At 54.1% G+C, this 62,719-nt stretch overlaps 1 protein-coding gene, 1 long non-coding RNA gene and 2 other non-coding genes across 4 annotated transcripts; 2 read left to right on the top strand and 2 right to left on the bottom strand.

Annotated features, from left to right (window-relative positions):
- Nucleotides 1-455: 455 nt before the first annotated feature.
- Nucleotides 456-25,890, bottom strand: LOC142001595 (uncharacterized). The gene is made up of 6 exons (XM_074976997.1): nt 25,842-25,890; nt 17,356-17,555; nt 10,888-11,487; nt 7,900-8,499; nt 2,084-2,197; nt 456-1,724 (listed from the first exon to the last, which is right to left on the bottom strand). Exons 2-6 carry the CDS (start codon nt 17,492-17,494, stop codon nt 1,192-1,194), a joined length of 1,986 nt encoding a protein of 661 aa, XP_074833098.1. The 5' UTR covers nt 17,495-17,555; nt 25,842-25,890; the 3' UTR covers nt 456-1,191.
- Nucleotides 25,891-28,712: 2,822 nt separating this feature from the next.
- LOC142001602 (uncharacterized) lies at nt 28,713-31,961 on the top strand. The gene is made up of 4 exons (XR_012642532.1): nt 28,713-28,839; nt 28,955-29,186; nt 29,350-29,372; nt 31,084-31,961. It is a non-coding gene; the product is annotated as an uncharacterized LOC142001602 (long non-coding RNA).
- Nucleotides 31,962-45,745: 13,784 nt separating this feature from the next.
- On the bottom strand, nt 45,746-45,818 carry TRNAR-CCU (transfer RNA arginine (anticodon CCU)). The gene has a single exon. It is a non-coding gene; the product is annotated as a tRNA-Arg (tRNA).
- A 7,438-nt stretch (nt 45,819-53,256) lies between these two features.
- TRNAR-UCG (transfer RNA arginine (anticodon UCG)) lies at nt 53,257-53,329 on the top strand. The gene has a single exon. It is a non-coding gene; the product is annotated as a tRNA-Arg (tRNA).
- Nucleotides 53,330-62,719: the final 9,390 nt, after the last annotated feature.

Genomic DNA, 62,719 nt, shown 5'->3' on the forward strand with positions numbered 1-62,719 from the left:
TGCATTGGGCAGGGTGTAGGATTAGTACCTGGGCCGGTGACTGGTGCAGGGGAGGAGTTAGGACACAGAATTGGTTTAAGACTTGGGATGAGTAGAAACTGGAGGCAGAGACCCAGGGCCTGGAGAACACAACCTGAAAGCCATCTGTGGAAGGGATGTGCTGTGAGTGGGAAGGTGTCACCTGGATAAAGATGAGGTGGCAGTGTACAGAGGGGAGTCAGGTTCAGGGCAGGTTTAGCCAGAAGGGGAGAAGGAACAGAATGGGGAAAAAAAGTAAAACTAGAGTCAGAGTACACCCATTGACTCATAAGAGCCAGAATTCCACCAGATACCAAAGTTTGCGATAATAGTTTGCGATTACTGCTCCCCAAACAAATTTTGGAGCTTCATGCAAATCATTTGTCTGGAATCCAACTCTAATTGAAAAGCCAAACAAATAAACAAGACCAACAGCAACATTCATTCAGTTTTAACAATTTAACATACATTAGGAAATCACTATTTTTTTTTTTAAAATAACATTAAAATCAGATTTCAGATTTTTTTACACTCCAAAAATTCTAACAGAATCCTTTCCTTTCTTAAGCTTTTAACACCTATGTACATTGTTTGACATGTGATCAAGCAAATGTCATTGCTAGGCCTTTTGTTCCTATATTCATTCACTGAAGTTTGAATCCTCCTCTCCAAAAGCAGCCTCAGTGTTTTACACATAGAAAAACACCAATATAAGCAAAGTTAGATCCTGCATTAAGATTGGCTAATGCCTACTCTCTCAGCCCTCTGCTCTGCTCTGGATCTGTTTTCCTTCAAACAAGGTACATTTTAGCGCAGGCTTTTGAACATCTCCAGGCAGATGGTCACCTGCTAAACTCAACATGGCCAAAAGCAAGCTCTTTACCTTTCCCTCCTAACTGCCGAGGTTTCACCATGTAGTGCTTGCTCTGCAAGACTATCACTGGAAAATAGCAGGGTGCTACATTATTCTCACCTCCTCCTGCCCTCATTCATAGTTTTACTCAGATATTTATGGGTTCTCTCTTACATAGACTGTCGGATATCAGGCAAAGTTCTATCTTAAAATGAAACTTGTTCTGTAGTCAGAGCAAAGAGAGATTCTCTCCTCTGGGGCTTCTCAGACATTTGGGAAGATATGAGCTGGAGTGAAGCTTCCCCCGACCCACAAAAGCCTTAATGGGGTTTTTTACTTGCACATATTCGTTCATGCTTAATAAGGTTTGTGCGCCGATTGAACCTTTTCCCACACACCAAGCATTTAAAGGGTTTCTCACCCGTATGGATTCTCACGTGGGTAATAAGGTCTGAGCGCTGACTGAAACTTTTCCCACACTCCAAGCACTTAAATGGTTTCTCTCCTGTGTGGATTCTCATATGGGTAATAAAGCGTGAACGCCAACGGAAGCTTTTCCCACACTCCAAGCATTGATAGGCTCTCTTTTCCTCGGGATTTCTATGCTGGTCTCTGGTTTCCTTGGGATCCTTGCCTCCTCCTGCACATTCAATGGATTCATCCACTTTCTTCCTTTGGCTGTTTCCCAACTTCCTCTCTGACTTGTCCCAATATCTCCAGGGTTTTCTCTGTTCCAAGTACTGGAAAAAATTCCCTTCAGCTCTTCTGAAGAGGGGCGCCTGCAGTTCCTCTTCCTCAGGAGCTTTCCTATGTGGATTCCCATCCTCATCCTCACTCATCAGCTGATCACCTGCTGGGGGACAGAGAGAATCCAGGTAGGAGTCATTGTCTGGGCTGGTACAAAGGACTGAAAGGGGAACAGCAAGGAGAAAAAACACAGGCCCTGAGAGAGAGACTGAGAATTTGGATTCTGCCTCCACATGCTATCTAAACACTCCCAGAGATCTCAAGACAAGGAGAAAATCCATGATTGCTGACAGAGTGTAGGGGAGGGGGCACAGCAATGAGCAATATCTGCCATGACATCTATGGCGCACAGACTGACTGGAGAAGATGAGGCAGAAATGAGGGGGCTCACACCACACACTGGTGATCTTCCCTTTTCTCTCCATTTGCTATATACTTTTTACATCAGTGTCACTGATTCCTCACCTGTGCTGCTGCCTCTTGGGCTCTTCTTTTCCTCAGAGGCCTGGAGATCTGAGCCCCATGGCTCTTCCCCTGCTTCCAGCCAGGCGATCAGGGCAGGTTTGGGAATGGGGAGTCCTGCATGGGGGGCGAGATCAGGCATAAGCAGAGAGCACTGAGGATTAAGGCTGTATGGCTCACAAAGGGCGCAGCCTGAGCTTAATCCGAGCCAATGATTAGCTGGGTTTGTGGGACCTGACAGATGGGAACATGGTCAATGAGCTCCGCTGGCAGGGAGGATGACTTGTTTAGTCTGTGGGAAGAGGCATGGAAGTGAATGGCTGTCACACACTAAGGCTGGCAAGGGGAGGGCAATATAACCCATTTCCCTCCAATCTAACTGAACTGGAAAGAACCTGACTAGATTCAGAAATACAGGTCCCTTATCTTCAATAGCTAAGGGGACAGGAATCCGTACCCAGCGAGGTCACAGTCTGGTAGTTCTCCTGCATGATGTCCCTGTTGAGGAGTGGTCTCCACACTTTTCAGCATCATACCCCCTTTTTGACCCGCACTGCCCCCCACCTTTTCTTCACCCTCATCCAACTTGCCTTTTAACAAAAATTTCAATTTGTAATTTAAAACAAACACAAAAAACACCATATATAAAATATGTAAAATGAAAAACAAGCACAGGGTTTTTTATGGCCCAAAAATTTAATAAAAATGTAATTTAACATCAGAAATAACAGGAAAAAAATAATTTAATCTGACGGTTTGAAAGATCTTAGTGCACAGCACAAATCCTTTTTGATATCCAGTCAATTTATTTGTTTCCTTTTTAATGTGACAAATTGAAAAGGTTTTTTCCACACAGGTATGTTGTCAAAAACAGAAGAATAAAACGTGGTGCTTCTCCAGTTGTCGACTACATTGGGAAATATTTTATCCAAAATTCCTCCAAACATGAGTTTCTAAATAATCTTTCACACCCGAATCATATTTTATTTTGAATGCCTTTTCTTGCAATATTTCTAGCAATGAATTGACATCAACATTGAATGGACTGCATGCTGATTTATGAATGGGGTTTCCAGAAAAGTAATCTGGAAAATAGCAGATGAATTTGTCAGCAAGGCAATCCACATGAAACATTTTTGTTCTTCACATCCTCTTTACAAAGTTCTTTGAAATCTTCAAAGAGTGATGAAAATGTTGGAAAAGATGAAATGTTAGGCATCTGAGTGTGCGTTTGACATTTCCAAAGCTGGATTTTTTCTTTTTTGGTAAATGCTTTGATGGCTTTCTGGTGCGCTATAATGTTTTGCAGCATTGCTTCCTTGAAGCTTCAAATTGAGTTTGTTTGAAGATTCAAAAATTTCCATGAGGTGTGCCAGTGAAAACTGAAACGTTCCATACATAAATTCATGATATAACTCTTCTTTCTTCTGATGCCTAAGGAAAACTTCTGTTTTGTTTTTCAGTTCCAACAATCTCAACAGTATGTACCCTTTGGAAAGCTGTTGTACCTCTGTGTGAACAAGTCTTACGATTCACTCCCAAATCCGCACAAAGAGCTGCAAAATGTCTCATACTGAAAGTGCTTTTTTTTTTTTCACAAAATCGACAACTTTGATGTCCAAATTCAACAAGGCATTGATCTTGGAGTCACTGTGGATAGTTCTCTGAAAAACATCCACTTAATGTGCAGTGGCAGTCAAAAAGGCTAACAAAATGTTGAGAATCTTTAAGAAAGGAATAGACAACAAGCCAGAAAATATATTACCTCTATATAAATCCATGGTAGATCCACATCTAGAATACTGTGTGCAACTGTGGTTACCCCATCTCAAAAATAGATATGTTGGAATTGGAAGAGGTTCAGAAACAGGCAATAAAAATGATTAAGGGTATGGAATGTCTGCCAAACGAGGAGAGATTAATAAGAGTGGGACTTTTAGCATGGTAAATTAAGAGGGGACATGATAGAGGTATATAAAATCACGACTGGTGTGGAGAACGTAAATAAGGAAATGTTATTTACTCCTTCTCACAACACAAGAATTAGGAGTCACCAAATGAAATTAATAGGCAGCACCTTTAAAACAAACAATAGGAAATTTTTTTTTCACATAATGCACAGTTAACCTGTGAAACTCCTTGCTGGAGGATGTTGTGAAGGCCAAGACTGTAGTAGACTTTAAAGAAGAACTAGATAAATTCATGGAGGATAAGTCCATCAATGGATGTTAGCCAGGAGGGGTATGGAGGGTGGTCCTAGCCTCTGTTTGCCTGAGGCTGGAAATGGGCAACAGGAAATTGCTCACTTGACGATTACCTGTTCTATTCATTCTCTCTGGGGCACCTGGCATTGGCCACTGTCAGAAGACAGGATATTGGGTTTGATGGACCTGTGATCTGAGCCAGGATGGCTGCTCTTATGAATCATATATTTTTTTTAGCAGCCAACGCTTGGTTTGTGTATGATGAAGTGACTTGTGGTTACAGCTGGATATTGTTTTCCTTCACCAATGTCACAAATACAGAGTGAGAGCCAAGCATCACTGGAGCACTGGCTATGCATACATCAACCAATTTTCCCCTTGAAATCCTATTTTCTTAAAACAAATCAGAAATTTTCATAACATCAGAAGCTTTTGCTTCCTTCAAAAAAGAGCAGTTCTTCTTTCATAGTTCCATTGCTAATGGGCCAAATGTAGACAAGCAACTAACAGCACCGCACTACATCAGTGATATTGTTGCACTGAATTGTGAAAAAAAGGACATGCCAATACTGCCTCTACAACTTGAAGTTTATGATCTTTCACCACATCATCAATGCAACATTTCACAGAAGTGTCAGAAAGTGACATTTCCCATAGTTTTTTCTTGTTTTCAAAATCAATCACAATATCAGCTGCTTTCAACAAGCAAGGCTTCACAAGAGTTTCTCCAATTATGTGTGCTCTCTTGGCTTTAGCAACGAGCAATGAAAGTTCACAAGATACTTCTACCCCTTTGGCCGATGCTTGATGAAAAGCTCCAGAAGTGTCCAGTTTCATGCAGTTCAAATGATGTTGATGTTTAGCATCAGAAAACTCTTTTGGTTTGTCTGTCATGGTGCTGTGGGGTTCTTCATCAAGTGTCGCTCAAAACGACTAGGTCTCAAGGTGCCATTGCTGAGAACTGTGAGGCATACTCTGCACTTAGGATGATCGATCCTGGTTTGTTTGTTTTTTCCATGACTACCTAATCCATCAATAGAACAGTCTCAAACACTTCCATGAGAGTCAGGGCAAGCCCCAAGATCCCAGACCCTCTCCAGTCCCCTCCTCTCCATCATTTACGGTCCCCAGCCCTTACTCACTCTCCCTGGGCTGAGACAGGAGGTCCAGGCTCTGGGTGGGAATGAGGGATTTGGGAAGGGGTGAAAGTTGCAAGTGCTGGAAGGGAATCTGGGTGAAGGAAGAGGTGGAGAAGGGGTTGCTGGCTCAGGGAGTGGGCTCCAGGTTGAAGAATGTTGGGGCACTGAGCTAACTACAGACTTGTGGATGTGAGGGTGCAGGAGTTCGGGTTGCCTGAATGAGTGGCTCAGGGCAGGGGAGTTGAGAATATGATGGACTCGGGATACAGATTTGCAGTGCATGGATTTGTGCAGTAGTGTTGTGGCAGAAGACGGGATGAGAGGATCAGGACAGGGGGTTTCAGTGTGTGATAGGCTCAGGATTGAGGTGCTTGTGGGAATCGAGGAGTGTTATAAAGCTGTAGCCAGATGGGGGCTTGGCCCTGATTGGGGGATTGTTGGCCAGGCTTCATTTTAAAATAAAATATGTCCAACATGACTATTCCAGCATTGTCTTTATTTATGGGAGGGGATAGGGAACCCATACTCTTGGGGGTCTGGGTGAGGGGAGGGGACACCTCAGTTGATACCAGGGGGTCCCACAGCTACACACCAGAGCCAGCATCTCAGGAAGCGAGTGCCCTGCTTCCCCGCCCTAAACAGCTTTCGTGTTTCCTGAAAAGCCAGGTCTGTTGTCTGTTAGCAACTTCCTTCTGCCTTCCTGTGGGGCAGCTGGGCATCACGTCTGTGCCAGCTCCAGCTGCCCAGGCGGCACACTCCCCCACAGGGGACATGAGCTGCCTGAGCAGTTGGAACTGGCATGGACCCAGGATTCCCACTCCTGTCCCACTCCCCCATGTAAGAAGGCAGCAGGTAGAAGGAAGATGCCGGTAGGCAACAGACCCAGCTTTTCAGGAAATGCTGCAGCTTTTTGTGGAGGGGAAGCAGCACACAAGCTTCCTGAGACACCAGCTCTGGTGAGCAGCTGCAGGACTTCCCCCCAGGTAGCAGGAAGCCGGGGCTACCTCCAATTTTTTTAAGAGGTAATGCCAGCGTGGGCTCTGGTTTGGGGTGGGGGATTGATGGGGGGGGCTGGGTCGCCTTGAATTTCTTCATGCCCCCCCGGGGAGGCACACACCTAGTTCAGAACCTATGCTGCAGACAGCTCTCCGAACTTGGTTCAGCAGAGCCCTCGTCCCTCATGAAACACAAAGCCACCTCCTTGAAGGTCACCAGCACCCACTCGGCCCCATAGTGCCCCAGCTACAACTTTCTTAGTCAGGAAGGAAGTACAAAAAGAGGGCAGCTCTGGGAGGCCCAGAGGAGTAGAACCCCATCCGCACCCTGCTCAGAGTTGCCAGGAGTCCCAGTGGCCAGAGAGGAGGGGAGAGCTCTTTGACTTTTCCACCAGCCAGAGGAGAACAGCATCTTCTCACTTATCACACACCCCTACATGGGGAGCAGGGCTCTGAGCAAGGAACAGGGACAGGAATCCCCTTGTATTTCATTGCACTCTCTCCCTGGGGATTCAGGCTCCAGCTCTGCTCTGTTTTCCTGCACTGTCCAAGGGAGTTATTTCCTCCTCCAGAAATAGGGAAACGGTCAACCAGGAGGAGCTGGGAAGGAGCGAGTGGTGCCCGGCCCGGGGTCCCTGCAGAGCCTGGAACTCAATACTATCACCAGGCTGAGCGAGCGTTTCGCACTGCCCTTTGTCTCTGGGTCCCAGCAACTCCAGCTCTGATGTAAAGGGTGCTGTTAAACCATGTCCAGACGTGGCAGCTTCACGGCAGTGTCCAGGAAAGGGGACGAACTTATAAAGTGGAATGAGCAGAGGAAGGGAGCGAAGTAGTGGGGAGCAAGGTGTGTCCCCCACCACTTTCCCTCTATTTCAGTCTCATTCCCATCAACTCCATGTATGCCTCCCCTGCCCCCAAGCAGCCTTATCCTGGGGATTTCCCAATCCTCCCTCCAGTGCAACATCTGCCCCCATCTTCCCCCCATCCTCCTTCAGCCCCCACATCCATTCCTCATACCCCACTTCTGTCCTTCTCCACGTCCTCCATCACCCCTCCTGACCCCATACTTGTGTCCTTTCCTGTCCCTTCCCATTCTTCCACCAATCCCCTCTCCATCTCTATGTCCCCTCCTCTCCTCATCCTACTTAACACCCTTATGACCCGCCACAACCCTGTGCCCCCCCACCTCCCATAATCCTCCTTCACCTCCTGCTATCCCACACACATTGCAGTGCTGCCAAGTGCTCTCATGCCACCCCTGACTCCATAACGGGCTGGGCCTAGGGCCAGGACTGCAGCAGCTCCACAGGGAGCAGCCTGGGGCCAAACCCTCTCCCGCACCAATCCTGGGGAGACAGGAGTGAGTCTGCCCTGCCCTGCTCTGGACCTGTGCGATGGGCCCTGCTGGAGATCCCCCTTGCTCAGCTGCTCCCAGACTGAAGCTTTCCCCCCACCCCATAAGCCTCTATGAGATTTCTTACTTGCGTGGATCCGTTCGTGCTTAGTAAGGTTTGCGCGCCGATTGAACCTCTTCTCACACGCCAGGCATTTAAAGGGTTTCTCCCCCGTATGGATTCTCCCGTGGCTAATAAGGTCTGAGCGTCGACCGAAACTTTTCCCACACTCCAGGCATTTAAAGGGTTTCTCCCCCGTATGGATTCTCCCATGGCTAATAAGGTCTGAGCGTCGACCGAAACTTTTCCCACACTCCAGGCACTTAAAGGGCCTATCTCCCATATGGATTCTCCCGTGGGTAGCAAGGTCTGAGCGCCGACTGAAACTTTTCCCACACTCCAAGCATTTGTAAGGTTTCTCTCCCGTATGGATTCTCTCATGTTCAATAAGGGCTAGTTTCGTTCGGAAACTTTTCCCACAATGACAGCATGTGTCCGCTTTCTTCCTGGGGCTGTTTCTTTGGTTCCTCTCTAACCTGCCCCAATTACTCCAGGATTTTCTCTGTTCCAAGTATTGGGGAAAATTCCCTTCAGCTCGTCTCAAGATGGGTGCCTGCTGTTCCTCTTCCTCAGGAACTTCCCTTTGTGGATTCCCATACTCGTCTTCACTCATCAACTGATCACCTGCTGGAAGACAGAGAGAATCCAGGCAGGAGCCATTGATTAGGCTGGCACAAAGGACTGAAAGGGGAATAGCAAAGAGGGAAAACACAGTCACTGAGAAAGAGACTGGGAATTTGGATTCTGCCTCCACATCCCATCTAAACACTCCCGAATGTGTCAACGCGAGAGGAAAATTCATGACAGCTGACAGAGTGAAGTCGGGGGAGGGCACAGCAATGAGCAGTATCTACCCTGACACCTGCTGGGCACAGCTGGACCTGGTGGAGATGAAGAAGAACGGAGGGGTTCACACCACACTCTGGGGGTTTTAACCTTTTCTCTCCATTTGCCAAACACTTTCTGTGTCAGTGTCACTGACTCCTGATCTGTGCTGCTGCCTCTTGGGTTTTTCCCTTCCCCGGAGTCCTAGAGATCTGGGACCCATGGTTCTTCCCCCGTTTGGAGCCAGGCAATCAGGGCAGGTTTGGGAATGGGGAGTTGTGCGTGGGGGTGAGATCAGACGTGAGCAGAGAGCACTCAGGATTGGGGCTCTATGGCTCACAAAGGGCACAGCCTGAGTTTAATCTGAGCCCGTGATTAGCTGGGGCTTGTGGGAGCTGACAGATGAGGATATGGTCATTGAGCTCCCCTGGGGGAGGCTGACTTGTCTACTCTATGAGAAGACGCATGGATGCAAATGAATCTCACACACCGCAGCTGGTGTGCAGGGGGTGATGACTCCGTATGCTATTCCCCTTCAGTCGAACTGACCTAGGAAGAACCTGACTAGATTCAGAAGTATAGGCCCCTTAGCTTCAATAGCTAAGGGAATAGAAATCTTTACCCTGTGAGGGCAGTGTCTCACGGTTCTCCTACATGACGTCCCTGTAGTGGGCTCTCTGAACTGGGTCCAGCAAAGCTGTCTGCCCCCCCGTGAAATACACAGCCACCTCCTCAAAGGTCACCGGCGCCTGAAACAACAGGTGCGCCCCACTCAGCCCCTGCTGCCCCAGCCACTGCTTTCCTACTCCTGTAGGAAGCACAAAATAGAGCAGCTCTGAAAGGGCCAGAGGAGCAGAACCTCATCTCTGCCCCGCTCAGAGTGGCGAGGGGGTGCCAGGGGACAGCTTTTTGTCTTTCCCAGCAGACAGAGAAGAGCAGCAGCTTCTCGCTTACCACACACCTATCACGTACATGGCTACGTGGGGACCACGGCTCTGAGCAAGTAACAGGAACAGGAATCCCTTTATTTCACAGCAACGAAGGGTCCTGTGGCACCTTATAGACTAACAAAAGTTTTGAGCATGAGCTTTCATGAGCACAGACTCACTTCATCAGATGCTGGTCTTGGAAATCTGCAGGGCCAGGTATAAATAAGCCAGAGCAAGGGTGGGGATAACAAGGTTAGCTCAGTCAGCAAGGGTGAGGCTTACTACCAGCACTTGATCTGGAGGTGTGAACACCAAGGGAGGGGAAGCTGCTTTTGTATTTAGCCAGCCATTCGCAGTCGTTGTTTAAGCCCTCAGCTCAGGCTTAACCCTGCCCAGGATCCCTGCAGAGCCAGCAACTCCCTGCTATAGCCAGGCTGAGTGAGCAGCTGGCTCCGTCCTCTTCCTCTGGGTCTCAACAGCCGCAGCTTTGATATTAAGAGCGCTAAGGATTGTTAAACAACATGCAGACCTATGAGCTTCATGGCAGCACCTGGGAAAGGTGTTGAAGTTATAATGTAAAATGGAATGATCGGGGGAAGAGCAAAGATCTTGTCTCTACTTCAGTTTCATTCCCAGCAAATCCATAGATGCCGCCCCCCCAGCCACAACCTTATCCTGGGGATTGCCCCATCCTCCCTCCAATGCAACATCTGCCCCCAACTTTCCCACATCCTTTTTTACCCCCACAGCCATCCCTATGCTCCTCCTGTCCCCTCCCAACCTTCCCCCCACACTCCTTCACTCCCTCCTACCCCCATCCCTGTGACCCTCCTGTCCCCATTTCTGTGTCTCCTCCTCCTCCTCAACACTCTCCCGACCCCCAACAATCCTGTGTCCTACTCCTGCCTCTTCCCATCCTCCTTGAACCAGCTGCTCCCCTTCCATTAGCCCCTCCTAGCCTCCTTCACCTCCTGCTACCCCCCACACATTGCTGTGCTGCCAAGTGCTCTCTGACTTCCATGCAACCCCACACGCCATATAGGGCTGGGGTAGAGACAGGACTGCAGCAACTGCACTGGGAGCAGCCTGGGGCCAAGCCCTCTCCCTACAACCTTGGGCACAACTCCTGGGCTGGGGGGGGAGGGGGGCTGAGTAACTTTCTTGCCTGCCCTGGAAGAGGCTGCTGGGACCAGTTGGCGATTCCCCTTTCTCAGACTGAAGCTTTCCCCCCACCCCCACAAACCTTTATGGGGTTTCTTACTTGCATGGATTCGTTTATGTCTAGCAAGGTTTGTGCACTGATTGAACCTCTTCCCACACTCCAGGCACTGAAAGGGCTTCTCTCCTGTATGGATTCTTACATGGGTAATAAGGACTGAGCGCCGACTGAAACTTTTCCCACACTCCAAACATTTAAAGGGCTTCTCTCCTGCATGGATTCTTCCATGGCTAATGAGGCTTGAGCGCTGAATGAAACTCTTCCCACACTCCAAGCATTTAAAAGGTTTCTCTCCTGAATGGATTCTTTCATGGCTAATGAGGTTTCTGCGCTGATTGAAACCCTTCCCACACTCCGAGCATTTATAAGGTTTCTCTCCTGTGTGAAGTCTCTCATGTTCAATAAGGGCTAGTTTTGTTCGGAAACTTTTCCCACAATGACAGCATGTGTCCGCTTTCTTCTTGGGGCTGTTTCTCTGGTTCCTCTCTGACCTGTCCCAATTACTCCAGGGTTTTCTCTGTTCCAAGTACTGCAGAAAATTCCCTTCAGCTGTTCTCAAGAAGGGCGCCTGCAGGTCCTCTTCCTCAGGAACTTTCATGCGTGCACCCCTATCCTCATCCTCACTCATCAGCTGATCACCCGCTGGAAGAGAGAGAGAATCCAGGCAGGCATCATTGTGTGGGTTGATACAAAGGACTGAAAAAGGAACAGCAAAGAGGCAAATTTCGGTCACTGGGGGGGAGACAGAATTTGGATTCTGACTCTACATCCCATCTACACACTCCCGAATATGTCAACACAAGAGGAAAATTCATGACAGCTGACAGAGTGAAGTGGGGGGAGGGCACAGCAATGAGCAATATCTACCTTGACACCTGCTGGGCACAGCTGGACCTGTGGGAGATGACTCAGAACTGAGGGGCTCACACCACACTCTGGGGTTTGAGACTTTTCCCTCCTTTCATCAGATATTTTCTGTGTCAGCGTCACCGACTCCTCACCTGTGCTGCTGCCTCTTTGGCTTTTCCTTTCCCTGCAGACCGGGAGATCTGGGACCTATGGCTCTTTCCATGCTTCTAGGCACGAGATCACAGCAGGCTTGGGAACGGGGAGTTGTGCATGGGGGTGAGATCAGACGTGAGCAGAGAGCACTCAGGACTGGGGCTCTATGGCTCACAAAGGGCACAGCCTGAGTTTAAGCTGAGCCCATGATTAGCTGGGGCTTGTGGGAGCTGACAGATGGGAACACGGTCAATGAGGTCCCCTGGGTGAGGCTGGCTTGTTTACTCTGTGGGAGGAGGCATGGATGCAAATGGCTGTCACACACTGGAGGTGGCAGGGGGAGGGCTATATAACCCATTCCCCTCCAACCTAACTGACCTAGGAAGAACCTGACTAGATTCAGAAATACAGGCCCCTTATCTTCAGTAACTAAGGGGACAGGAATCCTTACCCAGTGAGGTCACAGTCTGGTAGTTCTCCTGCATGATGTCCCTGTAGCGGCCTCTCTGAGCAGGGCCCAGCAGAACCCCCCGCCCATCGGTGAAATCCACAGACACCACCTCAGTCACTGGCATCTGAAACAGGTGCGCCCACCCATTCCCTGCCATTCCAGCCACAACTTTCCTACTCATGCAGGAAGCACAAACAGGGCAGCTCTGAAAGGGCCAGATGAATGGAATCGCACCCCTACCCTGCTCAGACTGGCCAGGAGGTGCCAGTGGACAGACAGAAGGGGCCAGCTCTTTGTCTTTCCCAGCAGACAGAGAAAAGCAGCATCTTCTCACTTACCACACACCTATCACAGACACGGCTCTGTGGGGAGCAGGGCTCTGAGCAAGTAACAGAGACAGGAATCCCTTTGTATTTCACTGCACTCTACCCGAGGGGTTCAGGCTCCAGCACTCTGCTCTGTTTTCCCTGCATTGTCCGGGGGGCTATTTCCTCCTTCAGAAATAAGGAAACGTTCAACCTGGGGAGCTGCGAAGGAGTGTGGGGCACCTGACTAAGGGGCTCTGCAGAGCCTGCGACTCCCTGCTATGGCTGGGCTGAGTGTCTATCTGGCTCTGCCCTGCGCCTGTGGGTCCCAGTGGCCCCATCTATGATATAAAGTGTACTACAGATGGTTAAACAATGTCCAGACCTGTCAGCTTCAAAGCAGCCCCTGGGAAAGTGGATGAATTTATACGGTAAAATGGAATGACTGGAGGAAGAAAGCAAAGAAGTGGAGAGCAAAGTGTGTCCCCCAACACCTTCCCTCTATTGCAGTCTACTTCCCCGCAACTCCATGAATGCCCTACCCACAGCCTCCCCACTGCCTCCAGTGCAACATCTGCCCCCCAGTTCCCCACATCCTCCTTCACCCCCTTGCCCCAACCCTCTACCCCTCCTGTCCCCTCCCATGCTTCCCCCAACATCCTCCTTCACGCCCTCCCACCCCATCCTTGTGCCCCCTCCTGTCCTCTCGTCCATCTCCCCACCTCCTCCTCCACTTCTCCTGCCCTATCCTTCCCCCGACACCATCATTCATTCCCTCCTCTCCTCATCCTCCTTAACACCCTCCTGCACCCCCACCTGCCGTCCGGCCTCCTTCACCAAGCCTGTCCCTTCCTGTCACCCCCTTACACCCTCTTTCACCACCTACTACCTCATACAGACTGCTGTGCTCTCCAGTGCCCTCTGGCTTTCATGCCACCCCCCAGGGCTGGGACTAGGGACAGGACTGCGGCAGCTCCGCTGGAGGCAGCCTATGGCCAAACCCTCCCCCTGCAGCTCAGGGCACTACTCCTGGGAAGAGGAGGGGGGCCAGTATCTCTTTGCTGCCCTGCCCTGGAAGAGGCCCCTAGGAGCAGTGGGATGGGCCCTGCTGGCGATTCCCCATTCTCATCTGCAGCTCCAGGCTGCAGCATCCTAGTCTCTGCAAACCTTCTGCTGGCTGGGGCTAAAGGCTCTCGCCAGGACAAGGAGCTTCCAGCAGCGCCCCAAACTCACTGCAGCCAGCAAGTCCCTTCCTGCAGCCGGGGTTGAACCCAGCCCTGGCTGTGGGACCCACAATTTGATGGCTGCTGGGTCCTAATGAGTGAACTGCGGCACCTGGGTCCACCCAATCTCTGGGCCACACCCTCCCGTCACCAGGCCCCCACACCACCAGGGCTCAGGCTTTCCTGGGCTGCAGGGTAATAAGCAGAAAAGCCACTGTCTCCTTAGCAGAAAGGGACGGGGATATCCCAGTATGAAACCACAGCCCATCTACCCCCTGGCCCTGCCAGTCTGCTTGATTTGTCCCCTGCAGCCCCTTCTCTGCCCCAGCCAGTCAGTGTCCCCCCTTGCTGAGACCCTGGCCACCCTGTTACAACTGGCCCTTTTAGCACCTGTCAAAAGCTGGGAGCTGCAACTGACTACACATGAGGGTGAGGTGAGGGAAGCAGCCAGAACTCAGCAAGCTCCACAGGTGAGGGGAGGGGAGACCCATGGCGCAGGCAGTACCTAAGCAGCCCCCTCCCCATGTGCTGCGCCCCCCCCGCCCCCCCGTGCTGACAGTCCTGCTCCCAGCTGCCATTCTTACCTGGCCATGGGATACCCCTCACTAGAGCCAACAAGAAGTTAACCCCGGAAGGGTAATGGCAGCTCCACCTCTTTCCAAGACAAAGGAAGCCCCCAACCAAGGAGAAGAGTTCTAGATGTATTTCCTCTTCCTGCCCACCAGCAAGGCCCACTCCCAGGGCTCCCAGCATATGCTCAAGGGCTGCAGTTAATTCAATACCTACATCATCATCCACATGGGCCTGGATTTCCCCTTCCCTCTGGGGCTCCTTCCCCCTGCACCAAGGTACATGGACCACATGGTGCAGGAGGTGGGGCCCTAGGGCTCTATGTGGAAGTGGGAGAGGAGTTGTCCCACACTGGCAGTCGGAGCGGGAATTTGAGATGGAGCCAGCAGGCCCCTGCTCTGTTAAAAGTTTGTGGTCTCTCTTCTCAGGGGGAAAAACCGGGCTGGCTCCTGGAACCCATGTGGGGTAGGCAGAGAGGTGGCAGCTTGCTCTCAAGAGGAGCAGGCATTTCCATCTTATCCTGTGCTCAGAGAGGGCCTTATCAGGGGAGGTTAAAGGAGCAGCCCCTGTGGGCCTGGAGCTCCCATAGTACTTTGAGCGATGAAGCAGGAATTGCTGGGTGATGCTGCCACAAGGGACACCTGTGCGCAGAGATCTTCATTTCCTCCCCCAGAGAGGATGCCATCTGTACCTGACTGAACACACATGGGTGTCTCTGCAGCGGTCAGAACTTCCCCTACCTCCAAGCAGGGCAGGACACAGTGATTTGTCCTGCAGACACACACCGACCTAGCGGCCGAAGGCAGCTGTCAGCTGTAGAAGGGAAGAGGGTGTATTGTAACCACCACACAGCATCATCACTGGCCCTGTTCTCCCTAGCCCTGCAGAAAGAGCTGGTGAGGGCTGCCAAGGTTGCACGAGGCTCCTTGCTGCTCTCCCAGGCCATGTGGAGGGGGCATATTTAAACCCTTCCATGTCTGGGGGCTGACACCAGGCCCAGAGGAGGTGGGCTTTTATCAGTCTGCAACAGTCACCTTCAGGATGTTAGGCTGCCAGGAGGGCGTGGGCATAGTGGGAGTTGCAGCACCACTACAAAGCCCCGCACTTTCACCTGCCCAGCACTGCTGCCACCGAAGCAGTGGGACAGGCTACCTGATGAGCTGCCCTGTGATGGGGCACAGGGCACAGACCGTCTCAGTGACAAGGTCACGCAGGAAGTCTGGGTCAGAACAGGGAACTGAACATAAGGCCTTGAGACCAAGTGCAGGGCCTGAAATGACAGAAGAACTCTCCTCGTGTTCATCTACTACAGAGCTCCCCCACAGAACACTCATCAGCCCTCCCTCAGCCCCAGAGCCCAGCCCAGCCCAGCCCTTCTCTCTGGCAGGAACCAGCATGTCACAGATCAGTCACTGCTAGGAAAGGTCTCTGGCAACCATACCCTCCCTCCCAGGGGTACCCTGCTGGCACTAACAGCAGCCAGCCCCAGCCCCAGCGCTCTAGTACTTGCTGTTCCTCCCCGTGCCCTTCCAATCACATCTCCAGCCAAGACAGAACATGGCCAAGATGATGGGGAAGCACATGGAGACCTGGGTTGTGGGAAGAGCAGCGCCACTGTCATGCCCCCAAACCTGCTTCTCCTGGGAGAGGCCATGGAGGGGACACTCTCTCACACAGGAGCCAATGATATTACTGGGGCTGTGTCACATGACTGGATTCTTACATTGGGCCTGGATGCCATTTTAACGCCCAATGTGGCTATTGGCCCCAAATATTGTGCTGGGGAGCCATGTGAGGTGTCTAAGGAAAGCTAATGATGCTCTGAATCTGCGTACGCTGCTTGTGTGTCTCGATATTGCTTGCATGTAAAGTTATAAATTTTAGCTCTGCAGATGTTTTAGAAATGTTTCAGTGGTGAGGTTCACAATGGGAGGTGGGGTTCCACCCCAGCCAGGGAAACAGACTGAGCAAAGGCCCAAAGGGCCAACACCCAATCTGTGATGTTGGGGGTTTTCTTTCTGAGACTGCAACAAAGGGAAACACAGCACAGTGACCCACTGGGTCAGGCAGTAAGCCAAGACCCATGGCAGAAGAATGGAAATTTCCCTTCACATATCAAAAAACTATAAGATGGGCCCTGGCAGGTCCTTTCCTTGTTCTTCAGCCCTCATGAGTTAAGCTTATCTGGACTAGTGGCCCATCCCTCAAAGGAATGATGTGGACTTAGCAGTGTCCATCTTGGATCTTTTGTCTTGTGGTCTCCCAGGGTCCATGTCCCAGCATGTGGACCCCAGTGGGCCGGACCTACAGTGCCCCAGTGACTGAGTCTGTGTGACCTGAAATGAAATTTCAGAGACTCTCAAGAATCAGGAAATGTCATCACTGGCCTGCATCAGTAGTTATGGACGACGTATGTAAAACATCACTTTCACAATTCTTCTTTCTAACCTCTTTCTTTTTTTATCATCATCATCATCAATAAATCTTTAGATACGTAGATCTAAAGAATTGGTGAGTATGTTGTTTTCGGTAAGACCCAAGTATATATTGACCAGAGTCCGGGGCTGGGCCCTGTGGGGCGTGGAAGAATGTGTGTGGTGTTGGGAGAAACAGACTTAAAAACTTCTCAACTTAAGTTGGGGGTTGTTGGTCTGGGCTGGTACAGCAGCTGAGAAGTCTGTGGGTTTGCTTGTGTGGCTTCTGGCTGGCCAGTGGGGCTGGAAGAGACGCTGTTGTGGCTCGTTGGATTTGCCTCAGTGAGAAGGAAATCCCAGACTGGGGCCATAAGTGGCCCAGATTTTAAGCAAAGATACCTTGGACTGATTGCTCTAGCTGTGCCCAGAAATTCCATCCCATCACAGGCTGACACTACTGACACTGGGGGACCCTGAACCAAAGCCAGCCTAGTTGCTGCAGAGCCCACAAAGCTTGTGACACCCCCGGGGACAGGAATCCTCACCCAGCCAGAGCATGGTCTCATAATTCTCCTGCATCACCTCCTTGTAGAGGGCTCTCTGCCCCAGGTCCAGCAGAGCCCATTCCTCCTCAGAGAAACACACAGCCACCTCCTCAAAGGTCACCAGCTCCACCGCAGCCATTTCCTCTCTCTGTCTCTGCAGGGCAGGGGCTGAGCTGCAATAAGACAGGGGAGTTCTGCACCTGTCAGGGGAGAAGGGCAATTGGAGACATTTCTGAAGGAGCTTTAATCCTTCCCACACCCCCAATCTCCCCAGAATCTTCCCCTGCTGACAGCTGTGCTGGACTCTGACATTTGGTGAAATGCTTGAGCCAGGCTGTTACAGAAACCCCACATATAAGTCACCTCCCAAATCCATAGTCATTTCTCTCAATACACAGCTTGAGTTTCAACATTACTGTGCCTGCAACAATGGGATTCGATCCTGAGCACCCCATGTGTCTGATAAACAAGCCGCATGTAGGGGGTCTAAATTTAGGCTCTTGTAGTTAAAGCCCTCCGTCTTCCTTCATTTATTTGTGGCATAGACCTAGGGCCAGAGACTGAAGAGCCCTCAGAGATCCAGCAGTTCCTGTCCACGAGCAGACTTACACCGTGGAGGCCAGTCAGATCTCGGCCCTTTGGCACACTGAGCATTTTAAACCAAGACCATATTTAATCTGAAGTGATAGAATAGTGAAATCTCTGGGAGTTAAGGTCCTGCAACGTGTGTTTTAATGTCACACCATTAGCGTCACACCATGTAGACAAGCCCATTACAAGGAAGCAGAATGAGGGAAAACGAGGATTCATAAACTCCGTGTTAATTCCTTTAGCTTGAAATCCACAAAAGCAGGAGCTCAAAGACATTCAAAACACAAATACCCGTGATGGCCAGGCAGACGCGCTGAGTCCCACGGTCAGTATCAGAGCTTGTCACAATGTTTAACTCTGCATCTGAGTCAGCATTAGTCTGTATCCTCAGTGCTACGAAAGTGTCGCTTTCAGCTTGGACTGATGAACAAGCGTTAGCTATTGCCCTACTGAATCAGTGGGGCAGAGCCAAAGCTGGCAAGGCTGGCACTATGCTGCGTATGCAACCCAGTCAAAAAAGGGGTAATGCAGGTTGTGTGGATGAAGACCATCACTGAAATGTACCACAACGGACATAGCACGCACAGACAGCAGTGACAGTGAAGTGTCCAGGTAGAAGTATAAGCACATGAAGAGAAATACAACGTCTAGCTGTCCAGGACATAATAGTGATGGAGAACAGTTTGTACTTCAGAGTTTGCAGGGTGGGGAATTCCTTACCAATAAAGAACTGAGTTTTTATTACCAAAGATTTTTTCAGAATTTCTTGGTGTTTTCACATTCAAAAACCTGGTCTGCAGGACTATTTGAGAACCAAAATCTACCCAAGTGGTCACATGTGACTAAGCACTCGGCTGCTGGGCAGAGAGGAAAAGCCACCTCTTACAAAGGCAATGCCCACTGGAGGATGAGTGGAAACTGAAGTAGTTTTGACACCGACACAGGAAATATGTCAGGCTGGGGATCACACGATCCCAAAGAATAAGCTTCTGTAGAGAAAAAAACCCCTAAGGCCACTTCCACCCATGCCACTTTTACCGAAAGTAGCATGCTAATAAACAGCCCAAAAAAGCTACTGAGGCATGGATGTAAACTTCCGGTGCCTCATTAGCATACAGTCACATGATTTGGAGGCCAGAAGAACCTCTTCCGGACTCCAAAACAGCTTGTAGGGGGCAGCCCCGGGGGATCTCGCGGAAGGAAATCCTACTTGCGGAAGCCTCTTCTTCCCAAAAATTTTCAGGAAGGGGCCTCCGGAAGGAAGATTTCCTTCCATGAGATTCCCCGGGGTCTGCCTCTCCATATGCTGTTTTGGAGTCCGGAAGAGCCTCTTCCAGACTCCAAATCACGTGACTGTATGCTAATGAGGCGCCAGAAATTGACATCCATGCCTCATTACCATTTTTCGGGCCATTTATTAGCATGCCACTTTGGGGGAAAAGTGGCATGTGTAAACACAGCCGAGGAATTCATGAAGTGGCAGCAGTGACAAAGTGCTGCACTAGCAACGCTGGGGCGTGGGACGGCAGCAATGGCCAAAGCAGAATATTTTCCACAATCTCTGGCTGTTGGAAAGACAGCGATGGATAACAGCAGCTCGGGGGTGGGGAGGCCACAGGGTTGACATGCTCAGAGCAATACAACTAACACTGCCAGAGGTCAGCGAGGGGCAGCAGAAATAAGCCATGGCCAGACAGGCCGCGCAGCTCAGATGATGGGAACAGTGGGTGGGACACACGAGCCAACTCCTGAAAGTTTTTATATACACACAGAACCCCCCTGGGATCCCTTCAGCCCCTAATCCCCCGCCCAGCCGTGGCAGCGGTGGGATGGGGCTGGAGCTACAGCCAGTCACTGACTGTGGTCTCACGCCCAGGTGCAGCACCGAGCTGTGCTGGGCTCAGAGCAGCTGCCTGATACAGACTCTGGCACCCAACCAGCCTGCAGCAGGAAGGGGGTGTTGAGATGCCCCATCCTGACAGTGGGACAAACCCTCCCCCTAGGTCTGCCCCCATGACAGCCAGCTTCTGCCTCCAGCCTGCATCACTTGCCCCGTTCTCTCCCCGGGATTCCCCTCCCACACAGGCCGGCTGGGCCTGGCATCTGCTCTGAACCTGCCCCCTCTGATTTCACTCCTCACTCCCTGGCCTGGGCACTGCTCCCCATCCCCAGTGCAGTCAGTTCGACCAAACACAGACCCCATCCCCCAACATATCCCAAGCAGCTGGGGGCGGGGCAGCCGCGTCACGAATCATGGGTAGTTAGAATGAGCGAAATGAACAGTAAGTTGCCGGAGAGAGGCCCAGAGCCAGTGCTCCAGGGGATTAGGGACTTGTTTGCCACTTGGAATACAGCACTGTGTGCTGAGAAAAGCAAAATCACACAAAGGCGCCAATTCCCAGATCAAAAGCTAACAAGGAAGAAACACACCAAGGGTGCTGCTACCCAGTGCTTGTGGCTGAGGTAAGCAGAACTGGGGTGATGTAAGCAGGATGTTCCAAAAGTGGTCACAGGCAAGCACCCCGCCCGGACTGAGGGCTGCGACCAACGAACCGAGCGGCCTCCCGCCCGGACTGAGGGCTGCGACCAAGGAGCTGAACATCCCTTCCTCTACACCGTCTCCTACTCAGAAGATAACCAGTACATCAATTTGCCACACAAGGCAGAGTCCAGGCCTTCGGCACAATGGGGTGCTGTGCACATTGGACTCTGGCCTCAACCGAGCACCCAACATTCCCTGGGGCTTGGCCAGCCCCAGTGGGGGAGCGTGCTGATGGGAGGGTGTGTGTGTGGGGGGGGGGTGGGTTATAAGCCTGAACGTACTTAAGTGGGTTAAAACTTGGGCTGTTAAATTGGGATAAAACTTAGCCCATTAATTGTTCAAGCTGCACGTTACTTTTGATCGTCTTTCTACTTGGTAATGATTCCACTGAAACGTGGTTTCAAACTGCTACCAGAGTTACACACAATCAAGTCATTTTTGCTGTGCAAATTAATGGTTCTCCGAGTTCTTATCTGGGACCCACTGCCGGCCTGAGCCACTGTGCAGCAGCGCCCGTTTTGTGACATCCGCTGTTTGGATGGGGCAGTTCAGGCCACCCAGACTCGGTCCTCCCAGTACCAGCAGCTCCGTGGCTGCTCCTCTGGGATGGGAAGAACCTGTGTGGTGTAGGTAAGGTTGGGTTTCCTCATGTCCCACGTGTGAGGAGGGATATGGGCTGTGGCACAAGGGAAGTTGGTGTGTGCACAGGAACTGCTCGTGTGACTTCTGCCAGCCAGTGTGGAACAGGAATGCTCTATGTGACTGGCTTGGTGCCATACCGTGGACGACCCCCAACCTGAAGTGGTCAGTAGCCCCGTCTTTAACCTACTGGCCCTGAGTTCGCCTCTCAGCAGAGCCCAGAAAACTTCCAGTATTACAGGGTAATTTCCTTCCCCTCTCTGCACCAACTGCCCCCACACTGCCACAGGGTGGGGGGCTTTCTCCACCCCTCGCTGTCTGCCAGGGCAGCCCAGCCGCCTTTCTGCAGTCTGCTTTGGCTTCAAACGCCCCAAGGTGCCAACAGGAGCGCTGTGATCTGCGGGGGAGAGGGCAGATTAGCTCTAACCACCTCTCCTGGCCTCCAAGGCTGCTAATCTCTGCCCACAGCCTGTAGCTCTGAGCAGTCTCCGGGGTTCCCATGTGCAGCCAGCCTGAGCCCAGAGCTAACTGTGAGTGAGTGGGGCTGACACAGGGGAGCAGTTCAGCCATGCAAAGGGGCAGCCAGGGGCAGGTGGGTGTGGCAGTGACATCACAAGGGCCTTTTGCAGCTCCTCAGCTGATTGGTTACAGGAGGTGGGGAGGCGGTGACCTCAGAGTCCATGGCAACAGGCAGGTGGGACAGGCTGCAGGGAGGGGCCATCTCAGAGACACCCCCCATGGGTCTCCTCCCTCAGCGCTGTGCTGGAGGCCAGGGAGAGAGTTCAGGGGGAGGAAGGGGAGCGCTACGAGCAGCAGCTGCGGAGTTTCTCCTGTCCCACGATGGAGCAAGCAACAGATGTGCCGGGTTGCGGGGGGCGGGGAGTGCTGGTGAGAGGTTTAGTACCTGCAGCCAGAGCCCCTGGGGCCGGGTACATGGATTTTGGGGGGGCCACTGGACAAAGTGGGGAGAAGTTTTCCTGTCAGGCCTTTGTCCCTCAGTCATTGTGGGCATGAGAGTGTCTCGATTTCCGATTCCTAGCTCCACACTCCATGCAGGTGAGTGACTGGCAGTGCAGAGGGGCCATGGGGCAGCTGGTCCCTTAAGGGGACTCCAAGCTAGAGCCATCTCACCAATGCCCAAGTGAGACCCAAAGCAGAAGCCACTGTGCCTGGGGCCAAGACCAAGGACATCCCACCAGGGGCCAAAGCCGGAGCTTCCACAACTATGGCTAAAGCTGGACCTACTGTGCCCAGGGCCAGGCCAAGGGGTGGACCAAGCTGGAGCTTCTGCACTTAAGACCAGGACTGCAGCTGCCAACCCCAGGGCCTCCCAAGGACATAGCTGGACCCATGTTGCCTGGGGCCAAAGCCAGAGCCACCTTGCCAGAGTCCACAGCCAGATCTGCCCCACCCAGGGCCAAAACCAGAGCCACTGAACTCAAGGTTAAACCTCGAGCCACCATGCAGGGGGCCACAGCTGGGGCTGCTGCCTCCAGGGCCACATCCAAAGCCCCCCCCCCACATGGGGCTACAGCCAGAACTTCCCTGCCCAGACCCACAGCCAGAGCTGCCCCACCCCAGAGCCAAAGCCAGAAGCGCCTGCCCATGGTCCAACCCAGAAGGGCCCAAAGCTGGAGTTTCCACATCAAGGGACAAAGATGGAGCTGCTGTGCCTGGAGCCGAAGCCTCCACAACTAGGACCAGAGCTGGAGCTGCCGTGCCCATGGTCAAGGCTGGAGCCACTGCATCCGTAGCCAAGCCCTGAGCCATCACACCCAGGGCTAAACCCACAGACACCTCGCCCAGGGCCAAAGATGGAGCTGCCCTGCCCATGGCCAATGATGATGCCTCTGCACTCAGTGGCAGTGCTCACACCTTCACAAAGAGGGTCAAAACTGGAGCTGCTCCACCCAAAACCAAGCCCACAGCCAGCTTTGCCCAGGGCCAAAGCTGGAGCCACCCCACCCTGGGCCACAGTTAGTACTGGAACCAAAACCAGAACATCCCAACCAGAGCTGCCTCACCCCAGGCCAGAGCAAGAGCAGCCTTATCCAGGGACAAAAGCAGAGCCACCACACCAGAAGTGCCAGCCCAGGGCCAAAGCTGGAGCCTCTGCACGAGGGGCGAATCCACAGCTGTCGTGCCCAGGGCCAAACTGGAGCCAAATCACCCAGGGCTACAGCCAGAATGTCCCACACAGAGCTGAACCCAGAGCCACCGCACCTGGAGCCAAAGCCAGAGTTGCCAGGCTCAGAGCCAAGGCCAGAAGCACCTGCCTGCAGCCAAACCCAGAGCTCTGTTTGCTATGGAGAAAGATACAGCTGAGGCACCCAGGGCCAAAGCCAGAGCCACTGAGCCTGAGGCCAAAGCCTGAATCCCCCTGGCAGGGGCCAAAGCTGGAGTCTGTGACTAGGGTCAAAGCTAGAACGGCTGCACGCAGGGCCAGAACCAGCCCCACCAGGCCACCATGACCAAGGCTGGAGCCAGCCTGCCACAGCCAAAGAGAGAGGCGCATTCTGGGGGGCCCACAGCCACTGAAACTGGGGCCAAAGCTGAAGCCTCCATGCACAGGGCCAAAGCCAGAACCCCCCACCCAAGCCCGCAGCTGGAGCCGCCCTACCCAGCATAAAAACCAGAGCTGCGTACCTGCGGCAAACCTGGAGCCACCACCCAGGGCCCACAGCCACCACCTCTGTGCTCCAGGCCACAGTCAGAGCCACAGTCAAAGCTTCCCTTTCCAGGCCCACAGCCAGCTCATTCACACATGGAGCCCAAGCCAGAAAGTCCCTGCCTGGGGCCAAAGCTGGAGTCACCAAGCCCAGGGACAAAGCCAGAAGCTTTTCATGGGGGACCAAAGCAGGAGCTGCCAAGCCCTAGCTCAAGGCAGGAGGTGCTGTTCTTGCAGACACACTCAGACACACCGTGCCCACAGCCAAGGCTGGAGCTGCTGTGTCATGGGCCACAGCCCATGCTCCTTTGTGCTCCAGGCCACAAAGATGGGGCCATGATTGCCGAGGCCAAAGGTAGAGCCTCCACCCCCCAAGGCCAGAGCTGAAACCTCCACACACTAGGCCACAGACAGCGCTGCTGATTCCTGGACAAAAGCTGAAGCCTCTGTACCCAGGGCCAAAGACAGAGCCACTGCACCTAGAGTCAAAGCCACAACCTCCCTGTTGGGGCCAAATTCAGAGCTGCCCAGATTGGGGATGAAGCTGGAGAAGCCCCCTCCCCCCCCCGGGGCCAAACGCAGGAGCTCAGCGCCCAGAGCTAAAGCCAGAAGTGCCCGTCCAGGGTCAGAACGAAAACTTCCATGCAGGGGCCGAAAGCCAGAACCACCACAACCTAGATGCTCCTCGGGGCTACGTCTCCACGTGAAGCCTACATCGAAATAGGCTATTTCGATGAATAACGTCTACACGTCCTCCAGGGCTGGCAACATCGATGTTCAACTTCGACGTTGCACAGCACAACATCGAAATAGGCGCTGCGAGGGAACATCTACACACCAAAGTAGCACACATCGAAATAAGGGTGCCAGGCACAGCTGCAGACAGAGTCACAGGGCAGACTCAACAGCAAGCCGCTCCCTTAAAGGGCCCCTCCCAGACACACTTGCACTAAACAACACAAGATCCACAAAGCCGACAACTGGTTGCAGACCCTGTGCATGCAGCATGGATCCCCAGCTGCCGCAGCAGCAGCCAGAAGCCCTGGGCTAAGGGCTGCTGCACACGGTGACCATAGAGCCCCGCAGGGGCTGGAGAGAGAGCGTCTCTCAACCCCTCAGCTGATGGCTGCCATGGAGGACCCCGCTATTTCGAAGTTGCAGGACGCGCAACGACTACACGGTCCCTACTTCGACGTTGAACTTCTAAGTAGGGCGCTATTCCCATCCCCTCATGGGGTTAGCGGCTTCGACGTCTCACCGCCTAACGTCGAAGTTAACTTGGAAATAGCGCCCGGCGCGTGTAGCCGTGACGGGCGCTATTTTGAAGTTAGTGCCGCTACTTCGAAGTCGCGAGCACGTGTAGACGCAGCTCACAGGAGCTACGGCCGGAAGCACCTTGCCTGGGGCGGAAGACAGAGGTGCCCATCTCTGGCCCGAAAAGGGAGCCCCCACGCCCTGGGAGGGCTTGCACGTGGCGAAAGCCACAGCCGCTCTGCCCCGGGCCAAAGCGAGAGGCACCCGGCTCAGGGCCACGTTCAAACCCGCCTGGAGCTAAACACGTGCTGACCGCCCCGGCGCCAAACGCAGAGCCTCCATGCGCGCGGCCAAAGGAAGAGCCGCTCAGCCAGGGGCCTAGGCCGGGGCCTGGGCAGCTGGGGCGAGAGGTGGAGCCGCCCCCGAGCCACGGCCAGAACCTCTGTGACAGTTCTGGAACCGCCACACCCGGGGCCAGAACCAGAGCAGCACGTGGGGTAAAAGCTGGAGCCGCCCTTCCTGGGACCCCGTTAACACTCGCCTCAGCCGGGGCCGGAGCCGGAGCCGGAGCCGCTACGTCCCTGCCCCGGCCCGCGGCCGCCCCACCCGCCCAGAGCCGACACAGCCTCCACCCCGCGGCCAGAGCCACCAGCCCTGCGCAAGGGCACAGCCGGAAGCTGCTCACCGCGAGCTGAAGCGCCCGGGACCGGGGCCAGCTCCGCCCGCACAGCGCCGCCCCCCATCCACCCCGGGGCTAGACCCGCCCCGCCCCTCGCAGCCCTTTCCCCTCACCGGGCGCTCCGGCCGGGAGCCGCCGCCTCAGCGCTCACTGAGCATGCGCAGTACCGACCACCGGCGCTCTGCCCTCACCCCGGCCCGGGGGGTAACAGACAGGCAGGAGAAGGGGCCAATCGCAGCAAGGGAAGGGCGGACACGGAGCAGAGAGTTGGACAGTGATTGGCCGGGATGTCCAGCGCCATGGAGAGGTACGACAGCTGATGGGGGCGGAGTCGAGCGCCAAAAAGGCAGAGCGGCCTTAGTGCATGTCTGAATCAGGCCTTTCAAACACTGATTCCAGTTTAAAGATGTTTTTGGTTTGCAAGTGCAGTATCGCTAAACTTGGAGGGATTTGATATTTTAACCAGCACGTGCCAGTAAACCTCCATTTCACCCCAGAGACTGATGGGTTTTTTCCGACTCATAATGTCTGAAAGGTGCAGACAGGCCCCGAAAGAACGAGGCGACTGGAGCACTGGGCAGAGTTGGGTGTCAGGCTGTGGAATTCTGAGGGTTCCAAATGTGCTGTTTCACCTTCTACCCCCCCGAGCTTCCCGCTGCTCTGCCCACTGACAGCTGGGAGTGTCTAAGTGGGTACATCTAAAATACTTTAAATATTAAATATTAGTTCTGTCACAACTATGTATTAAATACGTTGAATTCTTACTAAGGCTAAACATCACCCCTTAGACGCACCCGGTTCTGGGAGCTTATTGGGAGTGGTGGATTCTGGTGTCCATGTGGAGTCCCAGTGACCTGCCACAGCAGCACAAATGGCACATTGCAGGCCTGGAGCCCACATGTGGTCTGCTTTTCCCCAAAGCCTCCAGGGCTGTGACAACACCAGCTGGCTCTTCCCTGTTCAGCCAACAGCGTGAGTCAGTTCCAGGAAGGAACTGTACTTGTATTTCCAGGAAGCTCAGTATTTGCTGCAGGCCTGGCATAGTCTGAACTAAGGACACTGAAACTTGCCCTGTTCCCCAGCCTAGAGGGAGCCATGGCAGCAGAGAGCCCTGTGAAAAGTCTCCAGGAAGAAGCGACATGTCCCTTCTGTCTGGAGTATTTCAAGGACCCTGTGAATAGAGTGTGGGCATAATTTCTGCTGAGCCTGTCTCAGCCAGTGCTGGAACTACTCAAAGGGAGCCAGAGGGGATGGGGTGTGGGGAGCACCAGGAAGCTCTGAAACTGTTCTGTGAAGAGGATCAAAGCCCCATCTGTGTGGTCTGCGTAAGAGTCCCAGGCTCACCGCACTCAGACAGTGCTGTCCATAGAGGAGGCTGCCCAGGAGTACAAGGTAGGGAAATTTGGTTTTAAATTTCATTTCAATCAAAAGTTAATTTCACTCCAAGTGCCTTGAACCCCCTCACAACAGGGCTCCAAACAGCACAGGTACCACTGTGCCAGGTACCGCTGGGATCAGACTGCAGTGCAGCAAAACTAACCCCAGGCTGGGGCTGCCCAGTACCAGTCTGAGCTTTGCTCGTGTGTACATGGACAAGGACCAGCCAGCGTGGTTCCCTTAGTCCCACCAGGTAGCCCTTGGACATCTGCCACAATGTGCTGCTACCAGGATCGTAATGGGCAATGGACAGAGGCCTCTGCCCAAAAGGCATTGCACTAAAAGGGGATAGAACAGACCTGGGGCAAAACCCCTATGTTCCTTAGGCAAGTCTGTCTGTTTAACTAGGGTGGCCACTGAGTTCTCTGCAGAACACAAGACATTCCCATGCCTGCCAGCCTGGGCCCATTCACGTCGGTTACAGTCACACTGTGAAGGACCATTTCCCCCTTTGTCATTGTGCCCCTGCCTGCATTGCTCTGTGTGGGGACAACCCCCACTCCCACCTAACAGGTGTCCTCCTACAGCCTCAGCCTCCTCCTGGCTCTTTTTCAATGGACAAAGCCACAGCTCGTGCTGAGTCCTGCCCAGGCAGGGACAGCGCTCCACAAAGCTGGGACTGCACAGCTCCAGACCAGTCGAGTGGGCTCCCACTGTCTCATGGGGTTTGCCCTGGTGTCAGCCCAGCTCTGTCCAACCAGTGCAATCCCCAGGGCTGCAGGGCTCCACTGCAAACCATACAGGAACCCTGGGGGCTTCTGGGATGTGTGTCACTTTCCTCGTTGCCCCTTCTCAAAAACTGGCTAGTAGCATCACCCCCTTGTGACTCCAGTGTCCTGTTCCGTGATATGCCAATGAGCTCTTCATAACAACCCGTAAAGCTTGGTGGTAATTGAGATTTCTCTGTAGTTATTAACAAGACTGAACCTGACTGTGTAACACATCTGAACAGGACGTGTTCCCCATCTGCATTCATAAAGTGTCATCTCCTTGGGAGTCTTGATGTCACAAAGCAAATAGGAGTTACGTGATCTTGAATTTGGCGGGGGGGAACACCCAGCTCCATCCTCCCTCAACCCAAAGTCAAACCTTCCTAATCCTTTGTGTTTCCTCAGAGAAAAATCCAGGCCCATGTGAAGACTCTGCAAGAAGCGAGAGTAAAGCTGCTGGGACTGAAAGCGACAGGAGAAGAGAAAAGCCAGGAGTATCTGGTAGGCGCCTGTTGTTAGCACCTGGCAGGGGATGGCAGTGGGAGGTGTGTGTGGAGGCAGACTCCTGTATGACCTTGGTGAAGGTGGGACAGTGACCTTCTCCTGGATCATGGATTGCTGGGTGAGTCATGTGCAGACCAGCCCTGAGCTTCCATTGCAGGGGAGGAGTTAATGTCCAGCCCTGGTGGCTTTCCCAGGACTCCTCCCCAAGTGAATGAATGTCCCCCTGAAGTGCTGTCCGCTGGGTCTGCTCATTTGTGTTTGTTCCTTTGTTCTCCCCTGGTGTCTGTCTGCGTGGTGCTGAGTCCTGCCTCCTGCTGCTCTGGGTCTGAATTCCGAGAGCCCATGAACAACACAATTCACTGACCAGGACAGACATGGAAACCTCCCTTTAGGAGATCACAGGGGCCAAAGGCAGAGCTGGGAGAGAATCCCCTGCCTGGTACCCACAGCGTAGAGTCAGGTGTGGGATCTCAGGTTTTTCAAAGACGTTTTCACTCCTGCCCACTCAGCTATCCATGAAAGGGCGCCAGGCTCCATCCTCATCTCAGACCAGCCCTGTTCCTGTTTTCACACAGAAACAGACACAACCAAGAGACAGGTGATCGTGGCTGAATTTCAGCAGCTGTGGCAGTTCCTGGAGGAACAGGAGCGATTCCTGCTGGCCCGGCTGGAGAAACTGGATGAGGCCATTGTGAGCATCCAGACTGACAATGTCAGTAAAAACTCTCTGAACAGATTTCCTGTTTCAGTGAGCTGATCGGTGAGATGGAGGGCAAGTGAGAGAAGCCAGCGAGTGAATTCCTGCAGGTGAGAATGGGGGAGAGACATCCCAGCTCCCCACAAAGGGAAGGGAGGCTCCTGAATCAGAAGCTCTGGTGTCCGTTCTTCCCCTTATTTGCAAAATCCCTTCCCTGGGATCCCCTGTGTGTGTCAGATGGGGCTGAGGTTCTTTTCTCTTTTTCTCCTATAGGACGTCAGAAGCACTTTGAACAGGTACGTGGCTCTCACTCCCCTTCACATGTCCCAGGTGGGGAAAGAGCTTGGAGATTATGTTAACACCAACTCTCCCCAGGGCTCCACAGTAAGATATTAGGGGAGGGTCACAGCCAAGCTGCAAACATTCCCAATCATCTTTAGCCTGAGGGTGTCACCCTTGCACAGAAGACTTTGGAATTCTCCACGCAGTGGCAGAGTCTGTCCTAAAGTATCTATTGGAGGTGTCACATCCCTGGGGGACCGGCTGCCTCAGGACTACATGGAGGGACTATGGCCCTGTCACTGCTGGGCACTGGGTACCATTCAGCCCAGGTGAGCAGTGCTCCTGAGTCTGTCCCACCTGAGGGCTGTTTGGAGATGTGTGCAGAATGAGTTGCAGAGGTGGCAGTTGGTGCCTCAGTCTAGTTCCTAGCAGGAAGATTTCCACAGCACTTCCCGTGGGAACCGCCTGTCCCTCAGAGCCTGGAGGCCAAGGAGTGAATGGGCCATGGAGACTCAATTCCCCTTCTGTCCCCAGAGCTGCTCTCTCCATGGGCTAAGCTGCACCTGCTCTCAGGCTGGAAGAGGCAGAGGAATTCTAACTCCCGGCCCATTAGAGCAGCGACTCGCTAGCAAGAACTGAAGAACCGAGTCACTAAATGCAGCATCGCCATCTGATGTCGTTTCTGTCCAGGTGTGAGACAGGGAAGCTCCACCCCCCAAAGGAGATTTCTCCTGAACTAGAAGGACAAGTCAGTGGTTTCTCCCAGTGAACAGTTGCGCTGTCAGAGACACTGAGCAAGTTCAAAAGTACCTAGAAGGGCTCTAGGAGGGGAAGTGAATTAAGAGTCTGGGACCATGGAAAGCAAATGGCTCTGGTCAGTTGGTTCACTGTTACATTAGTCTTCTCTTTAATTGTGGGGTAAGTGTGGCACACACCTGCGGTCCACCACACTCAGGTTGATTCATTCAACCACTTATTTGTTCCAAAAGCAAGTTTTGCCATTAGTTACCATTGGAGTGAGAAATGAGACGTGCAGAAAAACACTGCCAGTTTCCTTTTCCTGGGCATAAGCAACTCATGATACATTTCTGCTGTAATGTTCTGACTAACTCTTGCAACAGCTGAAATATTATGCACATCCCAGTTATATATTGATAAGCAGGTTTACCCGGCATTGCTCAGGTTCTTAACTCAATTCTGAGTTTGTCTGAAACTAAAGGAAAATGCCCAGGTTTTATTGAAATTATCGTAGTTTTCAAAACCAGTGTTATTTTGATGAAGTTAGTTTTTATTTTGGATTTCTTTTAAAAGGGGATTGTTAACATTTTTTGTTAGTAAATTTTATAACGGAGAATCCCACCATATTTTTCTTCATCGCTCTAGACTCTTTTCATTCACTGTTTTGACTAAAAAGGGTGATAGTACGCTTTCCAATAATATTTTCTTCTAGTTTTCAGACCTTAAGCATAGATTTAGTTGTGCCAAAACAGAACACCCCTCCCAATATCTGCAAGGTTGAGTTCAAAGCAAGACTGTTCCAGGTTCTTCTTATTTTTCTGGTTCACCTTGGTTCAGTCTCATTCAACATTCAGTCAGTTATGTCAGTTTGGAAAACTGTCTTCGTTGTTGTATTGACAATAAAGAAACATTAAACAGAAGGAAGGGGAGATGTGTAACATACACATAAGTGTTATATATGTAATATTTATTTTTCTCTAATTTCAGAAAAACTAAATGAAGAAATACGTCAGTGTCATTCTCCTTCCTCTGAGAAGCTTTGCACAAAATTGCATCCTCCAGTGGGAGTTGGTTTAACTGTGTGGAGCTCTTTGCATTAAATGTAATGTTTCAAATGGTCCCGAGAGAATCCCTTCTCTGTTGGGTTGCTGACATGGGGTTTTATTCTCAGCATTCTTTTTGGAATGGGTTGGTTTTTAGTGTAACTGTGTAAAATGTGGGGAAAGATTAAACCAGATGAATTTCACACCACAAACTGATCTGAAAAGCTGACAGGCAATTCAGCAATAGTTCCAGAGCATGAGGGCAGGAGGCATGATGAATTCCTCTAATCAAATGATCCCCAAACAGTGGGACCCACCCTTCTAGGGGTACATGAAGGAATGCTGGAGGGCAGACCAGCTCACATGGGGGTGGGGAAGGAACTCCACCTACTCCCACTCTGCCCCCACAACAGTAAAGCTCACACCCCAGTTGTAGCTCTGCTCCTCCCAAGCTTCTCCACAGAGCCAGCCGTTCAGTAGGTGAGGAGGGGCACAGACGGATTCCATTACGGAAAAGGTCGGGGAGCAGGATAGGAAAACCTTTGGCCCCACTGGTCTAGTCTGAGCTCCGGCAGGAGTGTGCGTAGAAATAATTCCTCAGCCCTCCCTGGTGTAGTGCTGATAAAGGGAAATAAAATGCAAGAAGTGGGAAAATCCTAACAACCAGCGTGTGTCTGTCTTTCATGTTCAGACAAACTACACAGGGAAATTGGTAAGTGTCATTAAATGTTTTCTGCTTTTTCATTCACATGTTTTTATTCATTTGCCCACTTTTCTTTTTGAGGGGTTGGTGTAAGTTGTTACCTGTGGGGAAACACTCAACTCAGAAGCAGAAGGGGCAATTGGTTCCTATCATCTGAGGTCCTGAAGAGGACAGTGATTTCTCTCATCCTTCACTGTTGCTCTGATGATAAATATAAATAAAACATAAGAGAAATGACTGACAAAAGCCTGTGTTTGTTTTTCTTCCATTTTTAGAGAGAGAGGTGATTGAAATGGGTCAGTGTCATTATCTGTCCTGTGAGAAGAATTTTGGAACTAATTTGGAGTCTCGTGGTCATTTGTTCAGTGGTGTTGCAGTTGTTTGCTTTTAAATTCAATTTTAAAATTGCTAAATAGGAAACCTCTTCTTTACCATCGTCCACCCCCACCTCCTTTAACAAAAAATTCAATCTGTAATTTAAAATAAACACACAAGCTTGATATAAAAATGTTATTTAAAATTAAAAATAAGCACAAATAGCTTTTTCTTGTCCACTTGTAGTTGCCTGGTGCAGCCCCAGCTGGACAGCTGCCTGAGGCCCGTGCCAGCCACCCACCCGCCTGAGACCTTCACTGCAAGAGCTGCCAGCCGAAGCCCCTTGCTGTTTGGACCAGCCTCCCGCTCGCCTGCCAGCCACTGGGGCCAGCCGTCTACCTGCCCGCTAGCTGCCTCAGCCCCATGCTGCAGGGACCAGCCACGAGCTGCCAGAGCCGGCCACCAGCCCAAGCAGCTGGGGCAGCTGCCTGAGTCAGGAAGCGGGGTCAGGGCAGGGGGCTGGCTGGGCTTATCCTGCTCCACCCACCCAGCATTTTTGCCCTGCCTGGGAGTGGGGTCCAGCTGAGGGAGCTTGTCCAGTGTCCAGCTGGAGCACTAAAAGAGTGGAGTGGGACCTGCCCTGTGCCCTGGCCCCATTCCTGTAACAGAAGCACAAGAAGCAGGGAGGAGAGGAGGGGGGGAGGGGCCCACCTGTTCTGGCCCAGGGCTCCACAAACCCTAATCTTCCTTCTCCCCCCATGCTTGGAGCTTCTGTCTCATTCCCCCATTAACCCTTCCCTTGTGTTAACTCCTCCCTCCTTCCCTGCCTGCCTGCCCTGGGCTGAGGAACTCTTCTGCTGCTGAGCAGGGATATTTGGGGTGTGGTGGGATGGGTTCACTCCTCATGCTGCCTGGTACTGCCTGAGCTGGGACATTTCCAAGCAGCCGGGTGCAGTGGGGAGGCCCCAGAGCAAAGTGCAGCCCATGGACAGCTGGGACATGGGGTGGTTTAAGGTGGGTTGGGGAGGGGGACTCTAGCAATGGTAACTTGAGTTGTACCATCTGCCAGGGCTCCCAATCCTCCTAGTCCCTCCCCAGGGAGAGGTGGGGACAGGGGGGGATATTCAAGCCCAGGCCTGGCCCAGCCGATCCTCTCCCCCTGCCAGGGAGTGACTCTCCCCAGCCCTGTGCTGGGATCTCAGAGCCGCCGGGCACAGCCTGGAGGAAAGAGATTCCCTGAGTCACTCTCCAGCTGGGCCCAGTTCTGTCACTGACCCCATCAAACCCTCCCCAGGGCTGAGCTCTGCCCCTCATACTCAGATTCTCTCCCCTGCAGCGACTGTGACTCTGGATCCAGACAAGCCTCATCCCCACCTCGTCCTGTCTGAGGGTGGGAAAAAGGTGATGGGCAGACACAGGGCAGCGACTGCCCGACAACCCTGAGAGATTTGACATTGGTACTGTGCTGGACCATGAGGGGAGAGTCTGTGGGCAAGACAGGACAGATCAGCCGTAGTCCTGCGGGTGGGGGATCTGGGCTATGCAGTGACAGGGGGATTGGTTCCAGGCTCTCGCTGCCTCCCTCCCCCCCCCCGCATGATCCACGTGAGTCAGCTGTGAACGGGGGCAGGTGACATTTTTTGATGCTGATGCCGAGGCCGAGATCTTCACTCTCCTGCTAGGTTCCATCCCTGGGGAGAGAATCCAGCCCTGGTTCTGGGTGGGTGGGGATCCCGGCTCTGACTGTGTCCCCAAAACCAGCCTCTCTAGCCTCAGTCTCTATGACTTTGGAGGACTCCAATCTACCAACACCCTGGCTCAGATCTAGGAGCCCTGGAAGCTCCTTCCCCCCCCACCCTGCCCTGTAGCCCCAGGGACAGGAGGGGGAAGGGGAAGATCCCCTGGAGCTGAGGGAAGGACCAATGCTGAGCTGGGCAGGGGTGGAGCTAACAGCTGGCCTGGGGACAGCATTAATTAATGGGCTGGGAGGCAGAGAGTCTGGAAGCTGCACAGCAGCAGGAACGTTTTGTATCGATCTGTGTCCTCTGAGGTCACCGGGGTCTCCCAGCCAGAGCTCCTGCCTCAGGTGCCAAAGTCCCCTTCCCCGTCACTCTGGGTGAGTGGGTACCACTGTGATTGTCACTGCCGGGGCTGGGCAGGGGCAGTTCTGACCTCACCCAACAAAGCCGGCCACACAAAATGCTGCTGCGGAGCTCCATTTTTAGGGGTCCAGACCCCTGATTTGTGACATCTGGGGCGGTGACGCTGCCAGTCGGAGGGGAAAGAAAAGAGCAAGTAAAACTGACTCACCAGAGTGGCTTGGAGAAAGGGAGAAAACAGCTGGAAAACCCCGCCAGGAGCCGCAGCCAGCAGCAGGGAGAGGGGAGGGATAAATCCAGGGCCGACTGGAGAGCAGGAGTGGGATGTTCTGGGACAGACCCCACAGGGAGAGGGAGAGAGACAGAGAAATACAAAGGGTCAGGAAATGAAGGCTAGAGTTGTGGGGCTGAAGGAGGCCGGTCTCTACCGGTGCTGGCGCCCGACACATCCCAGCCCAGCCCAGCACGCCCTGTGGGGAAGGGTGCCCCACGGGTGGGGTGGGGGTTTGCAGGGGCAGAAGCTGTGGGGTGCAAGGGGTGACAACTCTCACAAAGCCAATGCCATTGCAGCAAATGGTGCCCGTTTGGGAGAATTGGTGATCCTGGAACAGGGCAGGGAGGGAGGCTGGTCTACAGCCTCAGGGCAGCAGCCGGAGGAGCAGGGGGCAGTTGCGCATCTGCCTGGAGAGAAGCTGGGCTTTGACAGGAAAACCACCGCTTCCCTCCAGCCACCAGCTGCCTGGTCAGGGCCTGCTCCTCTGGCGAGTGGGGCTGAGCACAATCCAGAGGGGGGCCTGACTGAGGCCCCAGTGCTGAGTCTGTAGGTGGGTGTGGGTGGGGCCTGCAGGGCATGGGGATGCCAGAGCTGACACTGCCCCACTGCTCATCACCCCATCCCTAGGTGTACCCAGCACAAGGCAGAACACTTGTGCCCAAATTCACTCGTGCCCTAACAGCCACACGTGCCTGACACGGCCCTGTGCACGAGGGACAGAGTTCTAACCCGTCACTGACAATGAGACTCCCCGGGGAACTCCTGGACTCTGTTGCCATTTCAGCGCCATTTAAAAACCCTGTTCCCAAACCTGCGGGTGCCTTTGCTGTTGCTGTGGTTGTGGAAGGGGCACCCCAGCCCCTCTTCCCTCCCCTGGGGAGTTACGGCAAATAAAGCTGGAAAGACAATTCTCAGGGGCTGGTTCTTTTTTCATTTCCCAGACAGAGTTGCTGGGGCAGAGTAGCGGGTGTGGGTCCCTGCCCAGTTGGGTCCCCCAGCCTTAGCAGGGACCAGCCCAGCCTGTCCCTGTGCTGAGGGCTGGGTATTAGCGTGACGTATTGATGCCCAGCCTGCGCCCTGTTTCTTGCGCTGCCCGTAGCCATGGAAATCGGCATTCCCAGCGGGGCTCTGTGCAGAGGGGGCTGCGCGCCTGGGGCTGGCTCCCCGCTGTGTTTTCTCAGGCACTGAGCTGATGGAAAGAGGCGGAAGGGGGTGAGGTGTGTTTCTCACATCTCAGGAATCGCGGCGGTGCTCCTGGGATGGGAGCTGCTCCCACCGAGGGCTGTTGGCACCAGCACGCACTCAGCGCATGCTGCACCCGTCACCCCCCAGCTGGGCTGCTGTGGAGTAACAGCCCCTTTCCTCTCCTCCTCAACCACCACACGGCATGAACAGTTCTGCCCCAAAGACCTGGCCTGTGTCACTCTAACGGGCAACGGAGAGGTCGCAAGAGTTAAGCCGCTGGGCCAAGTGCCTCTGGTGATCCCGTCAGCAGGTGGGTGCTCAGCGTTACGTGCTGGGCCGCTGGGGAATGGTGTTCTTAGTGTGTGTTGGCTCCTGGCCCTCTCCAGACAGGCCAGTGCTAACCCGCCCCTGCAGCACATCAGAAACCCACACACAATTGCCTGAGCCAGCAGGAGCTATGTTGTGCCCTGTCTGCGGGAGCAGCTCCTGCCCCAGCCCTGCCACTGCAGAGACACCCCACGCTAGTGAGCGACAGGGAGAGTCTCACTCCCAGGTGCTCACACCCAGCTCTGCCCCCCCAGTGGTAATTCCCCTCTCCCCAGCTGCCCCCAGGGCTGAACTGATGCACCCGCACTGCCTGGGAGCAGCCTGGGACCCCTCCTGTGGCTTCCCTTTGCTTCCCCTCGAAATGTCCTTATCCTGCTGGGAGCAAAACCCCTGCAGGGACATGAATGGTGCAGGTGGGAGCGGGGCAGGATCCCCCAGGGCAGGGGCTGCACCCACAGGCTGCCTCTGTCCTGACACAGCCCCTGGGCAAGGCCCAACTTTTTGGTGTGTGACTGTGCAGCAGAGAGGGAGGGGGAGGCCGGCTGGAAGTGGGGAGGGGTGGCAGGTGGGAGGGGGACCAGGCTGGGACTCATGGCAGAAGGGAGAGGGAAAGCAGGGCCATGGAGGAGGGTGAGCAGGGTCTGTGGGGACATCTGGTCAGGGCTTGGGACAAGGGGAGAGGGGTTGAGGCAGGTCTGAGGGCACACCCAGCTGGCCAGCAGTGTGTGAGTGGGAGCAGGGTCTGAGGGGACACCTGGCCAGGGCTCAGAGCAGCAGGCAGTGGGTGACAGGCTGAGGGAGGCCAGGCTGGGGTTCAGGGTGGTGGGGGATGGTCTGAGGGGATGGCCGGCTGAGATCCAGGGCAGCAATCTCATTGCAGAGGAGAGACTCTCATTCCTTTCCCAAAAGGCCCCTTGTGAGGCCCTTTTCCTCAGTTGGTTAGTGCCTGGTGCTAGTAATGCCAAAGTCCTGGGTTGCACCCCGTTAGCTAGCTTGCAAGCCCTCCGTGGCTGTACTCTTTTGGTTACCTGATGGCCCTAGACAGGGAGCATGGAAGAGGTGAAGGAAACAGGCTGAGAGGTGACAGCACACAGGTAAGCGTCCTGGGGAGAGGAGGCACTGGGACACACGCACCTGCAAATATGTGAGTGACATCACAGCCCAGACTGACTACTGCAACTTCTGCCAGAGGAACCACCCTTGGGAGCTGGCCTGGCAGGGGAAGGGGCAATGACCCCTCGCCCTAGGGCTGAGTGATAGCTGGGCGAGGGGAACCAGGGGGTCTGAGTCCCTGAGGCTGCTCCCTGCTGTCTGGCAGTAGGTGAGGATGATGCTGGCTACAGTCATTGGCAGATCCTCAGTGAGTTCTTGAGACACCCAAAGGAGCCTGTGAAATTCAGGCCCCACTGATGCTTCCCAGTGAGCTTTCGCCAGCCCCACCTGGCCTGCAGGGTCCTTTTCCTGCCTCCCCCCATTTCTGCAGGCTGCTTTTGGGTGGGTACCACGGGGTGGGGGTGGGGGGTAAGAATTGTGGGTGTAAGGTCAAATCACTAGGTATAATGGGGCAAAACAAGAGCCCTGCCATAAGCGTCGTCTCCCTTCAGGGAAGGCCACAATCAAAGACTATATTTATCATTGACCTCTCAGTCCCAGTGCAGAAGGTCCAATGTCACCAGCATGGGAGGGGAAGTGGTGTGCGCTGTACATTTCCCAGCCCTAAATAACGAACACCCAACACAGGTAAGAGACCCCCACTGGGAAATGGCTGATTTCCTACCACCTTGCCAGCATCATGTAAAACACACACATGTCCCTTGTGGGGTCAGACCAAAGGTCCATCTGGCCCAGTGTCCTGTCTTTTGGGAGTGGCCAATACCAGGTGCCAAAGAAGCCCAACAGGCAGGTACCACTGGGAGTTACTAGTCAGATGATTTAGCTGGCTAAGCCATGGTGCCTACCTCCAGCTAAGTTCTGCTGTCTGCCCCCACCTGACTCCTGCCTCTCCCCACCTGGGGCTGCCCAGCTGGGCTGGTGTTTGTGTGCTGTCAGGCAGAGGAGCTGGGGAAGTTTTACTCTCCAGGGTGGGTGACTCATTACACAGGCTGGAGAATTAGGTCAGTGTCACTCTGTGACTGCAGGGTGTAAAACCCACACCCCCTCCTGACCAGAGCACAGCGCAAACATGGCCATGGCAACTAGACAGCTTTTCCCACCGCAGAGCTTGGGCGGGTTCCTGGGCAGAGCAGACTCAGCACACAGGTGGCCTGTGACAGCTGCAGTGGGGAGGCTGGTGCCAGTGCTGGAGGCTCCCGAGGAGTGGGAGGGACACGGGTTTGCTTGGCCTGCTCCCTCCGAGGCCACCTGTGCTCCCCGTCCTCCCATTTCACCTCTGCCCATCCCAGCTCGGCCTCCTCCCCGAGCTCTGCCGCCAGCAGCCTGCTGCTCTCTCCTCCCCTCAGGCCTCCCCACCTGCTGCTCATGGCTCTTTACCCCTTCCCCAGCAGCTGCCGGCCACCAACACCTCTGCACGCTCTGCTGAGACCCCCCCATCTCATCACAGGCAGCCCATCATCCCTCTCCTGAGATCCCAGGGCCAACGCTGCTCATCATAGACCTTCTTCTGGGGTCTGCTCCTTGTGCCTCTGAACAGCACCCCCAAAGGTCCTTCCTGCCCCATCGCTAGCTCTCTGCCCCCCGGCCAGCCTGAGGGACCTCAGGGAAGAGGAGCAGTGCAGGCAGGGACGTGCACCAGTGGTGAGTTTTCTGGGCCTGTGGTGTCGTAGTACGAGGTGCCCAGGGAGAGAGCATGTGAGGCCAGAAGGACGGGGGAGAAATGGGGAGCAGGGGAAGCCCATGGAGCTGCTGTGGAGGGCTGGTGCCTGTGGCAGGTGCTCCTGCTGCCCCTTCCTGTGAGAGGTGTGTGTTGCAGAGCTGAGAAGCTGGGGCACCTCACCTAGCCCAGGCCCACTCTGATGCCCCTCCCTTAGCCTCTGGTGGTGACTCTGGCCTGCTCCTTGCCAGCCTCTCAGCCTGATTCCTTCAGCTCTTCTGGCCTCCTGCCTAGAGCAGTCAGGTAGAGGAGAACAAGAAACACCTTGTAATGGCCAGCATGGGGCTTGAACTCATCAGCTTGGCATTACTAGCCCCAAGCGCTGCCCAGGGCCGCTAGCCCTCCTGCAGCCAAGCAGCTCCCCAGGGGCCTTTCTGGAAACAAGCGACAGGCAGCTGCAGGGCCACTGGCCACTAAATGAGATTTCTTCCCCGCCCCCACCAGCCTGGCCTCCCCTTTCGGACTCTGTCACCCATCCCCCACTGCTCTGAGCCCAGCTAGGGGTTCCCTCAGCCCCTGCAGTGTGTCCCTCAGACCCTGTCTCTCCCACCCCTCCCCAATGCCCTGATCCCCTTGTCCCCTCAGACCCTGCCGACCCCCCACTGCCCTTTTCCCCTCCTCCCTCAGCCACAAGCCCTCGCCAGGTTCCCCCTCACACCTGCCACCCGTCCCCACTTCCTCCCCCTGCCCTGCACAGCCACACACTGATCGCTTGCACCTGCCCAGGGGCTGTGTCAGGACAGAGGCAGCCTGTGGGTGCAGCCCCTGCCCGGGGGGATCCTGCCCTGCTCCCACCTGCACCATTCATGTCCCTGCAGGGGTTTTGCTCCCAGCAGGATAAGGACATTTCGAGGGGAAGCAAAGGGAAGCCACAGGAGGGGTCCCAGGCTGCTCCCAGGCAGTGCGGGTGCATCAGGTCAGCCCTGGGGGCAGCTGGGGGAGGGGGAATTACCACTGGGGGGGCAGAGCTGGGTGTGTGCACCTGGGAGTGAGACTCTCCCTGTCGCTCACTAGCGTGTGCACATGGTGGGCAGGGGCAGAGCTGTGGGGTGTCTCTGCAGTGGCAGGGCTGGGGCAGGAGCTGCTCCCACAGACAGGGCAGAACGTAGCTCCTGCCGGCTCGGGGAATTGTGTCTGTGTTACAAAGGTGCTGCAGGGGCGGGTTAGCACTGGCCTGTCTGGAGAGGACCAGGAGCCAACACACACTGTGGATGCCATTCCCCAGCGCTCAGTGGCCCAGGCTGTAATGGTGAGCACAGGGCTGCATAGACCTGTAGGTGAACAAGCACTGAGGGTATCACCTCCCTGCATTAGTACTAGACAAAGGGCTTTGGGGTTCCTCCCATGCTCCCCAGGCCCCCTCTGCAGCCACCTCAGCCGTCCCCCTTCAGTGTCTGTTACTTCTTCCTCCAGAAGGACGGCAGCCGCCTCCTGCAGCTCTGAACTCTCCAGCACAGCCCAGAGGTGCTGCAAAGCAGGTGAGAGGCAGCCAGAAATATGTGGCCAGGCACCACTGGGTGCTGCTTTCCTAATCCCCATGTACCTGGGAGGTCCATGGTCATCAAGCATATTGAACAGTTTCCCTTTGCCAGTGAGTTTGCCTGGTGAATTGAGTGAGGTGCTTGCTCAGGTTTGCTAAGGCTGGTGTCTATCCACTTGTCCACTGATGAACTGGTGAACCAACAAGTGCCTAAGAGAATACGCTCCTGCTCATAAACAGAGAGACGACACCAGTAACAAAACCTGTTCACTCAGAGGAAGTCAATTCACTTTTTGACAGTTCAGGGAGCTGGGGGTCACAAAGACCCCACAGCAAGGGACTGATTTGATTCTTAACCACATGGCTAAGCCAGGACAGCCCCAAATTCCCCATGTGGCTTGGGAGCCAGGTTTGCTGTTTGAATTCTGTACTGCAAGTGATCTCAGGCCTGGGCACTGTGATTATCTACCACTGTCTCTGGCCTTGAGATCCTCCTTTGCTCCCAGCTCTGATGGTCCTATGGTTGTGTGATGAATTTAAACTCCAATAGCAATTCCCTGCACAGGTTCAAATCCTGCTCACAGTAGCTGCGTCTACACGTGCACGCTACTTCGAAGTAGCGGCAGTAACTTCGAAATAGCGCCCGTCACGTCTACACGCGTCGGGCGCTATTTCGAAGTTGAAATCGACGTTAGGCGGCGAGACGTCGAAGTCGCTAACCCCATGAGGGGATGGGAATAGCGCCCTACTTCGACGTTCAACATCGAAGTAGGGACGTGTAGACGATCCGCGTCCCGCAACATCGAAATAGCGGGGTCCTCCATGGCGGCCATCAGCTGGGGGGTTGAGAGATACTCTCTCTCCAGCCCTTGCGGGGCTCTGTGGTCACCGTGGGCAGCAGCCCTTAGCCCAGGGCTTCTGGCTGCTGCTGCTGCAGCTGGGGGTCCGTGCTGCATATACAGGGTCTGCAACTAGTTGTTGGCTCTGTGTATCTTGCACTGTTTAATGAAAGTGTGTCTGGGAGGGGCCCTTTAAGGGAGCGACTTGCTGTTGAGTCCGCCCCGTGACCCTGTCTGCAGCTGTGCCTGGCTCCCTTATTTCGATGTGTGCTACTTTGGCGTGTAGACGTTCCCTCGCTGTGCCTATTTCGATGTTGGGCTGAGCAACGTCGAAGTTGAACATCGACGTTGCCAGCCCTGGAGGACATGTAGACGTTATTCATCGAAATAGCCTATTTCGATGTTGGCTGCACGTGTAGACGTAGCCTAAAAGAGCCAGACTGGCTCAGACCAAAGGTCCATCCCGCCATGTGTCCTCTCTGCCGACTGGCCTGTGCCAGGTGCCCCAGGGGTAATGAACAGAGTAGGGACTCACCCAGAGATGCAGCCCTGTTGTGCATTCCCAGCTCCTGGCAAGCAGAGGCCAGGGACAGACCAATGCTAATAATTGCTGGGGACCAAAGGAACAAACACAGCTCTGGACAGCCAGGGGATGGAAAACTGCCCCAAAGGGAGGATGGAACATGGGAACCTTAGTTTGTTGGGGGAGAAGGACCCAAAAGCCCCCTGGTGTGTGCATTTGCAGAGAAGAATTTGAACACCCCAGATAAAAGGCGGAGGTGTTTGCTCAGCCTCTCCCAGTTGCATCTAAGGAATGTGCAGCTGCTGGAAAGCCCAGAGCTCCACCTCACCACAACCCCCCACGACAACAAGTCACCATTTTGCAACAGTGGCGTGAGCTGGGGGAACAGCCCTGCGCACCAGGACGCACATCCGGGGGAACAGCCTTGCACACTGGGATGCACATCTGGGGGAACAGCCCTGCGCACCGGGATGCACATCTGGGGGAACAGCCCTGCACATCGGGATGCACATCTGGGGGAACAGCCCTGCACGTCGGGATGCACATCTGGGGGAACAGCCCTGAGCACCGGGATGCACATCTGGGGGAACAGCCCTGCACGCCGGGATGCACATCTGGGGGAACAGCCCTGAGCACCGGGATGCACATCTGGGGGAACAGCCCTGCGCACCGGGATGCACATCTGGGGAACAGCCCTGTATGCCGGGATGCACATCTGGGGGAACAGCTCTGCGCGCCGGGATGCACATCTGGGGAACAGCCCTGCACGTCGGGATGCACATCTGGGGGAACAGCCCTGCGCACTGGGATGCACATCTGGGGGAACAGCCCTGAGCACCAGGATGCACATCTGGGGGAACAGCCCTGCGCACTGGGATGCACATCTGGGGGAACAGCCCAGCGCACTGGGATGCACATCTGGGGGAACAGCCCTGCGCGCCGGGATGCACATCTGGGGAACAGCCCTGCACGCTGGGATGCACATCTGGGGGAACAGCCCTGCACGCCGGGATCCTTTCCTTGAGATGATTTCGTTTGTTTGGTCCTACTGTGAACAGGGGTTGGACTTGACGATCTCCTGCGTCTCTTCGAACTCTACAGTTCTTTGGTTCTGCCTGTTTCCTTGCGTATCAGGGAGTGAGGGACAGGGCATGACTGTTCTTGGAGTTAATGCAAGTGACTGAAAAACCAAACACTGTGCAAGACTGTGAAGTGTCAGAGATTGGCCCTGGATGGGTCAACCATTATCTGTCCCATATTCTCACCTGCTGTGTCTTGCTCTCTTGCTGGGGGCGGGGGTCACACTGATCATCATGTTTGGGGTCAGGAAGGGATTTCTTGTAGGGAGCTTGGGATTCCCCCATCTCTGCACAGCACCAGGTGCAGCTCTGTAGGATGCAGATTCCTCAGGCAGGCCATGGTTTGTGCTAAAGACCCCCTATTCGATTCCTAAAGTCTGGAGTAGGCCGGTAATATAGAAACCCAGCTAGCATGCGTGGAAAAATTCCCCCCTGGGCCCCCTTCTCCCTTCTCTCTCTCACAAGACCCAGAGAAGGACATCCCAGCTGAGGCAGGAAGGGCCTTGAAGTCTGAAGGGAGGAATAGCTGCCTCAGCAAGCACATTCCAAGGAGAGGCCCTGCCTGTGGGAACCAATTGTTAGTGCCGTTAAGGATTTGTGCTTTAAATCTTCTAGATAAGCCCCTCCCCTGCCCGGATGCACCAGTGTGGAGGCATCACCACATCCGCTAACCTACCTTGCCATCAACCAGTCACTGCGTATCTGCTTTGTTTAACATGTAGAGGAGACCACCAGTACCAGAGATAAAATGCTCTCTAAGCTATGGGCGGAGATACTCTGTAACCTTTTTAGATTATTGGCTTATTGTGCTCAGTTTGTCTTGCTGCTAGAATCTATCCAGGTGTGGATGACACCCATTCTGTAGTTTCTCTCCATCCATCAATAATCAATGGTAAATTATTGTTTGGCAGTGCTTCACTGAGTCCTGATGGTCAAAGTGGCACTCCACCAGCACTGTGGGTAATAAACCCTCCTGCTTGCTTCACACACGGTGTCCAGACACTGTTCCAACAACTGGGGGCTTGTCTGGGATCCAAGCTTGTGAGCTGCATGGGAGCCAGAGACTTAACATCCAAGAGGGGTGAGTATGTTTACTTTGCCAGCTCATTAGGCTAGGGATGGGGTCTCCCTCTTCCTTCAGGCACATCTTGGTTCCACTTTCCCAATCTAAACTGACCCTCGGTCCCCATCCCCTCCAGCTCTGGCTCCATCGGGGAGCTGGCCAGGTCAAGGAACACAGACAGGAGTCCCACCTCCTTGGGCCCAAGGAGGTGGTCAAGTTCTTTAACGTAGGGGCAGCTGGTGGGTGCTGCCCCTGACCACCCGGCCATGTCCTGAGCCCAGCAGTAGCCCTGCTCGTGCTTCTTCACTTTGGACCTCACCTGCTCCAGGGTCCGGGTGGAGTGACTCTGCCTGGTGAGGCCCATAGAGAGGCACTGAAACGTCACTGCATTCCTGCACCGGACCCCGGTCTGGCGCAGGACCACCTCATCTGCCCAGGGTGCGTGGAGGTCCTGCAGCTCAGCATGGCTACGTCTACACGTGCACGCGACATCGAAACAGGCTATTTCGATGAATAACGTCTACATGTCCTCCAGGGCTGGCAACGTCAACGGTCAACATCGACGTTGCGCAGCACCACATCGAAATAGGCGCTGCGAGGGAACGTCTACACGCCACAGTAGCACACATCGAAATAAGGGTGACAGGAACAGCTGCAGACAGGGTCACAGGGCGGACTCAACAGCAAGCCGCTCCCTTAAAGGGCCCCTCCCAGACACACTTGCACTAAACAACACAAGATCCACAGAGCCGACAACTGGTTGCAGACCCTGTGCATGCAGCATGGATCCCCAGCTGCCACAGCAGCAGCCAGAAGCCCTGGGCTAAGGGCTGCTGCACACCGTGACCATAGAGCCCTGCAGGGGCTGGAGAGAGAGCATCTCTCAACCCCTCAGCTGATGGCCGCCATGGAGGACCCCACTATTTCGATGTTGCGGGACACAGATTGTCTACACGTGCCCTACTTCGACATTGAACGTTGAAGTAGGGCGCTATTCCCATCCCCTCATGGGGTTAGCGGCTTCGACGTCTCGCCGCCTAACGTCGATTTCAACTTCGAAATAGCGCCCGACGCGTGTAGCCGTGACGGGCACTATTTCGAAGTTAGTGCTGCTACTTTGAAGTAGCGTGCACGTGTAGACACGGCTCATCAGTCCAGGAGGGGGTACAGCACTTGAGGGGCTGGCTCCCCTCCTGGGTGGGCTCCCTGGTGTCTTTGGGGGCTCCTGGGGTGGGTGGGGTTCGGGGCGCTGGCCATGGTGCAGAAGAGGGCAATAGAGCATCGCCCTTGATGGGTGGCTGGGCAGCACTGTGGGTTCCCTGCTGCCTGCATGCTCTCAGCTTCCTGGCTGAGGGTTCCTGGGAGCCTGCGTGCTGAACCACAGCCGGACGCTGGAGCAAGAGAGCTCCGCTTGTGCTGTGAGTGGCGCCGCTGCCTGCCAGCTGATCTCAGCCATGGAGGACTCCCTCTTTCGAAAGAGTGGGCCATGGAGCATCTGCACTTGCTCTCTTCCGAAATAATCTTTTGAAGGAGGGCGCTTTTCCCACCACGGGAACGGAGGACGGACTTCGAAAGAACAGGGGAGTTACTTTGAAGTTCATTTCCAAAGAGTGCCACGTCAGCGCAGACGCTCTGCAGCTTCTTCCGGAAGAACTTGGACTTCTGATCTGAATTTGGAACGTACCTGCTAGTGGAGACGCATCCCTTCTGTCTGACACACCCAGCGATGGTTTGGGCAGCAGCCCCCTGTTCTCTGACCTAGAACTACCGACAGCTCTAGAACGATGCAAGATGACATTTTAGGGGGATTCTTGCCACAGGTTCTCACATCCTCTGTGGCATGAGGAGTACAAAATTACCTGGTGATTTGCAATAATGAAGGTGGTCTTCACCCCAGATGGGACTTGAACCCACAATCCCTGGCTTAGGAGGCCAATGCCTTATCCATTAGGCCACTGGGGCACATGTTTCAAATTACACAATGAGGGACAAAATTCTCTTTTACAAATGTGCATTTCTTACCTGGGAAGACAAAAAGTTTGCTCTTTGTTTTCTTATTGTTGTGAATTTGAGAAATGCCTATAAACTAGTGTTGGAGTTGAAAGTTTTATTCTTTCTATATTTTGCATTTTGGGTTTAATAATGTAGCAATGTAAGGTTTAACACATTTAACATGCTATTAAATTTTTAATTGAATATATGTTTCTTTTTTTTTAAATTTGGTGAGTCTGAAGGTTGATAAATCAATCAGTGGCTACGTCTACACGTGAAGCCTACTTCGAAGTAGCTTATTTCGATGTAGCGACATCGAACACGTCTACACGTCCCCCAGGGCTGGCAACGTCGATGTTCAACTTCGACGTTGGGCAGCACCACATCGAAATAGGCGCTGCGAGGGAACGTCTACACGCCAAAGTAGCACACATCGAAATAAGGGTGCCAGGCACAGATGCAGACAGGGTCACAGGGCAGACTCAACAGCAAGCCGCTCCCTTAAAGGGCCCCTCCCAGACACACTTGCACTAAACAACACAAGATCCACAGAGCCGACAACTGGTTGCAGACCCTGTGCATGCAGCATGGATCCCCAGCTGCCGCAGCAGCAGCCAGAAGCCCTGGGCTAAGGGCTGCTTCACATGATGACCATAGAGCCTCGCAGGGGCTGGAGAGAGAGCGTCTCTCAACCCCTCAGCTGATGGCCGCCATGGCGGACCCCGCAATTTCGATGTTGCGGGACATGCAGGCTACGTCTACACGTGCACCCAACTTCGAAATAGCTTATTTCGATGTTGCGACATCGAAATAGTCTATTTCGATGAATAACGTCTACACGTCCTCCAGGGCTGGCAACGTCGATGTTCAACTTCGACGTTGCTCAGCCCAACATCGAAATAGGCACAGCGAGGGAACGTCTACACGCCAAAGTAGCACACATCGAAATAAGGGAGCCAGGCACAGCTGCAGACAGGGTCACGGGGCGGACTCAACAGCAAGTCGCTCCCTTAAAGGGCCCCTCCCAGACACACTTTCATTAAACAGTGCAAGATACACAGAGCCAACAACTAGTTGCAGACCCTGTATATGCAGCACGGACCCCCAGCTGCAGCAGCAGCAGCCAGAAGCCCTGGGCTAAGGGCTGCTGCCCACGGTGACCACAGAGCCCCGCAAGGGCTGGAGAGAGAGTATCTCTCAACCCCCCAGCTGATGGCTGCCATGGAGGACCCCGCTATTTCGATGTTGTGGGACGCGGATCGTCTACACGTCCCTACTTCGATGTTGAACGTCGAAGTAGGGCGCTATTCCCATCCCCTCATGGCAACCTGTGAGTATGATGAAATCTGTAGCAAAATTCTCCTGAGCTTCCTTCTGCACTCACTGCTCCAGGAACTTGCTTGTCACACCCACAGACACATGGCTGGACACCCACAGGCACACGGCCCCACACAGCCCTGCCCTGCTCTAGCTCACACCAGCCTGTCTATCTGCCTCCAGCCAGGGCTGAGCTCAGGGGCTGGGTGGTGACCTGTCCTACAGAGGTGACAGCGTCAGCCCCCTCCCACCAGTCTGTTCAGTCACTCATTGCATCCCACGGAGTCAAGTTGATGTGTGTTTGAGTGACACTCACTGCCAGCCAATCAGCTGTGTGGAGGAGCATGGAGGAAGAGTCAAATGGTTGGTGCTCTTCACTTGGGTCACGAAAAATGTTACTAACCCCTCCTCACAAGAGCAATGACTGGAGGACACAGGGGAATAAGCCCATTGCCTCTCTCAGGCACGGTCACAACACAGCCAGCTCCGCCACTTCATGTTCTGTCTCTGTCTCTTCCGCCATTGCCAGGGAAGGGCGGGCTGGGCCCAGCAGCTTTCAGCTCTACCAGGGAGACCAAGCAGGGAAAAGAAGGAGACCACTGGTAGCGCCTGAGGAAAGAAAGAGGAGCACTAATGCTTGGGAGAAGTGGGGTATTGATCCCACTGCTCTTTGGATGCAAATCAAGGGCCAATTCCCCCATCTGCAGCTGCACTGAGCCTGCATCTCATTTCAGGGGCCCCAGTGTCCCTGAAGCTGCCCATGGCTCCTTTCCAAACGGGCAACTTTTGAGTTTCATGCAATTCAGCTGGTAAGGGTGGGGTGTTGATAATGCTCAGGTGGGTGGTTCCTGTCTCAGGTTGGCCAAATATCATGGGTGGTCTGTTGTCCCTGAGGTGACCACTGAGAGTCTGGAGGCAACGGAAAGTCTCAGTAGCTAGTAGGGAGGCCGTGAGAGGAGGACCCAGCATGCTTAGCCCCTGTGGATCTCCTTCCGCCATCTACTTCTCTCACCTGGATCTGAAAAGGAGTTGGACCCAGCCTGGCCAGGTCCCTTCCCCAGTGGCTGGAGAAGATGCTCGTGGCAGGGGTCTCTGCTTAACCCTTAGTCCCCAAGGGGTTGTCCTGATGCTTGTGTAACATGGACAGACCTGGGTTGCCAGCCCCAGGGATAGAAGCTGCAAGCATAGGGTCTAAAGCCCTGCACTTGACCACGTGAGCTAAAGGTCAGTGGCTCTCAGCCAAGGCTGTAGAGCAGAGACTTCACTCACCCCAGATGAGGTCTCAGTACCTCTGGGTACCACATGCTTCCCTGGGCTGAGGAATCATAGAACACTAGGACCGGAAGGGGCCTCGAGAGGCCATCGAGTCCAGTCCCCTACCCCGACGGCAGGACCAACCACTATCTACACCATCCCTGATAGACATCTATCTAATCTGTTCTTAAATATCTCCAGCGAGGGAGATTCCACAACCTCCCTTGGCAACTTATTCCAGTACTTGACCACCCTGACAGTTAGGAACTTTTTCCTAATGTCCAACCTAAACTTCCCTTGCTGCAGTTTAAGCCCGTTGCCTCTTGTTCTATCCTCAGAGGCCAAGAAGAACAAGTTTTCTCCCTCCTCCTTATGACACCCTTTAAGATATCTGAAAACCGTTATCATGTCCCCCCTCAATCTTCTCTTTTCCAAGCTAAACAAGCCCAATTCTTCCAGCCTTTCTTCATAAGTCATGTTCTCCAGACCTTTTATCATTCTAGTTGCTCTTCTCTGGACCTTCTCGAATTTCTCCACATCTTTCTTGAATTGGGGTGCCCAGAACTGGACACAATATTCCAGCTGAGGTCTAACCAGCGCAGAGTAGAGCGGTAGAATGATTTCTCATGTCTTGTTCACAGCACACCTGCTAATGCATCCCAGAATCATGTTTGCTTTTTTTGCAACAGCATCACACTGTTGACTCATATTTAACTTGTGATCTACTAGAACCCCTAGATCCCTTTCTGCCGTACTCCTTCCAAGACAGTCTTTTCCCACTCTGTATGTGTGAAACAGATTATTCCTTCCTAAGTGCAGCACCTTACATTTATCTTTATTAAACTTCATCCTGTTTACTTCAGGATGAAGCTTCTGACACCTCCCAGCAGGTTCTAGCTGTAGGTAGACGCTATCTGCACACGTAGCACTGCGTTGCTCAGGAGGGGCGGACAGTTTTTACACCCCTGAGGCGTGTAGCGATGCCCACCAAATTTTCCAGCGCAGAAGTGTCCTAAAAGTCACGGCCCCCCCGGGAGTAAACTTCACCAGCTCCTCTGTCTGACCACAACCACCTGCAGACACCAGCAGAGCTGGGCACGCCCAGGTGGGCGGTGGCAGGAGTCAGGTGTGTGCAGACAGCGGAGGCCAGCTGGAGGCAGACGCCATGGCTTAGCTGCGTAAAGCACTGTCCTTGTAAGCAAGAGATCATGCGTTCAACTCCCAGGGTGCCTGGCACACAGCATTCAGCATGGCCGGAACGGTGGGACAGATGGGCCTTTGGCCTGACCCACGACAGGTTTTCTGATGGTTTACACATGAGGCTGACAGGCCCTGATAAAGGAGCTGTGGACAGTTTGGAGTTGAGAGGCGACAGGTCAGGGAGTCAGACCCCTCCCTCTGGGAAAGGAGGAGATCTGGGCTCTTGTGTCCAGGGGCCAGCTGTGCCTGCCAGACTCTGTGGGTGGCTCTTCCAGTGATGCAGAGGCCTGATTTGTGTGCCATGTCTGAGAATGAAACCCCCAAGTCCCCTTTGGAGCAATGACCCCAGCCCCAAAGCAGTCAGTCCCAGGGGGAAATGCCTGTGAGTCCAGGGGAACACTTCAGTGCGCCTTGACCATTTTCACCGGCCAGCCCCGCTCCCCACTGAGACACCAGCAGTCACGCTTCCAGCTCCGCCTGATTCAGCCGTCCCAGCCCAGCTGGGGGTATCCGGCTGTAATGTGGTCTCAGATCTGGGGGCAGCTTATTTCGGCTTGTGGGACTCGGGCTGCAGGGCTGTGAAAGGCCAGTGGAGATGCTTGGGTGGAGCCCAGCCTCTGAGACCCCTGAGGGATCAGGGCTTCTGTGCCCAGGCTCCAGCCACAGCTCCAACGTCCCACTGCAGTTTTTAGCCCCTAGGAGCCCCGTCAGATGCACCAGGGCAGCCATGCTGCTTTCAGTGGGACAGCAGAGACGTGCTCTAAGGGAGTGTCTCCATCGCAGTGTGAGTGTGAGTCCCTGGGGCAGCACCTGGAGAGCCCAGATTCACCAACCCCAGCATCGTCAGCAGGAGAGAGAAACAACATTCTCAGGGAGGGCTGCCCCAGCACAGCAGCATTGGGAACACAGGGCTCCCTAGACCTGCGGTGACCAATGCGCTTCCTCCCTTACTAGCGAGGAAGGTCAACAAATACCCTTTCCTCTCTACAGTAGAGGTTTGCGCCCAATTTACACAACAAGTCACGTCCCATAAGGTTTGCAGGAGAACAGGGAGAGAACAGGAAAGAATGTTCGGCTGACAAGGGCCCACCAGTCACAGATGTGGTTTCTGAGACTGGATGGGGAATACATTGACCTCCTATTCCCACAGCATTAATCACAGAAGAAGATTTTTGGAGGGAGGTTTTGGACTGTCCCCAGTGCCAACTAAAAATTTGTGGGGTTGGCTGTTCACAGTTATTGAGATAAAAGGTTCAGGAACTTGTGAGGAAGTCTGAAGGGGTCATGTAAGGACCTCACGGCATTGTCAATAATTACAGGCATCATTTTGGTCAGCTCCCAAGTGGCTAACACGTGGGTTACTCTGTGGAAGGAGCTCTTGGCTGCTCGGAGGATCAGGCCAGGGAGCAGCAGCAGGATTGAGCTGGCTCTGGTGTAAGAGACCCCGATTTTGTTGTGCCGTGTCCTGCTGGCGCTTGCGGCATTCATTTTTCCAGTGGCCATTTTTGCTGCAGTAATGACACTGCCCACTTCTTAGGGGTCCCCGGGGCTGAGATAGTGAGTGTCGCTGTTGTTGTTGGAGAAAGTTAGGTCGGCCAGAAAATGGAGTAAAGTTTTGGCTTGTGGGTGACGGTGGTGCACTAGTTGGGCGCTGTTTAGGGTTCTGTTTTTTCTGCAGATCTGCTATTTGCATGGCCATGAGAGTTGTTTTTAATTCCTTTTTCTTTGCTTTGTCAGCTTGCAAGTTTCCCCAAAACTGCATTTCTGCCCCCTGAATGTGAAGGATTGTGTTCTCTCTCCTGCCTACAATGTTATTTTTAATCCTGTCTCTGATTTCGGGGAGGAGATTGTCCACTATAACTGCGATAATAATGGGATGATTACCTTCCACTTCCGGGTCAATTTGGGAAAATTTTTGAAAGGTGGACAGGAGGCGTTCAATGTATGAGACAGGAGGTTCATCTGGCTTTTGCTTAACAGCTTGTATTTTTGACCAGTCCTGCCACACTGGGATGACCTCAGTGATTGCATTAAGGAGTCCCTTCAAGTCATTGTTCAAAACATTTGGCTCATTATCATTAGTGGGGGGTCCGGGCAGAGGATCATTTGGCCACTGAGGATATAATTGTGCTGTTGCTGAGTAAAGTGGGGGTGCAGACAGTGATTCTGGGGAATCGGGCTGTTTCTTCAGAGTAGGCAATTGTTGCTGCAGCTTTTCAATAGAGTCTTTTTCGCTAGCCTTTATGCTTTGGTTCTTTTTCTTTTCTGCCACATCCTCCCAGAGGCACCAATATTCCATTTGGTTAGGATGTGTTTCTTCGAGGAAGCCTATAAGGTAGGCAAGCTTTTCCAAATCAAAACTGCCCTCTAGTGGCCACTGTTTCTGGGGATTCCCATAAGTATAGGCATTCCAAATGTCCATCAATTTCTTAAGTCTCCTAAGTTTCAAACCTGCCAGCAGTTTCCCTAGCCGACTAAATTCTTATCATCTGAGACAAGGGAGTCCCAGGCTGGGAGGCACCTTTCCCCTCGGTTGGAGACAAACTCAAGGGAGCATTCCAACCCATGTCAGCACTATCCTGTCCAAGGGCAGCACAGGCGTCCAGCAACACTACCCTCTCCAAGGATAGTGTGGGAGTCCAGACAAACTGTCAGCTTCACTCACACTTCTTACACACCGGGAGGGACACCGCCATTGCTTTCAGCAGCTGTTCAGTAGCACTGGCAGCACCGGGGCAGCTGCAGTTCTGTTCTGGACTTCACTCACTCAAAATCATGCGCTTGGACTTGCCACCAGTCAGTCAGCAACAACCCAATACCTATTTGGCTGTACCCAACCTTTTAAATCTCTCTCAAGCCTCCTGGAGAAAATTTAGAAACAAAAGATGACTCTTACCGCCAGCTGGTTCAGCCGGTGACAAGAACGGAGAGACGGACCAGGCGATTTTAAATGGATCCCTTACCCTTCAGATGTGTGCTGTGGCCCGATCCCGTTCCCCGTCGTCAGCCTCTCCAGCTGGAGTTCCAAGCCATCCTGTTCATGACGGCAGTTGTCGGGGAACCTCGTTCCCCTGGGCTACAGTGTCCCCCAAAGGTCCAAGGCCGGAGGTCAAAGCAGAGAGGAAAGAGTGAGATCTGAACGGAAACTTTATTATGCAGGCTGCCAGCTTCCAAAGAAGTGGGAGCCCTGAGAACCAGTTCCAAGGACTCTTTATACAGTTTGTGTAGACAGTTTAGTCTTTAATTTATGAAAGTCTCAGCAGAATTGCCCTGAGACGCGTCTGTAAGCACCAGATGCGCTTGAGGCCAGTTTACACTACAAAGGTACATGATAACCCAGACAGAGGAGCCTACAGGATAAACCATCTCTAGGCAACAAGGTAGGGACTTCAAAGAAGTGCAGATGACCCCCTAGTATCCCCTTACAGAGTGAGGCCTGGTTAGTGTGGAAAAAAAATCTTTTAACCCTTAGAGCAGTTTTTCCCCCACATGCACCCAGCACCATAAACCTGAACCTCCCATATCACTGGGCGCACTGCTTCCTGCACTGACAGAGTCTCTGCCCCATTACTGGGTGACCCAAGAAGTGCATTGACTTTCTATCTGAAAGAAATGGTCAGTGAAAGGTGCTTTATGTGACCACATGGCCTAATGGATAAGGCGTCTGACTTCGGATCAGAAGATTGAGGGTTCGAGTCCCTCTGTGGTTGTGCTGAGCATAGCTAGAAGCTACTTTTGGCAATGATCTGACTGCAGGAAGGAGTTGTTATTCGGCCATGAGCCTTGGCTTCTCCCAGGGGCCTTTCTAACGTTCTGTCCTTGTTGAGGATGGAGAATCAAGACTGGTGTGCAGAGCAGCTTCCCTCTGTGTCTTCCTGGGGTCCTTGTCTCTTTTCAAAGCCCTTTGCTGGGAGCTGTTGCCACTTTCGTACCATCTCCTTAGGCTGGTGCAGAGTGGCAGCTACTTCCTTGTGGGCTGGTTGGTGGGAGGCCTCAGGCCAATGTTTGCTGTTTCAGGAGGTGGGAAGGGAACCAGTTGTGGTCTCTATGGCCTCTGCAGGGCAGGTGTGGGCATGGTCCTCCCCTCCCCTTGCCTGACCCACAGCAGAACTCTCAGGCCAAGCTGGGATCCCCTGGTTAGCAGGAAGGTGCAGTGGCCAGCACTGCCCAGAGAGCTCTGTTCACAGGCCCTTGAACAGCCACTGCAGATGTTCATCACAACACAGACAACGCAATGGCAGAGTAGAGATCTCCACCGCCTGCAGATTTCAGGCTCTCAGGAGCTCTGTGCACAGAGAGGCCCCTGCTAGTGGGAAAAGGCTTTGGCTGGGACTCTTTCGACACCATCCATGGGATACCAGGGTCAGCAACCTTTCCAAAGCAGACTGATGAAATTTGACCTCTACGTATGGTTTGAGTGCCGGTGGCACTTGGTAAAGTCACTCACAGTCCTACTTAGAACAGCTTTATTAATAAATAAATGAAAATTCAGAGCTTTACTACTTAGCTGTGGGGTTGTGTGTCTGTGGTCTTGGGACCCAGCAGGGGCGTCACACAGCGGAGCCTGTCTGGGGGTAAATGTGGGGCAGATCACAAGCCCTCAGCAAAGCTGTCACGTGGTATCAATACCCTCCCCTCCTTACACTAGGGCAGCAGTTTGGAGTCAAGTCCCCCCCGCACCCCACCCCACCAGCATTGGCTTCATGGGGCCCATCCCCACTTACCCCTGGCCAGCCCCTTTGCTGCCTCTCCTCCAGCGCGTGCTTCTGCTGCTGTACACAGTTGCTACGGGTAAGGCACTAGAGAAGCACTGAGGGGAGGGAGGTTTAATTCCAGCCCTGCCCCAGACTCCCTGTGGGACTTGGAGAAAGTAATTGAAAATGACTGTAGCTCAGCATCTCTGTGTGCAAAATGGGGCTTGGGAGAAAGGGGTCCTTGGTCCACATCAACCCTCTAGAGCACAAGGTTCACAAAGGCTGCGCTTGGTTGGCTGGAGTGTGGCGAAGGGCCTGTTCTCCCTGCCCAGGTGCTCTGGTGCAGAGACTCAGCATGAGCAGGGGAATCAGCCCTTTTTTCCTCTAACCTCACTGGGGTATTAATATACCCCACTTTGTACATAAAGCCGCCCTGGCACCCAGCACAGCACGTTCTGGTCACTGGGCTTGTTAAGGTTCTAATCAGCTCAGATTCCTGGTACCTTGACTGTCCCATCAATTCTGTGCTTCTAACAGCTGCCAAACCCCAAAGCCAGGTTCCAAACCTGCTCTGCTGCAGGAGCTGAAAGTGACCCTCCTTCAGCACCCCAGGGAAACAGGAACTGAGTTGGAGTTTTCCTCAAGGAGGAAGTGACCCAGGTTAACCTCTGTTTTAAACAGAAATCTGTGAGGCCCCACATGGATGGTAATATGACAGCATCTCTCCTATTACTCCCCTGGAAGAGAGCAGGCCCCCAAGGCCTTGAGCAGCTTCAACCCCCACTGCCCCCAAGGCAGCTTGACTTTCCCTTTCTCCTCCCTATTTCTCATTTTCATGTATGTAGGTCTGTTTTGCAGACACCTGTATCTCCTGGTGACCAGCTGCTTTGTTCTCCCCTTGTCCTGGGCCCCTTTGACCACACTAAAGGGGTTTAACATAAGCTTTGGCTGACAGACCTTAGCTGACACCAAACAGCAGAGCTCAGAAATCCAACACCCCTCCCGTTTTGCCAAGAGCAAGTTGTCTCCTCTCTCTACTTGGAGCGGATGAATTGCTGGGGGCAGAGTAAGGGAAAACCAAAATTGCATTGGCCAGGACTTGAACCCAGACCAGCTGCTTAGGAGGAAGTTCAGCTAACCACTAGAACACCAGCACCTCCATACTCAGGCCTTACAACACCCAGAAATACAGACCAGTGAGCACATCTGCCCCCACCTACCCCACACAGCCAAAGGGCTTCAGGTGCAGTTCAGTCATCTGCGCCTCTGGATTTTCACCTTCTCTGAGGCTGGCTCCAAGTGTGTGCTGCAGACTATATGATGCGTACTGCAGGGACAGTCTGAGGTGGGGACTTTGACTAGGCCTCTGCCCCACTCACACCTAACAAAGGTGTCGTATGGCCAGTTCTTTCTGCCCCGTATGGGCTTTTTGGGGGGTGGCAGCCCCCCCAATGGGAAGAGGAAAGACTGTGCAAGGCTGTGGCTGGACTGCAGGTGTATCTCAAAGTCATTTACACCATTTGTGCAAAGCTAATTGCTTTATGACTTGGAGATACCTTATATAGACCTTGGGGCCTACTTCGTAGTCTCTGTCAGCCCTCTCACAATGGGGGGCATCAGACCCAGAATACCACGTGCACAATACCTGTACCTCTGAATCCTGAAACTGCAACTCTAGACTAAACTTCATCCAAGTCAATTGTCCGAGGCAGGGCAGTGACTTGGGAAAGGCATAATAATGGCTCTCTCTTTGGACAATGTGGGTATCAATCCTACTGTTCCTTATGTACAAAGGAAGGGCTCTGAGCTAACTCCGCTCAGTACCCTGTCCCACCCACCTCATTCCAGAGTCCTCAGTATCTCTGCAGCTGCCCATGGCTCCTTTCCAATGGGTGGGCTAGATCAGCGGATTATTGTGAGTTTATTAATGGCCTGTGATGCCTAATGGCTCACCTTTGCTATGTGCCCTGGCTGGTGGGCACGGTTGCTGGGCATCTCTGCTGACATCACTATAAAATTCCCAAAGGCCACTGCCCAGGGGTGCTGGTGCCTGGCAGCCTGGCATCACAGTTCTTGGTGTTTGCTGCGCCTGTCACCTACCAGCTCTCACAGATTTGCTGAGCTACATGGGCAGGTGCTGTACATGCAACAGGGATGGTTTTGTGAACTGCAAACGTCTGCAGCTCGCTAGTGGTTTGGTTGATGCTCCATTTTTTGAGAGCAGCCGCAGGGGAGATGTAGTTGTCTCTGGCAACAAGGCTGTGGCCACATTGGGAAGTGATGTGGAAAGGGGTAATCCCTGTCCTTCACTTTGAAACAAGACACTTCAAAATGAAGCAACTACTCACAAAATATGGATCGATGCTGTGATCTGCAACATGGAAGAGACGCCCCGTCACTTCCAAATGGAGCGGCGACACAGCCACAGCTTCCTTTCGAAATAATGGGGCAGGAAATGGTGAGGGCAGGGTCGAAAGGGCAACAAGCCCTTCCTGGCTCACAGGCCAGCTGCGCTATTAAGGGGCCCCTCCCAAACACCCCCCATGCACATGCTCAGGACCTCGGCTGCTTGCAGCACACGACCTCCAGCACAGTGCTCAGCAGAGCCTTGGTTAGCCACATCACTGCCTGCTAAGGGCCCGCAGCTCTTCACTGATGTGGACACCCTTGACATCATGGCCAGCCTGATGGTCATCTTGGCAGCATGCCATACGAGGCTACGTGCTGCCTGCCACGCGGCTGCCTCCTGCAGGCCCCCCCCAAACCCCCCACAGTGCATCCAGAGCACCTTCGTTCCAGGCCCACCGTTGCCTCTGGCAGTACCCCACCAGCAGGGAATGGTGGGACGACATCGTCCTTGGGGAGTGAGATGATGACCATTGGTTCCACATCTTCCATATGACTCGGGCCACGTTCATGGAGCTGTGCCATTCGCTGGCACCAGCACTTCACCACCAGGGCACCTGCATGCTGCCCGCACTCCCCCTGGAGAAACGAGTAGCCTTCGCCGTGTGGAAGCTGGCCACCGCACACAGCAACCGCTTGGTCGACCACCAGTTCGGGGTGGAGAAGGCCACCATCGGGATCGTCCTCGAGGTAAGGCATCCGGGGCCATGCACACAGAGTGGGGTCCCAGGGAAGGTGGACACGGGGAGCAGAGTCCCAGTGGGTGGGTCCCCCATATACTACCACACGCTCACAGGTGACCGTACCCTCCACCATCAGCAGGATCCTCCCACGCTGCCTGGGGGATGTGGATGCTGCCATGGCTGGCTTCGAACAGCTGGGATTCCCCAACTGCATTGGCGCATTGGACAGTACCCACATTGCCAGCAGGGCCCCACCACACAGCTGGGGATGGTACATCATCCAAAGGGGCTACCACTCTATCATCCTCCAGACCCTCGTGGATGCCCAAGAATATTTCATGGACATTTGTGTGGGCTGGCTGGGCAAGGCCCACAATGCCCGCATCCGGCAGAACTCATGGCTCGGCTGCTGGATGGCAAAGGGCACCTACATCCCCCCATGGGAGCTGCTGGTGGGGGACGTGACCATGCCACCATGCTTCATCTCTGATGAGGCCTACCCTTTCCAGGCCTGGCCAATGCGCCTCTACATGGGATACACCAATGAGAGCCAGGCCCTCTATAACACCTGCCTCAACCAGGCCAGGAACACAGCTGAGCAGGCATTAGGCCACCTGAAGGCGCGCTTCAGTGCACCCTGGCGTGCCTGGAGGTGGGCCTGCCCAGCGTGCCCACGGCTGCGGGCGCCTGCTGTGCTCTCCGCAACCTCATGAAGAGCAAACAGGAGCTCTGTGTCACGCACTGGGCACCTGAGGCCGTGTGCACTACGAACACCAGCTGCGGTCGCGTCACCAGGAGCACCGGGATAGGGTGCACTTGCCGGAGGCCCTCTGGGAGGCCTTTGCCTGGGGTTCCCCATGACCTCGCCCTGACCCGCTCCACACAACACCCCCTGCCCCCACCCCCACCCCACCAGCCCCCACTTCCATGCACTCCCCTCACCATCCCCACCTGAGCCAAGAAAAATATAACTGTTAAATATATTCAATGGGTATTTTTGGCAAACAAAGAACATGTGGCGAGGTATATGGGGGAGCAGGGGTGAACTATTTGCATGGGGGCCGGGGATAAAATATTTACATAGGGGGGCCTCAATCCTCCGTGGGGGTGGCTGGTCAGGAACCACGATGGCCCCTGCAACCACAACTGCCCAGGGTCAGGGGACCGTGGCACGGCTGAGACGGGACAGGGGAACAGGGCCGGACTGGGGTTTCTACGGGCTCAGACTCGCGGGGCAGCGGGGAGCCAAGGACAGGCTGGGCTCACCTGGCTACGGCCAGGGCGCCAGCTCCTGCCCCTTGCCTGGGGACATATTGGCTGGGAGCAGAGCTGCAAGGGCAGGGGGAGTGGAAGGGGCACTAGGGGGGCTGTGAAAGAGAAGACGACTGGGGAAGGAGGGGCTGCGTAACAGGAGGGGACTGGGAAAGAGGAGGGCACTGGGGCAGAGGGGGAATGCGGGAAAGGCCATCCATGGGGTGGGCGGCTGCTCCAGCCAGTTGGTGATGGACGGGAGCACAGTGCCAAGATACCCAGCCACCCTGTCGCAGGCTGTCCACTCCATGGAGAGCCATTCCCACAGCAAGCAGTTCTGCTCCTGCCAAGGGGGGTGTGGGCTGCTGCTCCTTCGCCCTCCGTGGCTGCTGTGGGCTCCTGGGCATGCCCGGGGGTTGGGGTGGCTGGCACACGTTGAGGCTGTGAAGACATCAGATGAGAGTTTGATGCCCTCTCAGTCATGAGACTAGGTACTGTGGGCTAGTGGCCTTGTCCCCACCACCGTTCCTTCCTGCTTGTGGTGAGGGGCCTGGGGCGGCCCGTCTGCTGTGGGGTCCATCAACGTGGGGCTGTTAGAGTGGCTGCCGCAGCCCTCCCCACCCTCCCAGGCATATGAGCCTCGTGGCAGCCCATGCCCCTCCCCTACAGTGATGACAGCCATCCTTGGGTCCCTGGCCCATGGCCACATGCCCAGGCCCATGCTGGCTGTGCAGAGAACACTCCCGCGGCCACATGGCCAGGGCATCCCATGCCTGGTCGTACCTGAGAGTTACTCGGGTGGTTTGGGGGAGGCCTGGGTGGAGGTAGCCCGGCTAGGGCCCTCGCAGGTCTCCGTGATGTACAGTGGTCCCTCACTCCTGCTGTCGCTGTCCCTGTTCCTGGAAGGTACTTTGAGGCCTGCAGTGGGGGGGTCATTGAGGGTCCTGGCTGGGGCTCCTCGCCCTGCCCCTCCAGCTCCACCGTCTGCAGGGTCTCCTTAGGTGGTGCATCCTCCCTGGGTCCCAGCAGCTGGTGGAGCTCCCTGAAGTAAGGCAAGGTGGCCGGCGCTGCCCCTGACTGCCGGGCTGAGTCCCTTGCTTCAGCATAGCCCTGAAGCAGCTCCTTCACTTTGGAGCGGACCTGGTCGGGGGTCCGGAGGGGGTGCCCCCTTGCAGCAAGTTTGCTGGAAAGGCAGGCGAAGGTGTCCGCATTTCTCTTCTGTCCCTCCATCCTGAGGAAGACGTCTTCTTTCCCCTCCAGACAGCCAGCAGGTCCCGGATTTCAGCTTCCAGCCAGAAGGCCCATCCTCTTTGGAGGCTGCCCAGAGCTCTGGGGGGGGCCTGCTACCCAGAACCCTTAGCTCCATGGGAATCCTGGGGGTCTTGGCTGCTAGCCATCTGTCTGGCCAAGGTGAGGTGCTGCTTTCTGGGGGTGCTTCAAAGCGTTGTCTGGCCACCTTGTGGTACTACATCTGCCAGGACACTCTCAGCTTCCTGCAAGAGATTTCTGTGTCCCTGCAGCTTAAAGGCACCAGTAGCTGACAACCATAGAGCTCTGGTTTCTGGCTGGGGTGTTGCTGTGCTCTGGGGAGGGGCTGGCTCTGGGGGGGACTTTTCATTTTGAAATGGCAGCCGGGGAGCGACTATACACATTTGATTTTTGAAATCCATGTCAAAAGGAGGCATTTTTTCCAACCCGGGAGTGGAGCAATGACTTGGAAACGAAATGAACACCTCTTAATTTTGATGTTGATTTCACAACCAGCAATTTCTGTGCAGTCGCTCTCCTGCTTGTTCCGAAATTGCCCCTCATTTCAAAAGAGCTTTCAAGATGAATGGCTTGTGTGGCCACAGCCGAACTGCTGCCCAGCCCCGCCCCATGGCCAAGGCTGGTATATTGTTTGGACTGCTCAGCCCTGCTAAGGAGGCACTGAGCCCGATTATAGGCGTCCCTGCCCTGCTGTAGGGGCTGAGCCTGACTAATGAACTGCAGCCCTGCCCTGACCTAGGGCTGTGGCTTCTACCTTCTCTGCCTGTGTGTGCTGCAGCCAACACTGCCCTATGGCCTGTGTCCATATGCTGCCCACCTGCAGCCCTGTTAAAGGGGACTGGGTCCCATGGAAACTGCTGGGGTGGGGCGCAGAACCAATGGCCCCACGGCAGCTCCAGCTGGGCACAGCCAATGGCTTTTGGGACAGGCTAGGCCAGGCTCAGTCAGAGCTGCTGCGTTAGCTCAGTGGATTTATTGAGGACACCGTCACAGAAATGGCCTGTCCCGGGGCTGCTGGCGCAGGACTGGGAACATCTCACCAGGGAAGAACCTTCCCTTCCCAGTTCACAAAGGTCCCGTTGTGCTTCTCGGAGAGCGTGGAGAGCACCCCTCGGACACTCTCGTCCACCGCCAGCGGGGCCTGCGGTGTGTGGGGGGAGCAGAGTGAGGGGGGAGCCTGATCTGGAAGCGACCCAGGACACCAGTGGCCCAGAGGCAGGGCCCAGCTGGAGTTCCCTTGAACTTCCCTCCCGAGTAGCATGAATTTTCTTGCATGTACCAAGGCACAGGGGTGTGCAACACACAGCTGTTGTGTGACACATCACCATCACACTGATGCACACAACACAATTCGTGTCGTGGGGCCGAGGGATGTGAGTGGGGGAGGGGCTCCGGGCTGGGCAAAGGGTCTTTAAAGTACTACTTGACCGCTTTTTGTTGTGATAGTGTATAGACCAGCACAGCTTCCTCTCTGTTTCTAGTACCTACCTCTACCTTTCAACAGGTGGGAAAAACTAGTCACACCACACTTATAGCTATTGGGTCAAAGAACTCAGCAAACCAATTCAACCCACACCCCTCCCCCCAATCCTTTAAACCAGGGAGCCCTGTGTAAGCAATGTCTTACACAGCTATAGCGACTGCCCTGTCCCCCACAACAACCCAGAGCATTGGTGAGATCCCACAACTCCCACACTGCGTGTCAGCATAAATTGTGATTTTACATCAATGTGTTTACAATAGACAAAAATCTCATGGCTGACTTGCTACCCATTAGGCTTTGCCTGAAAGATATCATGCATGCACACCTTTGCATTCTCATGCAAATGATCTCTGGGAGACACATTCCTCCCAGCCTTCAGCAGCATTGCCTTCCTTCTGCCACACTCCTTACACTTGTGTTTCCTTTTTGTTTGTTTACTGTAACTGTCAAGGCAATGTCTCTGGGTTACAAATAGGTGTTGTGTTGTAAAGATTAGATTATTTGCTGTTTTAAAGTGATGTGATTAAATTCATTCCTTCAGCTCCTTTGGAGACATAACTGGAGGTGGCTGACCCTGGGCAAGCCTTGATGAAAACCCTCAGTGCCTGGACTCTGGGTCTCCAGGACTTTTCTAAGGGAGTTAGGATTGGTTGGTTTTAAGGCACTGGAGAAAACCAATGAAGTGCCCATCCACAGTTACAGGATGTCTCCTTGGCACCTGGTTCACAGCAAGGCAGCCTCTTGCTGACAAAGCCACCGAAACGCAGAGCTGCAGCTTCTGAGAATAATCTGATTCCCCTTTGCTGCCCCACAGCTGCTCCCCAGGGCTGGGCCTGGCCCTGGGAGCCTGTAGGACAAAGGAGGCCTTGACAGTGCCTGTAGCTCCATCACACTCACTCAGCAACAGCTCTTCCCTGTGCTAATGGGTTCCACAGCCACCCTGTCCTGGGGCTTCCCCTCCCCAACACTGCCAGGCCTGGCCAGGGTCTGTAAGGGCCTCTCCCTGCTCAGAGCCCAGGGACAGCTCCAGCCTCCTCCTCCCTGCTGTACTAGGTCCTGTCCAGTTTCCTCCTGCTCCACAGCTCCTCCCTAGCAGGTTCTGCCTGAGCCGCCCTTCCTGGTCCCCTCCTGCTGCTGGCTGCTCTGGGTCTGCCCCCCTGCAAGCTGAAGGGGATCCCTAGGGTTCTGGCCTGGCCTCTTGGCCCCTCTCCTTCCACACCGTGTCTTTGGGCCACCTTCCCCGGGCTTCACCTGCCATATCTGTGCTGGGGGATTCGCAATCTCTGCCGGCCCCAAGGCCCTGTCTGCTCCCAC

This window comes from Carettochelys insculpta, chromosome 25, assembly GCF_033958435.1.
Source record: "Carettochelys insculpta isolate YL-2023 chromosome 25, ASM3395843v1, whole genome shotgun sequence".
Taxonomy (NCBI): domain Eukaryota; kingdom Metazoa; phylum Chordata; order Testudines; family Carettochelyidae; genus Carettochelys; species Carettochelys insculpta.

Excerpts from the sequence above, each read along its gene's own strand:
- LOC142001595 (XM_074976997.1), bottom strand. The coding sequence starts at position 17,494 with ATGGCTGCGGTGGAGCTGGTGACCTTTGAGGAGGTGGCTGTGTGTTTC. Across the intron at positions 11,488-17,355 it reads TGAGACCATGCTCTGGCTGG|CGGGTGATCAGCTGATGAGT; the intron begins GTGAGGATTCCT and ends TCTCTCTTCCAG. Across the intron at positions 2,198-7,899 it reads GCACGAACGGATCCACGCAA|GACTCCCCATTCCCAAACCT; the intron begins GTAAGAAATCTC and ends CCCCCCATGCAG.